Source organism: Bombina bombina, chromosome 1 (assembly GCF_027579735.1).
Source record: "Bombina bombina isolate aBomBom1 chromosome 1, aBomBom1.pri, whole genome shotgun sequence".
Classification (NCBI taxonomy): domain Eukaryota; kingdom Metazoa; phylum Chordata; class Amphibia; order Anura; family Bombinatoridae; genus Bombina; species Bombina bombina.
In genome coordinates, this window is record NC_069499.1 from 1,573,797,007 (window position 1) to 1,573,869,095 (window position 72,089).

A 72,089-nucleotide genomic window follows, 5' to 3' on the forward strand; every position below is an offset into this window, starting at 1 on the left:
GATGGCTGTAGCAGTAAAACTTCTCATATGTTGCTCTCTCTCTTTTCCATTTGCCAAATTTTGTCACTATATAAATCCCTGGTAAGACCTCACCTTGAGTATGGAGTGCAGTTCTCGGGACCAGTCTCAAACAAAGACATTGCAGACTTAGAAAAAGTTTACAGAAGGGCCACAAAGCTAAGGGGAATGGATAATTTAAGCTATGAGGAGAGGTTTGCCAAACTGGGTCTGTTTTCTCTAGAAAAAAAGGCACTTGAGAGGTAACATGATTACTTTATATAAATATATTCAAGTCCCATATACAGAGATGGCAGAAGTTCTGTTTATTCCAAGAAAATTGTTTGTGACAAGAAGTCACAATTTAAGGCTGGAGGAAAGGAGATTTAATCTCCAGCAACGAAAACAACTTTTTTTTTCTCCACAAGAGCAATCAAATTGTGGAACTCATTACTTAAGGAGATAGTAAATGCCAATACCTTTTGATACATTTTAAAATGTTTTAGATACATTTCTGGCTAAAAGCAGAATTCAGAGCTTTTATTGTAAGTATATTAGATTTGTATAGGTTGAACTTGATGGACTTCTGTCTTTTTTCAACCACATCTACGATGTTAAATTTGGAACAACCCCAGGGGCATCTCATTTATGTCTTGATTCCTCATTCTTTACAAATGGGAGAACCAGGGTCTACAGGTTGAGGACAATTTAGAGACCAATTACTTTTATCAGAACTTATAAACCTTTTTTAAATTTACCCTTCTAAATACATTGTCTTTCTCCCAATTATAATTACCTATCATTAATCAGTAAAGATGATGTGTTACCACCACATTGCCCATATGGCCAATTTAGGTTTGCACTGTTATATACCTTAAAGGTATATAGTAAACATCATATTAAATGTACAACATAAATTCAAAATATAAAGTTAAAATCGTATGAAAAAGTACAAACTTAAAAGCGTAAATAAGTCTTGCAGCATTGGTGACTGGGCTAACTCAAAAGTCCTTTCATATTATCTAAAGATTTTACACCTGCATTTTTTTTTTTCTCTGACATGTATGCTAAACTAGAAGCAAATACAAGTAAAGTATGCTGAATGCACAGCAATGTGATATGAATTTGCTTTAAAAAAATGTTATTTGTGCTATAGGTGCTCCCTGTTACTCTTTCCATTACAGAGAGAGATATGGTTTGACCGTATAACTGCTGATCTATTTCAGTTTACCCATGTGCTGAGCTGTTCAAGCCCTCCTTGGGTGAGATTCTGTCTTGAGTGTCTTGAGATCCTTTAAAGGCCCAAGTGTAAGAGATCTGGAATTAATGGGAGTGATTATTCCAGTTCCAACTCAAACCTCTTTTTTAGTACTAAAGAAAGAGGGTACTTTACAGCCTGTTTTGGATCTCAAAATATTGAACAAATTCCTAAAAGTTGCTACTATCAAGACAATTCACACTTTACTTCCTTTGGTGCAGAAGGGTCAGTTTATGTCTATCATAGACTTAAAAGATGCTAATTTGGATATCTCTATCCACAGGGAATCCTTGACTTGGTGGCACACTCACCATTCCTTGTTTCAAGGAGCCTCCTTTCTTCAACCAGTGTGTATAGTGATCTCCACAGATGCCAGGCTGTTACGTTGGGGGTACAGTCTGGGGTCTCAGAGTGTGTTTGGTCTCCTCAGGAGGCAAGGTTATCAATAAATATTCTAGAACTCTGAAACCTTCAGGGCTCACCGAGCTGTCTCTACCGCAGAAACTAATCTTTTTTGAGATTCCAGTCAGACAACGTCACAGCAGTGGTTTATGTCTATCATCAGGAAGGATCTTGCAGTTTCTCAGCTATTAGGGCAGTGTCCCACATCATCAGTTGTGCAAAACGCCATTATTGTAGGATTCACATACCGGGTGTGAACAATTGGGAGGCAGACTTTTTCAGTCTCTTCATCCATGGCAATGGCCTCTGAATAAGGAAGTTTTCGACAACATTTTAAGACATTGGGGTCTGCCAGAGATAGAACTCATAGGTTCTCATTTGAATCACAAACTGCCTCATTATTGTGCCAGGTCTCGGGACCCAAGGGTAAGTCTGATAGATGCCTTAGTGGTCCCTTGGCCGTTAAACCTCATTTACAGCTTTCCTTCATTTGTGTTGCTATCCAGAGTGATAGCCAAATATAAATGTAAGTATAAATATAAGGAGGGCTCAGGCACATGGCTCTTAAGAGAAAAAAACAGGGGAAGTAGTGAGCCTGGCTTCCCCTTGGCGTAGTAAGGAGTTGAAAGGATTCTGCTAATTTACAGTAATTAGGGTTGAAACCTAACATTACAACAATGCAAACTAAGTAACCAAGATCAAGGGACAGGATCCTCAACGCTAAGCCATACAATCTCAATATTTGAACATTTTAACCTGCGGAGACAACCAAGGATTGCAACATAGTGTCAGTCTCTTCAAAGAAGTAAAGGGTCACCAATGATGGCAGACTAAGGCTCGTTCACTGCACCTGATTTCACGTCACTGCAACAAGAACTCACTTCTTCTCTCTTGGAACCTTTGTTCGTGCTTGTTTTTGGGGCATGGGTGGCTGCCGGGGAGTGAGAACATGAGGAGGATTGGCATCCGCTATCGAAGGAAGAGTTGCTGGGGGGGTTGAGTTGTTGACATTTTTTTCTAAATCTTCCATTGAAGACTTGATTCTCACACAGAAGAGGAAACTCCACCTGTATGGAATTTTCAGAGTCTGAAGATGAGCTGTGAGGAACTTGGTTTCTTTATGCTTAGAGGGTGTTATGGGACTTAAGTCAGCATAGATTTGAATATGTTCCCCCATTGTAATTGGAGTCATTATCTTTTCTTTGACTTTGAAGCTGAGGAACTTAAGAACAACATTAAACAGGGGGCGCATCCTCTTTTGGTTTGGGACAAAGAGCTCAATGTGCTCTTTCAGTTGGAAGTTGCAGAGGACCATCTGTAAGAGGGAAATAAATCATTTCTGTAGATCATTCATGTAAAAGACCTGCATATACTTGTTCCGAAATATCCCTAATTCTCAAGTTTTGAGAACTTCCCCTATTATCCAATTCTTCTACTCTCTCTCGCAATTGCTGGATCAGATTATTGTGAGGTTGTGATTGACGTTACAGAGTATAAACACATTTTAATAAGGGTTTCAATTTCTTCTTCCATATGAACAATGCGTTATCCAAGCTCACTGATATGTTCCTTTACCTTAGCAAGTCCTTCTTTAATTAGAATTAAGCAAAATCAGCCTTAGTGGGCATGAATCGCAAGTCTGCTTTGGTGGGGGACTCATAATCCGTAGAGAAGGAGATGCAGGGTCAGCTTTAGTTGAATGAAGAGGCGTAGAAGTAGACAAAGATGGTCAAGTGAATGAGGACTCCTTAGTTTTAAAAAAAAAAGTGTTTATCTTGGTCCCTGAAGCTGACAACCCTTTTGGAGGCTTCTCCAACTTTGAGGGCATTTAGATGCCATTTTAGTGAGTGATCTAGGCAGCCATACTTAGGAAACAGGTGTATAATTATGTTCCACAACCAAAAAAAAAGTTCTGAGGAATAACGTTTCTTAATCAAAAAGAAAGAAAAAAAGCTATCTGCAATCGGTTGCTCACATCAGCAGAGAAGTACCCTATATGTCATGATCCGCTCAGCTGATCGCACTCGCTCAGCTGTTCTCTCTCTTCTTCTGCGCTGTTGCGCTACGCTGCATTGTGTCCCACTCTGCTGACGTCAGGCCGGGTTCTTATTCCGGCATCTCTTCTCCACTGGTGCCCATTTGTTTTACCTGCTATGGCTGCTGTGAGTACATTCTTTCTGGATTTCCTGTTATCGAACGTTTGCCTGTCTGACAACGTCTCTGCTAAGTCCTTCCAAACCTGAAGATACGTTTATACTTTCTGCCTGATACTTGTTACCTATCATCTGCTACGTTATGGCTAGTATCAATCCTGCATGAATACACGTTGCCAGACCTTGCCTGCTTGACTACTCTATTGGTTAACCCCTACCTGCCTGAATATACGTTGCCAGACCTTGCCTGTTTGACTACTCTATTGGTTAACCCCTACCTGCCTGAATACACGTTGCCAGACCTTGCCTGCTTCATTACTCTATTGGTTAACCCCTACTTGCCTGAATATACGTTGATAGACCTTGCCTGCTTGATTACTCTATTGGTTAACCGCTATCTGCATGAATATATGTTGCCAGACCTTGCCTGCTTGATTACTCTATTGGTTAACCGCTATCTGCATGAATATACGTTGCCAGACCTTGCCTGCTTGATTACTCTATTGGTTAACCGCTATCTGCATGAATATACGTTGCCAGACCTTGCCTGCTTGATTACTCTATTGGTTAACCGCTACCTGCCTCAATACACATTGCCAGACCTTGCCTGCTTGATTACTCTATTGGTTAACCGCTATCTGCATGAATATACGTTGCCAGACCTTGCCTGCTTGATTACTCTATTGGTTAACCGCTATCTGCATGAATATACGTTGCCAGACCTTGCCTGCTTGATTACTCTATTGGTTAACCGCTATCTGCATGAATACACGTTGCCAGACCTTGCCTGCTTGATTACTCTATTGGTTAACCGCTATCTGCATGAATACACGTTGCCAGACCTTGTCTGCTTGAGTGATCTAGGCAGCCATACTTAGGAAACAGGTGTATAATTATGTTCCACAACCAAAAAAAAAGTTCTGAGGAATAAGGTTTCTTAATCAAAAAGAAAGAAAAAAAGCTATCTGCAATCGGTTGCTCACATCAGCAGAGAAGTACCCTATATGTCATGATCCGCTCAGCTGATCGCACTCGCTCAGCTGTTCTCTCTCTTCTTCTGCGCTGTTGCGCTACGCTGCATTGCGTCCCACTCTGCTGACGTCAGGCCGGGTTCTTATTCCGGCATCTCTTCTCCACTGGTGCCCATTTGTTTTACCTGCTATGGCTGTTGTGAGTACATTCTTTCTGGATTTCCTGTTATCGAACGTTTGCCTGTCTGACAACGTCTCTGCTAAGTCCTTCCAAACCTGAAGATACGTTTATACTTTCTGCCTGATACTTGTTACCTATCATCTGCTACGTTATGGCTAGTATCAATCCTGCATGAATACACGTTGCCAGACCTTGCCTGCTTGATTACTCTATTGGTTAACCGCTATCTGCATGAATATACGTTGCCAGACCTTGCCTGCTTGATTACTCTATTGGTTAACCGCTATCTGCATGAATATACGTTGCCAGACCTTGTCTGCTTGATTACTCTATTGGTTAACCGCTACCTGCCTCAATACACATTGCCAGACCTTGCCTGCTTGATTACTCTATTGGTTAACTGCTATCTGCATGAATATACGTTGCCAGACCTTGCCTGCTTGATTACTCTATTGGTTAACCGCTATCTGCATGAATACACGTTGCCAGACCTTGCCTGCTTGATTACTCTATTGGTTAACCACTATCTGCATGAATACACGTTGCCAGACCTTGTCTGCTTGATTACTCTATTGGTTAACCCCTACCTGCATGAATATACGTTGCCAGACCTTGCCTGCTTGATTACTCTATTGGTTAACCGCTATCTGCCTGAATACACGTTGCCAGACCTTGCCTGCTTGATTACTCTATTGGTTAACCGCTATCTGCATGAATACACGTTGCCAGACCTTGTCTGCTTGATTACTCTATTGGTTAACCCCTACCTGCATGAATATACGTTGCCAGACCTTGCCTGCTTGATTACTCTATTGGTTAACCCCTACCTGCCTGAATACACGTTGCCAGACCTTGTCTGCTTGATTACTCTATTGGTTAACCGCTATCTGCATGAATACACGTTGCCAGACCTTGCCTGCTTGATTACTCTATTGGTTAACCGCTATCTGCATGAATATACGTTGCCAGACCTTGCCTGCTTGATTACTCTATTGGTTAACCGCTATCTGCATGAATACACGTTGCCAGACTTTGCCTGCTTGATTACTCTATTGGTTAACCGCTATCTGCATGAATACACGTTGCCAGACCTTGTCTGCTTGATTACTCTATTGGTTAACCCCTACCTGCATGAATATACGTTGCCAGACCTTGCCTGCTTGATTACTCTATTGGTTAACCGCTATCTGCCTGAATACACGTTGCCAGACCTTGCCTGCTTGATTACTCTATTGGTTAACCGCTATCTGCATGAATACACGTTGCCAGACCTTGTCTGTTTGATTACTCTATTGGTTAACCGCTATCTGCATGAATACACGTTGCCAGACCTTGCCTGCTTGATTACTCTATTGGTTAACCGCTATCTGCATGAATATACGTTGCCAGACCTTGCCTGCTTGATTACTCTATTGGTTAACCCCTACCTGCCTGAATACACGTTGCCAGACCTTGTCTGCTTGATTACTCTATTGGTTAACCGCTATCTGCATGAATACACGTTGCCAGACCTTGCCTGCTTGATTACTCTATTGGTTAACCCCTACCTGCATGAATATACGTTGCCAGACCTTGTCTGCTTGATTACTCTATTGGTTAACCGCTATCTGCATGAATATACGTTGCCAGACCTTGTCTGCTTGATTACTCTATTGGTTAACCGCTATCTGCATGAATATACGTTGCCAGACCTTGTCTGCTTGATTACTCTATTGGTTTACCGCTATCTGCATGAATACACGTTGCCAGACCTTGCCTGCTTGATTACTCTATTGGTTAACCGCTATCTGCATGAATATACGTTGCCAGACCTTGTCTGCTTGATTACTCTATTGGTTAACCGCTATCTGCATGAATATACGTTGCCAGACCTTGTCTGCTTGATTACTCTATTGGTTAACCCCTACTTGCCTGAATATACGTTGCCAGACCTTGCCTGCTTGATTACTCTATTGGTTAACCCCTACCTGCCTGAATACACGCTGCCAGACCTTGTCTGCTTGATTACTCTTTTGGTTAACCGCTACCTGCATGAATATACGTTGCCAGACCTTGCCTGCTTGATTACTCTATTGGTTAACCGCTATCTGCATGAATATACGTTGCTAGACCTTGTCTGCTTGATTACTCTATTGGTTAACCGCTATCTGCATGAATATACGTTGCCAGACCTTGCCTGCTTGATTACTCTATTGGTTAACCGCTATCTGCATGAATATACGTTGCTAGACCTTGTCTGCTTGATTACTCTATTGGTTAACCGCTATCTGCATGAATATACGTTGCCAGACCTTGCCTGCTTGATTACTCTATTGATTAACCGCTATCTGCATGAATATACGTTGCTAGACCTTGTCTGCTTGATTACTCTATTGGTTAACTGCTACCTGCATGAATATACGTTGCCAGACCTTGCCTGCTTGATTACTCTATTGGTTAACCGCTATCTGCATGAATATACGTTGCCAAACCTTGCCTGCTTGACTACTCTTTTGGTTAACCCTTGCCTGTCTGATTTCAGTTGCCAATCTCTGCCTGTATGACTTTCCAAATTCCTGACCCTGCTCTGCCTGCTATCAAACTTACAAGTACCATCCTTGAAACCTGTGAGTAACTCCAGTTTCTATTGAATTAACTTTACTTTCCTCTGAAGCTGTCGTGGGGTCAGGTCCTGGTTTATAACTCAGTGTGCTAGTGTGTTACTTAAGTTCATTCTAGCATTTGGGTCTGGACTTTTCCTAACCTGACACTATATGCTACCAACATATAAATGAGCTTGATAAAGACAGATAATATTACAATGATTAGCGGCAGTACAAAACTGTAATGATATAAACAGTTGTAATATGGTCTGAAAGACTGGGGTAGAACGCTTCATTCTGTTTGAGAAATGGTTATAGCAGGTGCAACTTCATAATCTTCATAAATAAAGCTTAAAGGGACATGAAACCCAACATTTTTCTTTCATGATTTAGGTATAACAAACCATTTTATACAACTTTACAGTTTACTTCTATTATCAAATTTGTTTCATTCTCTTGGTATTATTTGTTAAAGGAGCAGCAATGCACTACTGGTTTCTAACTGAACACATGGGTGAGCCAATGACAATCGGTATAAATATGCAGCCACCAATAAGCAGCTAGAACCTAGGTTCTTGGCTGCTCCTGAGCTTACCTAGATAAACCTTTCAGCAAAGGATAACAAGAGAAGGAAGCAAATTAAATAACAGAAGTAAATTGGAAAGTTGTTTAAAATTGTATTCTCTGTCTAAATCATGAATGTGTAATTATGACTTTACTGTCCCTTTAATAGGGCAAATGTTTAATAGGACAGTGCTTCCCCTGTTTTGCCGGTTACAGTGGACCTCAGAGCTGGGTCACATTGGGAGTTATATAAAGCAGGCCAGCGTGACCACTTTATTCCAGTTTAGGAATTCCATGCCCATCGTTCTTGTCCGCTATATACCTTAGAGCTACGCTTTACATACCAGCCGTGTAATATAGCAGGGGCTGCACCGATCAGGAAGTCTACAACGGCTGCTCCAGTTGTGAGGCAAAAGTCCAAGGCTTCAAATGTACCACCGTCACTCCACTGCCGAACTAGCACCCCTCGGCTATACTGCCACTGGATGGTGTGCGGCCGTGTCTTAAGGTGTTGGTACCATTTGTAGATCCCGCATCAAGCTGGGAATATTTAGTATGTAGCTGCCAAAGGGAATTGCCTTGCCGGTGTTCTGTCGAAATGAGCTACCTCAACGAGATTTGCTACCTCAATGTGCACATGCACACAATTACGTTATTGCACTCCCCATATGTTTGAAAAGAATGTGTGGAATGTGATTACGTAATTACATGGTTAGGTAGCAAATTTCGATGGTTAAGAAAATTTAGTCCCACATTCCCATGAATGAAGTGACATACTACACAAGCACAGTAACGTGGTAGCAAACTTCGAGGAAGAGATTAATGTGATCATCCAAAAATAACCTGCATTTTTTTAACTTATATAGGAAGTTTATAACTATAAAAGTTTATACGTTATAACAATGCAAGTTATTTTTGGATCATCAGATTAATCTCCGTCACAATTTGCTACTACATTACTGCGCATACGCTCGTGTACTAAGTTACCCCATTCATGAAGAATGTGGCAATACATTTTCTTAACCGTCAAAATTTGCTACTTAACAATGTGCACATGCTTGTAATTACGTAATTGCATTCCACAGATTCTTTTTAAACCTATGTGGAGTGCTATTATATAATTGTGCGCATGAGCACTTGGAGGTACAAATCTCGACAGAACACCAGAGCATTAGATTTCTGACTCCGCCCCCTCCTGCATTCCCCCCCCTCATCTACTTGTCTATAATATGTATGACTGAGGATCATGGGAAGTGGGAGGGATTTAAAGCTCTAGTGTGTTAGAGAGTATTTTGCCGCCTCCTAGTCGTCAGGAGGGGAAATTCCCACATCTGATGATTCGTGGACTCTTACCTCTTTCAGTATGGTTATGTGACTTTGATCTGCACATAGGGGCTCCCATGAGACTCAATGCAAATGAATGGACATTTATTCACACCAGATGATCATTAATATCATAGTAATCACCTAATAAAACTTATATTGGAGTTTATTTTGAAGAGGGGCTTCTGGGCTTTAAAATAAGGGGTCTTGGTGCCTCTAGGCCTTTTTAATGCCCTGTTTTAAGAGTATATGGCCTATAGTTATCAAGCCGTCAACCTCAAATACGCTGGAATTCCGCAGCGTATTTGTGGCAAGGCTGATTCGCCTAAGTTATTAAGCCCTATACACCGGCAAAAGTAGAATATAGTGACGTAAGCTTCGATCCGCTGGACTCTAGCAGGTACGCTTGGCACTTTACCGGCCCAGCGTACCTGGTTTTCAATCTGCCGCCCTGGAGGTGGCGGATCCCATAGGAATCAATGGGAGTCTGACCATAGCGAAAGTTCATGATCGCTGCTGCCCGACATCCCATTGATTCCTATGGGAAGTGTGTACACCTAACACCCTAACATGTACCCCGAGTCTAAACACCCCTAATCTGCCCCCCTACACCGCCACCACCTATATTAAACATGTTAACCCCTAAACCGCCGCTCCCGGACCCCGCCGCAACTATAATAAATATGTTAACCCCTAAACCGCCGCTCCCGGACCCTGCAGCCACCTACATAATACCTATTAACCCCTATCCTGCCCCCCTATACCGCCGCCACCTATAATAAATTTATTAACCCCTATCCTGCGGATCCCGGACCCCGCCGCAACTAAATAAATTGTTTAACCCCTAAACCGCCGCTCCCGGACCCCGCTGCCACCTATATTAAACTTATTAACCCCTAATCTGCCCCCCCTACACTGCCGCAACCTATAATAAAATTATTAACCCCTAAACCTAAGTCTAACACTAACCCTAATACCCCCTATCTTAAATATTAATTAAATAAATCTAAATAAATATTACTCTTATTAAATTAATTATTCCTATTAAAACTAAATACTTACCTATAAAATAAACCCTAATATAGCTACAATATTACTAATATAATTATATTGTAGCTATTTTAGGATTTATTTTTATTTTACAGGCAAATTTAAATGTATTTTAACTAGGTACAATAGCTATTAAATAGTTATTAACTATTTAATAGCTACCTAGATAAAATAAAGTCAGATTTACCTGTAAAATAAAAAGTAACCTAAGTTTCAATTACACCTAACACTGCATTATAATTAAATTATTCCTATTTAAAACTAAATACTTACCTTAAAATAAACCCTAAGATAGCTACAATGTAATTAATAATTACATTGTAGCTATCTTAGGATTTATATTTATTTTACAGGTAACTTTGTATTTATTTTAACTAGGTACAATAGTTATTAAATAGTTATTAACTATTTAATAACGACCTAGCTAAAAGAAATACAAAATTACCTGTAAAATAAATCGTAACCTAAGTTACAATTAAACCTAACACTACACTATCATTAAAATAATTAAATTAATTAACTACAAATACCTACAATTATATACAATTAAATAAACTAACTAAAGTACAAAAAATAAAAAAAACTGTTACAAAAAATAAAAAAAATTACAAGATTTTTAAGCTAATTACACCTAATCTAAGCCCCCTAATAAAATAACATTAATCTAAGCCCCCCAAAATAAAAAAATGCCCTACCCTATTATACATTACAAAAGTTAACAGCTCTATTACCAGCCCTTAAAAGGGCCTTTTGCGGGGCATGCCCCAAAGTAATCAGCTCTTTTGCATGTTAAAAAAATACAACCCCCCCAACATTAAAACCCACCACCCATATACCCCTACTCTAACCCACCCAAACCCCCCTTAAAAAAACCTAACACTAACCCCCTGAAGATCTCCTTACCTTGAGTCGTCTTCAGCCAGCCAACCACCGATGGAACAGAAGAGGACATCCGCAGCGGCCGAAGTTATCATCCAAGGGGCGCTGAAGTGGTCTTCCATCCAATAGAAGTCTTCATCCATGCGGCGTCTTCAATCTTCATCCATCCGGAGCGGAGCCTTCTTCAAACGAGCCAACGCGGAACCATCCGCTTCCAACGACGCCTACCCGACGAATGGATATTCCTTTAAGTGACGTCATCCAAGATGGAGTCCCTTAAATTCCGATTGGCTGATAGGATTCTATCAGCCAATCGGAATTAAGGTAGGAAAAATCTGATTGGCTGATGCAATCAGCCAATCAGATTCAAGTTCAATCCAATTGGCTGATCCAATCAGCCAATCAGATTGAGCTCGCATTCTATTGGCTGTTTCGATCAGCCAATAGAATGCGAGCTCAATCTGATTGGCTGATTGGATCAGCCAATCAGATTTTTCCTACCTTAATTCCGATTGGCTGATAGAATCCTATCAGCCAATCGGAATTCGAGGGACGCCATCTTGGATGACGTCACTTAAAGGAATATCCATTCGTCGGGTAGGCGTCGTTGGAAGAGGATGGCTCCGCGTTGGCTCGTTTGAAGAAGGCTCCACTCCGGATGGATGAAGATTGAAGACGCCGCATGGATGAAGACTTCTATCGGATGGAAGACCTCTTCAGCGCCCCTTGGATGATGACTTCGGCTGCTGCGGATGTCCTCTTCTGTTCCATCGGTGGTCGGCTGGCTGAAGACGACTCAAGGTAGGGAGATCTTCAGGGGGTAGTGTTAGGTTTTTTTAAGGGGGGTTTGGGTGGGTTAGAGTAGGGGTATGTGGGTGGTGGGTTTTAATGTTGGGGGGGTTGTATTTTTTTTAACATGCAAAAGAGCTGATTACTTTGGGGCATGCCCCGCAAAAGGCCCTTTTAAGGGCCGGTAATAGAGCTGTTAACTTTTGTAATTTAGAATAGGGTAGGGCATTTTTTATTTTGGGGGGCTTTGTTATTTTATTAGGGGGCTTAGATTAGGTGTAATTAGCTTAAAAATCTTGTAATATTTTTTTATTTTTTGTAACTTAGTTTTTTTTATTTTTTGTACTTTAGTTAGTTTATTTAATTGTATTTAATTGGGAGTATTTGTAGTTAATTAATTTAATTAATATAATGATGTAGTGTTAGGTTTAATTGTAACTTAGTTTAGGATTTATTTTACAGGTAATTTTGTATTTCTTTTAGCTAGGTCGTATTGTACCTAGTTAAAATAAATACAAAGTTACCTGTAAAATAAATATAAATCCTAAGATAGCTACAATGTAATTATTAATTACATTGTAGCTATCTTAGGGTTTATTTTAAGGTAAGTATTTAGTTTTAAATAGGAATAATTTATTTAATGATAGTGTAGTGTTAGGTGTAATTGAAACTTAGGCTATTTTTTTATTTTACAGGTAAATTTGATTTTATTTTATCTAGGTAGCTATTAAATAGTTAATAACTATTTAATAGCTATTGTACCTAGTTGAAATAAATTAAAATTTGCCTGTAAAATAAAAATAAATCCTAAAATAGCTACAATATAATTATAAGTAATATTGTAGCTATATTAGGGTTTATTTTATAGGTACGTATTTAGTTTTAAATAGGAATAATTAATTTAATAAGAGTTATATTTATTTAGATTTATTTAATTAATATTTAAGATAGGGGGATGTTAGGGTTAGTGTTAGACTTAGGTTTAGGAGTTAATAATTTTGTTATAGGTTGCGGCGGTGTAGGGGGGGCAGGATAGGGGTTAATAAATTTATTATAGGTGGTAACGGTGTAGGGGGGGCAGATTAGGGGTTAATAAGTTTAATATAGGTGGCGGCGGGGTCCGGGAGCGGCGGTTTAGGGGTTAAACAATTTATTTAGTTGAGGAGGGGGCCGGGATCCGCAGGATAGGGGTTAATAAATTTATTATAGGTGGCGGCGGTATAGGGGGGGCAGGATAGGGGTTAATAGGTATTATGTAGGTGGCGGCGGGGTCCAGGAGCGGCGGTATAGGGGTTAATACATTTATTATAGTTGCGGCGGGGTCTAGGAGCGGCAGTTTAGGGGTTAATAACTTTATTTAGTTGCGGGGGGCTCTGGGGGCGCCGGTATAGGGGGTAGAACAGTTTAGTGTGGGTGCTTAGTGACAGCTTATCAATAAAGCTAGGAAAAAGCCGAAGAGCAGTGAGATCGGATGAGTGATAACTATCACAGTCCGCTGCTCATCGCCCCGTACTTGGTGCGCGGCTTTTTGACATCTTTTTTGATAACTTTGGTGAGCGTATTCAGGTCCGCGGCGGCGATGTGAGGCGAGCTTAGGCGGGCGTATTGGGGCCGGCGAAGGCAGGTAAGTAACTAGAGGCCTATGACTAGAGGCCTATGTGTTAAGTTTATTAGAATATTGGTATTTATATTTTTATTTCTTCAGGGTTCCTAGGGCTTAAAGGGACAGTGAACACTTTGAGTTTTTTATATAAAATGTTTAGTCATGTATAATAAACAACTTTGCAATATATTAGAATTATTTATTTTGCCCCCTTTACATGTAATTTAACTCTGAAAATTGAGCAATTTCTAATTATCACAACTTGATATGTACCTACCTGACAAGGCTAACTCTGCTACATATCTATCCTAAATCAGCTTTATCATGTAATGAGCGCAAACCAATTTACTTTAATCCATCTTTATGAAGTGACTAGCGTTGTCTGCAGGTTAGAGCCCAGACTGGCTCCAACAACTAAGGCAAACAGTGGGTGGAGTTTGGTTGCTAAAAATATAACAGTAAAAAGGATGTTAATTTGTTTTACAAATGTTAAGACTTGGCTGGTATGTTATTCTAGAACAACACAACAGAATTGTCTTCTAATTATGTTTACTGTCCCTTTTAAAGGAGCTGAGGGTTTTCAAGGCCAACCCCCCCCCCCCCCCTCATATCCTGTCCTGTTGCACTGAACATATCTAGATATGCTCAATATTCCCATGTACAGTAAAGGCTCTCGCTGAAACATTGATAGAATTATTAGAAGCATTGTTTTGTTAAGACAAATGCATTGCACAATGTCATTTCTTTGCAGCCTTTGCTAGCAGTGGAGGGGTTAAACTGCTCAATGACCCAAAAACAGTGGCAAATTAGTTTTATTTAGCAAGTTACTCAGCAACAAGTCCCCACTGTACAGAATAATAGGAAATGTCAACAAAAGCAGAGTCTGAGCACTAAACCAGCCCAGCCACAAACTCCTGTTACTAAGATACCTCATAGCTTTGTGTAGGGGACGTAAACACAGCGTCTGCACTCATTTGTACTTTTACTTATTGAGAAGAATCCTTTTTATTTGCCTCATTGTTCACTTTAAGCACTAATGTTAATCAATTTTAACTTTTTTTATTTCTTTGATATTTACATTTTTTTAGACAAAGTTATAGAGCACACAGAGAGCGTTTTAGCACAGAAGTTAGTAAGTTTTTTTTATATTTTTTCAAGAGTTGGGTATGGAAGACTATGGAAAAACGAGAGACGGGGAGTTAAAAACAGATCACAGCCTGGAAAAATCAGGAACAAGTTTATTTCATCATCTGCTCAACAAAAGGATCCTCCTGAACTCTCGTGACGATGCAGTAAGTAGTCCCAGTCTGAGACAGTGTGACACACTATCTGTGGTCTGTTCTCCAGGTCACTCTGTAGAGCAGTAAAATTGCACCAATGCAATGAGAAATCAAATTGTGCAAATCCTTTCCTGTGTGCAACAACTTTTTATTCATCATATCTATGTTATGAGGTTTGATTATTAAAGGGACATTAAACACTAAATAAATGCTAGATAAAATGATGCATAGAAAAGATTAGTCTGAGTAGTAGATGTATTTTGTAAAGTTTCTTTAGCTGTTTACATAGTGACAAATTAAGTGTAAAGTTTTAGTGTCTATAAATCAATGGGAGCTGCCATGTTGTAACTTAGGTTACCTTCTCTGCTGTGGCCAATTACAGACAGTTATAAATAGGTCACTAGAGTGTGCAGCCAATGGTTGTGCTGGATTTAGCAGTTTTCTGCACTTCCATTTCTAACAGGAACTGAAAAGCTCACAATTTCAGAATGGAATTACAGGAAAAGGGGACAAAATAAATAATGAAAGTATATTGCAGTGTTTTTTATATATACAATTTATCATTTTATATTACCATCTCAAAGTGTTAAATGTCCCTTTAAAAGCATTAAAATGTTAATGAAAAATGAATTTGTAACATTAGATCATTTTAAAATGCAAAGAAACTACATCAAATTCATAATTATTTCAAAAGATAATGCGGCATTAAGATGTAAATATAAATGAAGAGGAGGAACCACCATATCACAGTATTTATTTCTGTCCCGGGGTATTCAAATCAAGGGACATGAAGGTGCATTATAGATGTGTTAGAGCATTTATTATTGTATAATTGTTTTTATATCATTAAACACATAGTTAAAGTTAGCAGGAATGGACTGCAAATCCTGAGGATCCCCATACTTAAGGTATAAAGGGATTTTTAGATGTTATGGGACTAGCTTCTCTGTCATATTGGATATGAGCTTGGAAGTTGTGGTCTCCCTGATACACTAAGAATAGTGCTGGTCTGATATATGGGACTATTTTGTGTGCCAAGCTGCTTGCTATGTAGCTGTTAGGATATGAAAGGAAGTAAACTGCCGCTATGGAGCTGATGTTAAAGGGACAAAAAAACTAAATTCTTTTATAATGCAGATAGAATAAACAATTGTAAACAGTTTTCCAGTTTACGTCTATTGTCTAATTAGTTTCATTCTTTAGGTATGCTTTGTCGAAATGCATACCTAATGCACTACTGTGAGCAAGCTGCTGATTGGTGGCTGCCACATTTACATAGTTGCCCAATAGTTAGCAGGTAGAAAACCATAAAAAGATTACTTCACAAAATCTCAGATAGGCTTTTGTTTTTTTTACGCACAGTTTACATATGTTTCTATCAGTGTGTAAAAAACTTGTGTGGTGAAAACAGTAAAACGGGGCTTTAACCATCACTATTGTATTGGGGGTTATTATATTAAGTTTTATAGTATTGGGGGTTATTATATTAGGTTTTATTGCATTGGGGGTTATTATATTAAGTTTTATTGAATTGGGGGTTATTATATTAAGTTTTATTGTATTGGTGGTTATTATATTAAGTTTTATTGTATTGGGGGTTATTATATTAAGTTTTATAGTATTGGGGGTTATTATATTAAGTTTTATTGTACTGGTGGTTATTATATTAAGTTTTATTGTATTGGGGGTTATTATATTAAGTTTTATAGTATTGGGGGTTATTATATTAAGTTTTATTGTATTGGTGGTTATTATATTAAGTTTTATAGTATTGGGGGTTATTATATTAAGTTTTATAGTATTGGGGGTTATTATATTAAGTTTTATTGTATTGGTGGTTATTATATTAAGTTTTATAGTATTGGGTGTAACAGAAATTGACGTGAAATCTTGTACAGCTAACGCAAGGTTACAGAAATCACCCCCGCTACATGTATAATTTACCAATCATGGTCTTAAAATATATCTTGTCATTTCAAACTCGTAGTATTGTGATTGTATCAGTACTTTTTGTTTTAAACAGAATTCCTATACAAAATGTTGTTGTCTTGTAAGGCCGTAAACAATTGTTTTAATCATGGTTTTAAAATAAAACAGAAGTTCCAAATTTGTGTTTCACATAATTGTGATTTATAATATCTATAATATCTATAATATCTATATCTATAATATCTATATATTTAATATCTATAATATCTATATCTATAATATCTATATCTATAATATCTATATAATATCTATATCTATAATATCTATATAATATCTATATCTATAATATCTATATATTTAATATCTATATCTATATCTATATATTTAATATCTATAATATCTATATAATATCTATATCTATAATATCTGTAATATCTATATCTATAATATCTGTAATATCTATATCTATAATATCTATATCTATAATATCTATATATTTAATATCTATAATATCTATATCTATCATATCTATATATTTAATATCTATATCTATAATATCTATATATTTAATATCTATAATATCTATATATTTAATACCTATAATATCTATATCTATAATATCTATATATTTAATATCTATAATATCTATATATTTAATACCTATAATATCTATAATATCTATATCTATAATATCGTGTCACCATCCTCTGACAGTAATGGAAAAAATAACCTTGTTCTCTACAGTGAGACTTGGAGCGCTTGACAATATTTTAACCCTTGTACAACGTAGCGGTTTCCCAATTTATATTATAACTGTTAAATCCTATTATATAAGGACAGTTTCTTCTTATAAAAAAAAGATCCTAATTTTATTTAAAAAGAATAGTTGTCCCTTGTTGTTGTTTGCAGGCAATTTTTTGCAGCAGTTCAAAAAATATGTTGTGCTTTTGAAAATGGATGTCCGCCAATACCTTTTTGTTTGTCTTCTTATAAAAAATCAGTCCCTGGAAGAGCGTAGTTTATGTAGGGGACGTTGACCTGGGGGAGGCTCCTTGGGTTGCTGGGCAGTTATTTAGATTAGGGGGCGGAGCCTATCAAAGTAATGGGTGAGGGGCTGAGCGGGAAAAGGCAAGAAGTCACTAGAAAATTTGTGCGGTGACAGCAGCTGCTTCGTGCCTTTTCCCGCTTGCTTCAGATGGCTTCGTTGGATAGTATACTAGCCCAGTTAAGGGACGCAGCTGAATAGAGAGGGCTGGTTTGGCTTCAGGAGTGCCTCCGGTCCCTGCTGGAGCAGGGTACTGTTTCAGAGTCTGCGCTCAGGACCCATCTGGTCCGACATTCCAGGACCCAAGTGCGGCTAAGTCCTAAGGCGGTGAAGGTTGCTGGGGGCAAGAGGCGGTCGAGCCCGAGTCCTGGGCGGCGGCGGAGAGGAGATGTTCCGGCGGCGGGTGATCAGGTGATCACTGAGGTGCAGGATGAGTCGGAGTGGCCTGGTCCAGGAGCAGAGGCAACCCCCTGATCAGTCCCGTAAGGTGGATTACGGGGGCAGGAGGTCCGGTAATGGCCTGGGGAGACCTGAGGCATGTCATTTTGTCCCCTTGAGTCAGTGGAGGTGGGACTTGTGTGATGGCCCGACTGGGCCTGAGGCAGTATAGGGGGAAGTTTCTTGGGCTGGGGGTCCTCCTGTATTAGAGGCTGTAGCTGGGGTCTTTCTGGGTTAGGGGCAGGGATTAGGGCAGGAGCTGCTTTGGGGTCAGTAGGCAGGCAAGGGGTAGGTAGTCAGGTGGGCCTTATAGGAACCACTGCCCATGTTTATCAGTGCAGGGGGCTATTAATGTAGTGGGGGAAGACAACCCTCCTGGTTCCCCTATTATGGTTGATGAGGAGTGGGAAGAAGTGGGGGATCTGGCCCTGGGATTGGAGTCCTCAGAGGATGAGGTTGTTCCCCCTACCCCTACGAAGAGCAGGCCTCTGGGTCTGTAGATGGGGGGGGGATGTTCTTATTCTGCAGGACTCAGGTCTGAGGGGGTGAGGGTTGAGGCCCCCTGCTGTTCTGGGGGGAGTAGATTCTTCCTGTGATCCCTCATTTTCTGTCCAATCAATTTCAGATGTGAGGGGACAAGGGTCACGGCCTGGTACTTCTGAGGGCCCGCAGTGTTTGAAGGGGCGGGCCAAGCTGGGGATCTGCTTGGCCTTCAGGATTCATGGACCAACAGCATCTGACTGAACATGGAGGACGGTGTTCGGCAGGAGGAAGGGAATAGTCTTGGAATAGTATACTGGCCCAGTTAAGGGACGCAGCTGAATAGAGAGGGCCGGTTTGGCTTCAGGAGTGCCTCCGGTCCCTGCTGGAACAGGGTACTGTTTCAGAGTCTGCGGTCAGGACCCATCTGGTCCGACGTTCCAGGACCCAAGTGTGGCTAAGTCCTGAGGCGGTGAAGGTTGCTGGGGGCAAGAGGCGGTCGAGCCCGAGTCCTGGGCGGCGGCGGAGAGGAGATGTTCCGGCGGCGGGTGATCAGGTGATCACTGAGGTGCAGGATGAGTCGGAGTGGCCTGGTCCAGGAGCAGAGGCCACCCCCTGATCAGTCCCGTAAGGTGGATTATGGGGGCAGGAGGTCCGGGAAAACTGCCTGGGGAGGCCTGAGGCATGTCATTTTGTCCCCTTGAGTCAGCGGAGGCGGGACTTGTGTGATGGCCCGGCTGGGCCTGAGGCAGTATGGGGGGAAGTTTCTTGAGCTGGGGGTCCTCCTGTATTAGAGGCTGTAGCTGGGGGTCTTTCTGGGATAGGGGCAGGGATTAGGGCAGGAGCTGCTTTGGGGTCAGTAGGCAGACAAGGGGTAGGTAGTCAGGTGGGCCTTATAGGAACCACTGCCCATGTTTATCAGTGCAGGGGGCTATTAATGTAGTGGGGGAAGACAACCCTCCTGGTTCCCCTATTATGGTTGATGAGGAGTGGGAAGAGGTGGGGGATCTGGCCCTGGGATTGGAGTCCTCAGAGGACGAGGTTGTTCCCCCTACCCCTACGAAGAGTAGGCCTCTGGGTCTGTAGATGGGGGGGAATGTTCTTATTCTGCAGGGCTCAGGTCTAAGGGGGTGAGGGTTGAGGACCCCTGCTGTTCTGGGGGCAGTAGGTTCTTCCTGTGATCCCTCATTTTCTGTCCAATCAATTTCAGATGTGAGGGGACAAGGGTCATGGCCTGGTACTTCTGAGGGCTCGCAGTGTTTGAAGGGGACGGCCAAGCTGGGAATCCGCTTGGCCTTCAGGATTCATGGACCAACAGCATCAGACTGGACATGGAGGACGGCGTTCAGCAGGAGGAAGGGCATAGTCTTGGAAAAAACAGTGAGAATGGCCGTGGATTTCGGTCCAGGCCAGTTTTCCAGGGGGAGGAGATGTTTGAATGTGAGCAGAGGTACACCTTGTTATAATAGACGGCCAACAAGGCCTGGTGATTTGTGGCCCGCTGCCAGGGGCAGGCAGCGGAGGAAAAGTGGGGAAGTAGGGATGGGTGGTATGGGTGAGTCAGCACCCAAGAGAGGAAGCGGGGGTTACGGCCAATATAAGGTCCCTTTCCACTATTCAAGGGATCACTGAGGGATGGATGGAAATGAAGGGGTTTGTCTCATTTTCCACTTTTGCAGGATGTTATGCAACACACAAGGCAGCAGAGGACGGATACGGTGCCCAGAGCAACCGGGTGCCCGATGCAGGACATGACCACTGATGCCCGCCCAGGTTGGCCCACGCGGGTTGGAGCTGCTTGGACAGGTGTGTGTGGGGAGGATGGTAGGCAGGGATTTAGGTGTCTTGTGTGGGTAGGCAGGAATGATATGTTGTCTGAGTGTATTGTGGTGGGGTAAGGGAATTATTGGCCAAGATTGAGGGGGCTGGGAGTTTTGGTTCCTACACGGTTGCCAGAGCTTGGGTGCCTCCAGTGGCTTCGGGAGAGGTTTCTGTTCAAGGGGGAGGGACGGTTAGTTAGGGGGGGTTAAGGAGGTAATTCCCCCTCCGGTGAAGGAAGGTGCAGTCCCAGCAGTTCCCGGGGATATCTTACCTGTTAAGGCTACAGGGGGCTCTGAGCTTAAGATTGCTGATACTGCTATGGCGAGATCTTGCCTTTGCTCCATCGGTCCGCTGGGCATGCACTTGACTATGGGGGTGAGGGAGATTCGGCTAAGAGGGAAGAGGAGGAGAGGATGAGGCATTATAGAAAGTTGCCTAAGACCTTCACCAACTGGTTTCAGGCTTTCGTCATCTACGACAGTGTGATGGCTGGAAAGTTTCCTGACCAGGGTGCAGCACTTTTTTGCTACTTAGATGAAATTGCGGCAGCGCAGAGGATGTACAGGGGGGATGTTGTGGTGGGCCTATGATGAACAGTTTTAGGCAGCAACCAGAAATGCGGTGGGACGATAGGGACATGGGCCTGTAGCTAAAAATCATGACTTCCCTTCGTACTGCGCAGCCCTTTCGGGTGGGAGCCGGCAGGCAACCTCAGGGGGGTCAGCCGGCAACCGTCAAAAAAGGATTTTGTTTTGCTTTCAATGAAAGCACCTGTAAATGGGGAGCCTCCTGCAAGTTTCGGCACAAGTGCTCAGGGTGTGGGAGGGCACATTCCTTCTCCAAGTGCATCCGTAAGGGTAAGACTGGGGGAAGTTCCAAACTTTCAGACAAAGGGGGTAACCCCGGTGAAGGTAAGCGTGATGGAGTGGTGGCTCATCAGGTACGCTAAGAGGAGGGGGTATCGGAACATAGCATTGCTGTTATGGAGTGAGTTTGAGTTTTGTTTTAATATTCCATCCTCTGGGGGGGTAATTCAGTTTAGGGGTAACCTCAAGTCGGCCAGGGAGTGACCGGGGGTTGTTCAAGAAAAACTTGAGAAGGAGGTGGCATTCGGGCGCATGGCAAGTCCTTTCAGGGAACCACCTCTTTCTAACTTACAGATTTCCCCGTTGGGGGTGGTTCCTAAGAAGGACCCTGGCAGGTTCAGAATGATCCACCATCTCTCTTTTCCAAAAGGGGGATCAGTGAAAGATGACATTCCTAAGGAACTCACTTCGGTGTCATACACATCTTTTGATTTGGCAGTTCAACTGGTAAAGGAGGCAGGTCCGTTGGCATTGCTAGGAAAAATTGACATCGAATCGGCCTTCCGGTTGTTACCGGTTCACCCCTCGTCACATTACTTGTTGGGCTGTTATTTTAACAAGTCCTTTTATGTAGACCTTCCCATGGGATGTTCCTTGTTTAAGTGCTTTAGCTCTTTTTTGGAATGGGTCGTGCGGGTCCGGTTGGGCCATAAATAAATCTGTAGTCCATTACTTGGATGATTTTTTGTTTGTTGGCCCGGCTGGATCTGAGGTCTGTGTTCAACTGAGGGATGTGTGTTATCAAGTGGCGAGGAATTTTGGAGTTCCTATTGCTATGGAAAAATCAGAGGGCCCATTGACAGCACTGAATTTTCTAGGAATCACCATTGACTCAGAAAAGATGGAATGCCAGCTCCGCCTTGATCAAATTAGGGATATGGTGGGTGTTATTCAACGCTTTCTGAATGTTCAAAAAGTGACTCTGAAGGACTTGCAGTCTCTGTTGGGCAAATTAAATTTTGCTTGTAGAATTATCCCGATGGGACAAGTATTTTGCAGGAGACTATCCTTGGTGATGGCTAAGGTTGCTAAGCCTCATCACTTTGTTAGGATGTCTTGGGAACTTAAGAATGATTTACTTGTTTGGGCTCAGTTCTTGAGGGAATTTAATGGTAAGACTTTGTTCCAGGAGGTCAGGGTGTCGAATGTGGACCTGGACCTAGTAACTGATGCAGCTGGTGGCCATGGTTTTGGGGCCTATTGGTCATTGTTGTGCAGCGGCATGGCTGGATTCCTGGAGTCAGAAGCTTTGATTCGTAACCTTGTTTTCCTAGAACTGTTCCCCATTGTGGTGGCTCTGTTTGTGTGGGAAAAGGAGTTGATGAAGAAGTCTGTTGTGTTCCATACTGAAAACATGGGGGTGGTATCGGCCTTGAACACCCTGTCGGCCTCTTCCCCCCCTGTGTTGAGATTATTGAGATAGTTGGTGTTGAGGTGCTTTCAAATTAATGTGTGTGTGTGGGCTAAGCATATTCCTGTATCGATTAACTGTATTGCTAACGCTTTATCTTGTTTCCAGTGGCAGCAGTTTCGAGAATTGGCTCCGCATGCAGACGAGGTGGGGCGTCAGTGTCCGGACCACCTGTGGGAGCTTGGGACAGAGTACTGGCGGCCTTGGTGAAGGATTCCGTGGCTCCTGGGACTTGGTCCGCTTACGCTCGATAATCCACAAAAAAGAACTCACCCGGGGAACTCTGTTAAAATTCAAATTCAATTCTTTATTTCAAGTACAAATCATTAAAACTTATTTTCCTTTTGTGCAGCAACATAGGTAAAACAAGATTCCTCTGTGCATCCAAGGATTCAGACACACATGTTGAACTGAGGTAGCGTCAAGGAATCAGCTACGCTCGAGTCTGGGCTGGCTGGGAGGATTGGTTGTCTCGTCAGGGTGTTCGTGAAGGCGTGTCACGCTCGGTCGCCGGGAAGCTCCGGCGGTCCTCCTTGCGTGCTTGATTGACAGGTTTGTCTGCTCGGCTGAGCCGTCCCCTCCTGCTGACGTCAGGACTTGGCTTCTTATTCCGGGGTTCCTGTTCCTTCGGTGCCCATTTGTTTGTTCCTCTTTGTGGCTCCTGTGAATACTCTGTTTACTCTGAATAAGTTGTCTTTCCCTGCAACCCTGGTACTGTGGAGGACTATTCCTGAACTGCCTGAATACAGTTCCCTCTTCAGAAGTCTATCCGGCTGATATCTAGAATTCCATTACTCTTCCCAGAGGACTATGACCAACACTGTTCCATATCATGAGTACCTTGTTTTATAGAAGTTGTCGTGGGGTCACATCCTGGATTAAACTCAGAGTGCAAGGGTGTTGTTAAAGGTCGCCCTAGCATTTGGGTCTTCTTCTGGACATTACCTAACCTGACAGGCGTAGATGACCTTACGGGTTGCCTGTTGGAGTGTTTATGGCATTGAGGGAGTTCGGGTGTGCCTTTTTCAGCCATGGAAAAGAGGTTGTCTGCATTGGCTTTCAGGTTCAAGTTGTTGGGTTTGGGTGATGGGACTAAATCATTTATGGTACGGCAGGTTTTGAAGGGATTGAGGAAACAAGGGAAGTGGAAAGATCAGAGGATCATTACGTTTTCCCTATTGGAGAGGATCTGGGATGTGTTACCTGAGATTTGTTCATCCCCTTTTGAGGTTTTGCCATATATTTGAGAAAAAGTAAAACAGTATATATATATATACACGCACACACACACAATATATATATATATATATATATATATATATATATATATATATATATATATATAAATAAAAATAAGTTTTTCTTGCATGTGAAGAACATTGGAATCTGAAATATGAATAACTCATGTCTGTTTCTGAATTTTACCGGTGCTGTGGACTAAGTTGCTGTTATGGTCAGGGTTTAGCAGAGCCCTGTGTATACATCGGCACCTAAGACTCCATTGTAAGCTACTGTTACAATGTGTGTTTTTACACACAAACATACACAGTCACACACACACACACACAAACATAGGCACACATATACATACACAGTCACATACACACAAACACAGACACACACAAATACACAAACACATATACACAAACATACACAGTTACACACACACAAACACTGACACATACACAGACACACACATATATACAAAGTCACACATACGCATGCATATACACACAAACATACACAGTTACACACACACATAGAAACAAACACACACACATACAGGGAGTGCAGAATTATTAGGCAAATGAGTATTTTGACCACATCATCCTCTTTATGCATGTTGTCTTACTCCAAGCTGTATAGGCTCGAAAGCCTACTACCAATTAAGCATATTAGGTGATGTGCATCTCTGTAATGAGAAGGGGTGTAGTCTAATGACATCAACACCCTATATCAGGTGTGCATAATTATTAGGCAACTTCCTTTCCTTTGGCAAAATGGATCAAAAGAAGGACTTGACAGGCTCGGAAAAGTCAAAAATAGTGAGATATCTTGCAGAGGGATGCAGCACTCTTAAAATGGCAAAGCTTCTGAAGCGTGATCATCGAACAATCAAGCGTTTCATTCAAAATAGTCAACAGGGTCGCAAGAAGCGTGTGGAAAAACCAAGGCGCAAAATAACTGCCCATGAACTGAGAAAAGTCAAGCGTGCAGCTGCCAAGATGCCACTTGCCACCAGTTTGGCCATATTTCAGAGCTGCAACATAACTGGAGTGCCCAAAAGCACAAGGTGTGCAATACTCAGAGACATGGCCAAGGTAAGAAAGGCTGAAAGATGACCACCACTGAACAAGACACACAAGCTGAAACGTCAAGACTGGGCCAAGAAATATCTCAAGACTGATTTTTCTATGGTTTTATGGACTGATGAAATGAGAGTGAGTCTTGATGGGCCAGATGGATGAGCCCGTGGCTGGATTGGTAAAGGGCAGAGAGCTCCAGTCCGACTCAGACGCCAGCAAGGTGGAGGTGGAGTACTGGTTTGGGCTGGTATCATCAAAGATGAGCTTGTGGGGCCTTTTCGGGTTGAGGATGGAGTCAAGCTCAACTCCCGGTCCTACTGCCAGTTTCTGGAAGACACCTTCTTCAAGCAGTGGTACAGGAAGAAGTCTGCATCCTTCAAGAAAAACATGATTTTCATGCAGGACAATGCTCCATCACACGCGTCCAAGTACTCCACAGCGTGGCTGGCAAGAAAGGGTATAAAAGAAGAAAATCTAATGACATGGCCTCCTTGTTCACCTGATCTGAACCCCATTGAGAATCTGTGGTCCATCATCAAATGTGAGATTTACAAGGAGGGAAAACAGTACACCTCTCTGAACAGTGTCTGGGAGGCTGTGGTTGCTGCTGCACGCAATGTTGATGGTGAACAGATCAAAACACTGACAGAATCCATGGATGGCAGGCTTTTGAGTGTCCTTGCAAAGAAAGGTGGCTATATTGGTCACTGATTTGTTTTTGTTTTGTTTTTGAATGTCAGAAATGTATATTTGTGAATGTTGAGATGTTATATTGGTTTCACTGGTAAAAATAAATAATTGAAATGGGTATATATTTGTTTTTTGTTAAGTTGCCTAATAATTATGCACAGTAATAGTCACCTGCACACACAGATATCCCCCTAAAATAGCTATAACTAAAAGCAAACTAAAAACTACTTCCAAAACTATTCAGCTTTGATATTAATGAGTTTTTTGGGTTCATTGAGAACATGGTTGTTCTTCAATAATAAAATTAATCCTCAAAAATACAACTTGCCTAATAATTCTGCACTCCCTGTATATACAAAGTCGCACACACGCACATATACACAGTTACACACACACACATATAGAAATAAACACACACATATATACAAAGTCACACACACACACACACACACATATATACAAAGATAACGAAAAGAGGGCGCCACATAGGGTGATAACGTTCGGTACAGCAAAGATACAGACGTCTGTAAAGTAATGCGCTTACCAGAAGCTGTGGTACTGTTCTGTGACCAGTACTATCTCGCCTGCTAGCACTTAAATCAGTGGCTAGTACACTGTCAGACAGTCACTTGTAGAATCTTCTCTTTTTAGGTGTCGGCTCAACCATTAGAGCACATGCAAAGATTGTTCAAATACTTGTGTGAAAGTGCTGGACCACCAAGGGTCGTTTCATCAGATAAAAGCACATACTTGCTTTTATCTGATGGAACAACCCTTGGTGGTCGAGAAACGCGTTATAAAATAAAGCCTGTACCTTTTATACTTGGAAGTTGTCCGTTACCTTTTATCCAGCACTTTCACACAAGTATTTGAACAATCTGTGCATGTGCTCTAACGGTTGAGCCGACACCTAAAAAGAGAAGATTCTACAAGTGACTGTCTGACAGTGTACTAGCCACTGATTTAAGTGCTAGCAGGCGAGATAGTACTGGTCACAGAACAGTACCACAGCTTCTGGTAAGCGCATTACTTTACAGACGTCTGTATCTTTGCTGTACCGAACGTTATCACCCTATGTGGCGCCCTCTTTTCTTTATCTATCTATAGCAATACCCCTGTTCTCTGGGACATAGAGGAGCTGCCTACCGGGACCTCACCGCCAGGAACATCACCCTTCCAGGGATTTTGGCCATTACGGCCTTTCATCATCTGACTGTTCGTTACAATTGTGATACAACTAACATTGTTAATTATCTTTTTTTTTTTCCGCTTTATTGTCTTTTATACATCCCCCTGCTTTATCAAACAGCGCGCCTTCACATCCCCTTCTGGGATTATACAATATACAGTATACAAAGTCATACACACACACATACACAGACACCCACACATGTATATATAAACAAACAAACAAACACACACATATACACAGTCACACAGACACATACACATATATACAGTCATACACACACATACACACAAACACAGACACATACACCGACACACATATATACAGTCATACATGCACATACACAGACACACACATATATACAGTCATACACAGACACACACACATATATAGTCATACACACACACACACACACAAACGCAGACACATACACAGGTACACACACATATATACAGTCATACACACACAAACGCAGACACATACACAGACACATATATACAGTCATACACACAAACGCAGACACATACACAGACACATATATACAGTCATACACACACACACACAAACGCTGACATATACACAGTCATACACACACTAACACATACACAGACACACACATACATACAAACATACACACACACAAACGCAAAAACATACACACACACAAACGCAGAAACATACACACACACACATATATACAGTCATACACACACAAACGCAGACACATACACACATATATACAGTACTACACACACACAAACGCAGACACATACACAGGCACACACACATATATACAGTCATACACACACACACACAAACGCAGACACATATACAGACACATATATACAGTAATACACACACACAAATGCAGACACATACACACACACACACACATATATACAGTCATACACACACACAAACGCAGACACATACACAGACACACACACACACATATACACAGTCATACACACACTAACACAGACACACACACATAAATAGTCATACACACACATATATACAGTCATACACACACACAAATGCAGACACACACACATATATACAGTCATACACACATACACACACACAAACGCAGACACAGACACACACACACGCAGACACAGACACACACACATGTACAGTATATAGAAACAAACACACACATATATACAAAGTCACACACACATGTACAGTATATAGAAACAAACACACACATATATACATAGTCACACACACACAAATACACAAACACAGCTCATATAAAAAGGTGTTTCATGTCTTCATATTTTAGTAAAAACCTACACAGTGTATTGTGCAGTTTAAGTATAAAACATCAACATTATAAAGCATCAGTTACACTTGTCCTTGAAGAGTTTATTGCAATGTTAATACAAATCTGTATTTCTCTTTAGAAATCCATCCTACATCGTCTGGTTTTTGTGTCCAAGCTCTCCTGGCAGCTGGCAGATAAGCGGGACCTGGCAGGTAAAATAACACACTGAGGGTAGTTTTACTGATCTGCACAGGATATGGGTGGCCCCAGGTTTAGCTATAGGGAATGTAACATAAAAACCTATAAAAATGACACTTATTGCCAGGAAACAGGTGGGTAGGTTTGACCTGGCACAATCTATCGTGGCTTAGCTTTAGCAGAATCCTCCCTTTTGTGCCTGGCAGATCTCTGGGAACAGCAGTTCCAGAAATATAACCTGGGAGAGAGTGTAACCGGTGTCCTGCTACTTTACTCATCATACACTATTCACATTATGGAGGTAGGTAAAGGATTGTCACCTTGTACCTGCTGTAAGGAGCAAATATATCTGAGAATGGGTCTGGGGAACAGATATGTGGGATCAGGGGGTCTGAGAGAACATGTGGTTCTGATCTGTGGGGACTGGGTGGGTCTCAGGAGGGGCAGGAAAATCTGTGTGTGTGTGGGCGGGGGGGGGGGGGCAAGTCTGTGTGAGGTATCATCTGTGTCTGCTTTGTGACTCTTCCCTCTGTCTCAGTCCAGCAGTGATGTCCTTTACTGTGCGCTGAGAGATCTATGTGAAAAGAAAAAAACAGGAGTCAGGTGAGAGTTGTGCTGCATTCTGTTTCCCACATACTCATCTTATTCTGCTGTTAAAGCTATTGCTGCAGTAAATGTAATCACACCCTCAGATTGCTTAACATGACTACTGTATGTGAACCTCAGGGGCGGTCTTTATAAACAGGAAGTGCTTACCCAGTTTGCACTAAAGCTGCAAAACAATGGTTGAAGGTGGTAATTATGTGTAGGGGGCATAATTTTCTATGGTTTTCTCTATTTATTTTTATTAAAAACCCAATTTCCCCCCTTTCCATCTCTCCTTATCTAAGCTAAGTTGGACAAAGAATATGTGAAAACTAAACTATTATGGATATTTATGGCTGTTGACACCTTTGAGAATTGGGTATTTTAGAATAATACTTTGGGTGTCTAGCTCCCCCTTAGGACCACCCTAAAACCAACACTGGCCAACTTCATGCCCTCACCATGTCCTGGATCAGAGGGCCAAGCAATACTATACATAACATATGCTCCATGAACAGGTTTGATTGGCAGCAAAGCATGGACAGGGTGAATATGCAACATTCTACAGCTGCGTATTCTCTGATATCATGTATACTATTTTGTATACCTAAAGGACTAATTTGATTATAGAAATAAAATACATTTTGAATTTACTATCCCTTTAAATGTCATGGAAAAAAAGTAAAAATCCTTTAGTAAGAAAATGAGAAAAGTGATGTACAGGTGATACCGTTAATAGCGACTAATAGTGGATACGGTTGTAAGCTTTCAGGCATTCTGAGTCTAAATCCCATCTGACTGTGTTATGTGGCGCGTATCCACAGGAATCTGGTGCAGGAGCCACGGATACTGGTGATGTCTCACAACATCCCAACACGCATGTTCAGCCAATGGAGCTTTAAGGTCATAAATACTCCAGAGCAGAATCTGTCAGGCAAATACAATGAGGAGCCCATCGATGACCTCATCAAGGACTGCTTGAGCAAACTCCTAAAGCTGGGGATGCACATATCAAAGTACCCCAAGGTCTGTTACAAGTTTCCCATGATCCTCTGCATCATGCAAATGTAAAGAACAGTCACTGAATCTACACATTCACTAATGAGAGCTACCGCACACTATAGTGAATATCTCCTATTAAAACAGGGGAAATGTGACTCTATTGAGGTCAGTCTCTAGTGGATCTAGATTACTAATGTAATATCACCTCAAACCTAAGTCACACAGAACAAGAAGCAGCTTGTAACCTTTTATAAGCACTATAAAGTGACAGTGTGTGCCAAACTCTTTATTTAATTAGGTTTATACCCATATTAGACCTCAGATCAGCCTGTCAGCCCTATAGCCATATCAGACCCCTGGCCCTGCAGCCGCTATGTCAGACCAATACCTCAGATCAGACCCCTGGGCCCTGCAGCCCCTATGTCAGACCAATACCTCAGATCAGATGGCCCTGCAGCCCCATAGCCATATCAGACCCCTGGGCCCTGCAGCCCCTATGTCAGACCAATACCCATATCAGACCTTAGTTCAGACACCTGGCCCTGCAGGACCTTGATTAGCCCCATGCCCTTATAAGACCTCAGTTCAGACACCTGGCCCTGCAGCACCTTGATTAGCCCCATGCCCTTATCAGACCTCCGTTCAGACCCCTGACCCTTCACTCCCTCTGTCACCCACATATCTATATCAAACCACCCTGCAGCCCCTATGTCACCCACATCTATATCAAACCTTAGAACAGATTCCCTGGCACTGCACCACCTATGTCACCCACATGCCCATATCAAACCACCCTGCAGCCCGTCTGTCACCCACATGTCCATATCAAACCACCCTGCAGCCCCTCTGTCACCCACATGCCCATATCATTCCATAGATCAGACCCCTGACCCTGCAGCCCTTTTGTCAGCCCATACCAAACCATAGATCATCAGATCCCTGGCCCTGCACCTCCTATGTCACCCACATGTCCATATCAAACCGCCCTGCAGCCCCTCTGTCATCCACATGTCTATATCAAACCATAGATCAGACCCCTGGCCCTGCAGCCTCTTTGTCAGTCTCTCGCCCACAAAAGATCCTGTCATACTCTTCATAGGTGGGCTGAGGTGGTTTTGACTAACTCAATATCTGGTCTTCTCTTTCCATCTTTTCCAGGGAACCAGGAACATCCCAGATGCCGTGTTTGACCGGGCCCCTAACCTTGTTATTCCTGAATCCTCTATAGTCCGGTTGTTGAGCTGCACAGAGCTCCTCACCCCTAAACAGTTCCTTGAAGCCTATGATTCTCCTGTCAATCTCCTCATGGATTCAGGTGAGTTTATTTGGTGTTCAGCAAGTAACTAACTCTCAGTCATTTACAACCAGGAATGAGTTTAGAGTACAAGAAAGTTTGTTTTGATTTACTTAATACACAAAAAACTGTCGGCCAGATTACGAGTTTTGCGGTAAGAGGGGTGTGGTGCTAACTTGCACGTTATTTTCACCGCTCACTTACCTACAGCGCTGGTATTACAGGTTTTCCTAAACCCGGCGTTAATAGGCAAGAAGTAAGCGTAGAGCAAAATTGTGCTCCATATACCAGCGCTGCTTAAGTGGGTGAGCTGGTTGTACGTGCTCGTGCACAATTTCCCCACAGACATCAATGGGGAGAGCCGGCTGAAAAAAAAGCCTAACACCTGCAAAAAAGCAGCGTAAAGCTCCGTAACGCAGCCCCATTGATTCCTATGGGGAAACTACAATTATGTTTACACCTAACACCCTAAAATGAACCACGAGTCTAAACACCCCTTATCTTACACTTATTAACCCCTAATCTGCCACCCCGACATCGCCGCCACCTACATTATATTTATTAACCCTTAATCTGAAGCTCCGGACATCGCCGCCACCTACATTATACTTATTAAATCCTAATCTGCTGCCCCCAACATCGCCGACACCTACATTATATTTATTAACCCCTAATCTCCCGCCACCAATGTCGCTGCCACTATACTATATTTATTAACCCCTAAACCTAAGTCTAACCCTAACAGCCACTAACTTAAATTTAATTAAAATAAATTTAAATAAAATCTACTATTAATAACTAAATAATTCCTATTTAAAACTAAATACTTACCTGCAAAATAAACCCTAAGCTAGCTACAATATAACTAATAGTTACATTGTAGTTATCTTAGGGTTTATTTTTATTTTACAGGCAAGTTTGTATTTATTTTAACTAGGTAGAATAGTTACCTGTAAAATAAAACCTAACCTGTCTTACTCTAACACCTAACCTTACACTACAATTAAATAAATTACCTAAATTAAATACAATTACCTAAATTACAAAAACAAACACTAAATTACACAAAATAAAAAACAAATTACAAGATATTTAAACTAATTACACCTAATCTAATAGCCCTATCAAAATAAAAAAATCCCCCCAAAATAAAAATAAAAAACCCTAGCCTAAACTAAACTACCAATAACCTTTAGCTCTATTGCAGCCCAAAGCCCTAACCTAAATATAAAACCCACCCAATAAACCCTTAAAAAAACCTAACACTAACCCCTGAAAATCCACTTACAGTTTTGAAGAGCAGACATCCATCCTCAACGAAGCCAGGACAAGTCCTCAACGAAGCCAGAAGTCTTCATCCAGACGGCAGAAGTGGTCCTCCAGACGGGCAGAAGTCTTCATCCAGACGGCATCTTCTATCTTCATCCATCCGGTGAGGAGCGGGTCCATCTTCAAGACATCCGACTCGGAGCATCCTCTTCTTTCCAACGACTAATGAAGGTTCCTTTAAGTGACGTCATCCAAGATTGCATCCCTTAGATTCTCATAGAATTCTATCAGCCAATTGGAATTAAGGTTGAAAAAATCCTATTGGCTGATGCAATCAGCCAATAGGATTTAACTTGCATTCTATTGGCTGATTGGAACAGCCAATAAAATGCGAGCTCAATCCTATTGGCTGATTGGATCAGCCAATAGGATTGAAGATCAATCCTATTGGCTGATTGCATCAGCCAATAGGATTTTTTCAACCTTATTTCAGTCAATTGGAATCTAAGGGACGCCATCTTGGATGACGTCACTTAAAGGAACCTTCATTCGTCGTTAGTCATCAGAAACAAGAGGATGCTCTGCGTCGGATGTCTTGAAGATGGACCCGCTCCTCGCCGGATGAAGATAGAAGATGCCATTTGGATGAAGACTTCTGCCCGTCTGGAGGACCACTTCTGCCGGCTTGGATGAAGACAAAGAAGGCTTTGTTGAGGACTTCTTGCCGCTTCGTTGAGGACTTCTCCCGGCTCTTCAAAACTGTAAGTGGATCTTCAGAGATTAGTGTTAGTTTTTTTTTAAGGGTTTATTGGGTGGGTTTTATTTTTAGGTTAGGGCTTTGGGCTGCAATAGAGCTAAATGCCCTTTTAAGGGCAATGTCCATCCAAATGCCCTTTTCAGGGCAATGGGGAGCTTAGGTTTTTTTAGTTAGGATTTTATTTGGGGGGTTGGTTGTGTGGGTGGTGGGTGTTACTGTTGGGGGGTTGTTTGTATTTTTTTTACAGGTAAAAGAGCTGATTTCTTTGGGGCAATGCCCCACAAAAGGCCCTTTTAAGGGCTATTGGTAGTTTAGTTTAGGCTAGGGTTTTTTTTTATTTTGGGAGGGCTTTTTTATTTTGATAGGGCTATTAGATTAGGTGTAATTAGTTTAAATATCTTGTAATTTGTTTTTTATTTTGTGTAATTTAGTGTTTTTTTGTTTGTAATTTAGGTAATTGTATTTAATTTAGTTAATTGTATTTAATTTAGGTAATTTATTTAATTGTAGTGTAAGGTTAAGTTTTATTGTAAGACTGGTTCCATTTTATTTTACAGGTAAATTTGTATTTATTTTAACTAGGTAGTTAGTAAATAGTTAATAACTATTTAGTAACTATTCTACCTAGTTAAAATAAATACAAACTTGCCTGTGAAATAAAAATAAAACCTAAGATAGATATTAGTTATATTGTAGCTAGCTTAGGGTTTATTTTACAGGTAAGTATTTAGTTTTAAATAGGAATTATTTAGTTATTAATAGTAGATTTTATTTAGATTTATTTTAATTAAATTTAAGTTAGTGGGTGTTAGGGTTAGACTTAGGTTTAGGGGTTAATAAATATAGTATAGTGGCGGCAACGTTGGGGGCGGCAGACTAGGGGTTAATAAATGTTAGGGACAGCAGATTAGGAGTTAATATTTAACTAGTGTTTGCGAGGCGGGAGTGTGGCGGTTTAGAGGTTAATATGTTTATTATACTGGCGGCGATGTCGGGAGCGGCAGATTAGGGGTTAATAATTTTATTTTAATGTTTGCGATGCGGGAGGGCCTCGGTTTAGGGGTTAATAGGTAGTTTATGGGTGTTAGTGTATTTTTAACACTTTAGTTATGAATTTTATGCTACAGCTTTGTAGTGTAAAACTCATAACTATTGACTTTAGAATGCATTACGAATCTTGCGGGATAGCCTGTACCGCTCACTTTTTGTCCTAAAAAACAAAAAAACTAAACTTGTAATACCGGCGCTATGGAAGTCCCATTCAAAAAAGACTTTACGAAAACTGCATAAGTTGATTTGCAGTACGGCCTAAAAAGTGTGCGGGACAGCTCTACCTACAAGACCCGTAATAGCAGCAGTAGTAAAAAAGCAGCGTTATGAGGCTTAACGCTACTTTTTTACTCATAACGCAAAACTCGTAATCTAGCCGAATGTTTCCTTCTTGTTTTCCACAATCACAGTTATCAATCATATAATTTCATGTGCAACTTACAAGTTCGTATCAGGGTAAAATAAATGTTAATACCTTGACTTTGATGTGAACGGCGCTGCTAAACTAATTTGGCAATAGAGTTAGACTTAATTAATAAAGCAGTGAAGGGGGAGAGAGATAAGGTATATTTCCTCGGTTTGGTGAGTACGGCTGGATGCCGGTATGAGTTTTGATTCGTCTTGATGAAGGCTTCTGTGAAGCCGAAACGTCGACCATTAACAATTGTTGTTACTAAGAACAATAAAAGAAAATCTTTGCTGACACAGAATTATCACAAACCCTGCGAGTGCCCTTCATTCCTAAAATCTGTTTTGTATACTTTTTTGAGGATTGCATATATATATATATATATATATATATATATATATATAATATATATATATACAGTTGCAAGAAAAAGTATGTGAACCCTTTGGAATGATATGGATTTCTGCACAAATTGGTCATAAAATGTGATCTGATCATCATCTAAGTCACAACAATAGACAATCACAGTCTGCTTAAACTAATAACACACAAAGAATGAAATGTTGCCATGTTTTTATTGAACACACCATGTAAACATTCACAGTGCAGGTGGAAAAAGTATGTGAACCCTTGGATTTAATAACTGGTTGAACCGCCTTTGGCAGCAATAACTTCAACCAAACGTTTCCTGTAGTTGCAGATCAGACGTGCACAACGGTCAGGAGTAATTCTTGACCATTCCTCTTTACAGAACTGTTTCAGTTCAGCAATATTCTTAGGATGTCTGGTGTGAATCGCTTTCTTGAGGTCATGCCACAGCATCTCAATCGGGTTGAGGTCAGGACTCTGACTGGGCCACTTCAGAAGGCGTATTTTCTTCTGTTTAAGCCATTCTGTTGTTGATTTACTTCTATGCTTTGGCTCATTGTTCTGTTGCAACACCCATCTTCTGTTGAGCTTCAGCTGGTAGACAGATGGCCTTAAGTTCTCCTGCAAAATGTCTTGATAAACTTGGGAATTCATTTTTCCTTCGATGATAGCAATCCGTCCAGGCCCTGACGCATCAAAGCAGCCCCAATCCATGATGCCCCCACCACCATACTTCACAGTTGGGATGAGGATTTGATGTTGGTGTGCTGTGCCTCTTTTTCACCACACATAGTGTTGTGTGTTTCTTCCAAACAACTCAACTTTGGTTTCTTTCCACAGAATATTTTGCCAGTACTGCTGTGGAACATCCAGGTGCTCTTGTGCAAACTGTAAACGTGCAGCAATGTTTTGTTTAGACAGTAGTGGCTTCCACTGTGGTATCCTCCCATGAAATCCATTCTTGTTTAGTGTTTTACGTATTGTAGATTAGCTAACAGGGATGTTAGCATTTGCCAGTGACTTTTGTAAGTCTTTAGCTGACACTCTAGGGTTCTTCTTCACCTCATTGAGCAGTCTGCGCTGTGCTCTTGCAGTCATCTTTACAGGACGGCCACTTCTAGGGAGAGTAGCAGCAGTGCTGAACTTTCTCCATTTATAGACAATTTGTCTTACCGTGGACTGATGAACAGCAAGGCTTTTGGAGATACTTTTATAACCCTTTCCAGCTTTATGCAAGTCAACAATTCTTAATTGTAGGTCTTCTGAGAGCTCTTTTGTCTGAGGCATCATTCACATCAGGCAATGCTTCTTGTGAAAAGCAAACCCAGAACTGGTGTGGGGTTTTTTATAGGGCAGGGCAGCTGTAACCAATACCTCCAATCTCATCTCATTGATTGGACTCCAGTTGGCTGACATCTCACTCCAATTAGCTCTTGGAGATGTCATTAGTCTAGGGGTTCGCATACTTTTTCCACCTGCATTGTGAATGTTTACATGGTGTGTTCAATAAAAACATGGCAACATTTCATTCTTTGTGTGTTATTAGTTTAAGCAGACTGTGATTGTCTGTTGTTGTGACTTAGATGATGATCAGATCACATTTTATGACCAATTTGTGCAGAGATCCATATCATTCCAAAGGGTTCACATACTTTTTCTTGCAACTGTATATATATACACATACAATAGCACATACACAAACATATACCCATATACACACACATATATATATATATATACACACACACATACATACAATGTTCAAAAGAGAGCACTCTCACCTTAATTCCAGCTGCCAGAGTGACAATGGTTAAATATAAGGACAAAAGGAGGCACTCACTGGTCTTTTAATAAGTGAATTTAATCTTTAACGCTTTAAAGATTAAATTCACTTATTAAAAGACCAGTGAGTGCCTCTTTTTGTCCTTTATATATATATATATATATATATATATATATATATATATATATATATATATATATATATATACACACATACACATATACACACACACAGTATCCACAAAAGTAAGTACACCCCTCACATTTTTGTAAATATTTTATTATATCTTTTCATGTGATAACACTGAAGAAATGACACTTTGCTACAACGTAAAGTAGTGAGTGTACAGCCTGTATAACAGTGTAAATTTGCTGCCCCCTCAAAATAACTCAACACACAGCCATTAATGTCTAAACCATTGGCAACAAAAGTGAGTATACCCCTAAGTGGAAATGTCCAAATTGGGACCAAAGTGTCAATATTTTGTGTGGCCACCATTATTTTCATGCTCTGCTTCAGTATGTCACAGAACATGTTGGCATTCATGGTTCCCTCAATGAACCGTAGCTCCCCAGAGCCGGCAGCACTCATGCAGGCCCAGACCATGACACTCCCACCACCATGCTTGACTGTAGGCAAGACACACTTGTCCTTATACTCCTCACCTGGTTGCCGCCACACACGCTTGACACCATCGGAACCAAATAAGTTAATCTTGGTCTCATTGGACCACAGGACATGGTTACAGTAATCCATGTCCTTAGTCTGCTTGTTTTCAGCAAACTGTTTGCGGGCTTTCTTGTGCATCATCTTTAGAAGAGGCTTCCTTCTGGGACGACAGTCATGCAGACCGATTTGATGCAGTGTGTGGCGTGTGGTCTGAGCACTGACAGGCTGACCCCCCACCCCTTCAACCTCTGCAGCAATGCTGGCAGCACTCATATGTCTATTTCCCAAAGACAACCTCTGGATATGACGGTGAGCACGTGCACTCAACTTCTTTGGTCGACCATGGTGAGGCCTGTTCTGAGTGGAACCTGTCCTATGAAACCGCTGTATGGTCTTTCCCACCATGCAGCAGCTCAGTTTCAGGGTCTTGGCAATCTTCTTATAGCCTAGGCCATCTTTATGTAGAGCAACAATTCTTTTTTTCAGATCCTCAGTGAGTTCTTTGCCATGAGGTGCCATGTTGAACTTCCAGTGACCGGTATGAGAGAGTGTGAGAGGTATAACACCAAATTTAACACACCTGCTCCCCATTCACACCTAAGACCTTGTAACACTAACGAGTCACATGACACCGGGGATGGAAAAAGGATAATTGGGCCCAATTTGGACATTTCCTCTTAGGGGTGTACTCACTTTTGTTGCCAACGGTTTAGACATTAATGGCTGTGTGTTGAGTTATTTTGAGGGGACAGCAAATATTTTTACAAAAATGTGAGGGGTGGACTCACTTTTGTGGGATACTGTGTATATATATATATATATATATATATATATACACACACACATATACATACAATAGCACATACACAAACATATACCCATATACACATACATTTATTGCTGCACATAATAGACTATTTTATGTGACGCTGTCTGTCTTATTTAATGGGTCTTTTCCATAGACAAATCCTTTGGGAAAACTGCCTGGGCACCTGTAGTACAGTAAATGACCAGCAGGTGGTGCAGAAAGACTATGATATATATCTTTGTTAGTGAGGTTCTGCAGAGAATTTGCTTATGTAACTTATCTAACTAATCAGTCTCAATGTGCTCAAAGTAAACTGTAAGCGCAGACGGGATAGCACAAGAACAAAACTCAATGCACGCTAACTTCAGGACCGCGTTAACTTATTCTCCCCATAGACATCAATGAAGTGCACTATCAAAAAAAACCAAAAAACTATCGCTTATGTGTGTATTCATGTGTATTTATATGTGTATTCATGTGTATTTCTGTTCATATGTATATATATATATATATATATATATATATATGTATTTATGTGTTTATATGTGTATATATACAGTATCTCACAAAAGTGAGTACACCCTCACATTTTTGTAAATATTTTATTATATCTTTTCATGTGACAACACTGAAGAAATGACACTTTGCTACAATGTAAAGTAGTGAGTTTACCGCCTGTATCTTCAGTGTTGTCACATGAAAATATATAATAAAATATTTACAAAAATGCGAGGGGTGTACTCACTTTTGTGAGATACTGTATGTGTATTCATGTGTATTTATATGTGTACTTATGTGTTTATATGTGTATATATGTGTATTCATGTGTTTATAGGTGTATTCATGTGTTTATATGTGTATGTATGTGTATTCATGTGTTTATATGTGTATTCATGTGTTTATAGGTGTATTCATGTGTTTATATGTGTATGTATGTGTATTCATGTGTTTATATGTGTATTCATGTGTATTTATATGTGTACTTATGTGTTTATATGTGTATATATGTGTATTCATGTGTTTTTAGGTGTATTCATGTGTATTTATGTGTTTTTATGTTGGAAAAATGGCACCAATAGACTTGACACAGGGTTGTCACAAACTTTCAATTTGTAAAAAGAGCAATATCTGTGAAGCACAATAAAGCGAAGAGCAATAAAATGAGGTATGCCTGTATGTTTAACAATAAAAAAAAGACTTTCTTCTAAGTGAAGAACATTGAGATGTAAAATATTTACATTAAATACATAGTAAAACACATAAAATTTTGAATAATATTTATATGAATAATTGTTATTAGAAAGTGTATATATGAGTGTTACACTTTATTTTTATGTATTTATGTCGTGTTTTGGCGCACTCTTTTTAACCCCAAACACATTTTACGCAAGATCTTCACTCGCGCTAACCCGCATTTGTGCTCAAGTGCACCCATTAACTTTTAATTTGTATAACACACGCAAGTTAGCCCGGTTGTGATATTGCTTATCGCAACTCGTGCTAACTTTAGCGCACCGCTTGTAATCTAGTCCTAATTGTAATACACCAGAGTTTAGGGTAACTAGAGAAATATATTACAGCAAAGGAACAATATATACTAAATAATTAACCCACATTGTGTATTTAAACTTCTTACAACCGCTTTTTCCTGTGTCTAGAAAGTAGTTTCTGGATTTTGGGAACACAATGGCTGATAACTGATACTCAGGTATCTGATTAATAGAGGTTTGTTTGGTTAAAGGACATGTGTTTGGGAGTGACAAGCAAGGCATGGTGTAGAAGCAATAAGGTACAGTACTCCCTGCATGCCCCTCAAGCCATAACCCCCCTTATTGCACTAACGGCAGCTTCTGTAGTGGGCAGTAACGCGTAGCTGACCTCTCCTAGGCAAAGAGCTAACAATTAGAAGCTTATTTGTAGTTTTAAGCATTAACCTGTAATTTACATTGTGCATAATCTTATAAAAATGTTCTATCTAGACAATAATATTTCATATTGTGTTTCCTTAAAGAATATGTCTGTGCAATATAAATCCTGCTTCTGTTTCCAGCAATACCCGTGACAGCTGCTTGTATGAGCTACTGTGCATTAATACAGTGATATTAGCTGCGGGGGTCACCTCATCAGCTTTTTTATCCTAAAAAATATTCAAACATAATTAAATCAACATTGTAACATTATCACCCATTTAATATGTTTCCAATGATCAATTTTACCTGCTGGAGTGTAGTCAAATGGTTACATATAGATCCTTTATTTTGTCATATGAAATAGCTGCATTTGGCTGTTGAAACCACCTCCTATACTGAAAATATCAGTACTACAGTATTCTCTATAGAAAAGTTATGTCAAGAAGTGAGAGCAACAGAAATCAACCCCTCACTTGTACCTGAAATAGCTGGTTTAGCTCTTTAAAACCATTTTCAAGAACATATCGATTCAAATGGGCTGAACTTGCATGAGGAAGAGACCTACTCATGTAATCTCTCTCTCTAAAAAAAAGCCAGTAGTTAGCTATTGAAATATTAATTACAGGTGGGGTTCAATCAGCAAAACCAGCACAGATCCCCCTGGCTATGTAATCACATTTAGAATAGAGGTTTATTTGTTACAATAAGAGTATTAGAGATGTCTCTAAATCAGTCTCTTTTTGACAATAAAGTCAAACTTAAAGGGACATGAAACCAATTTTTTGTGTGTGGTTCAGACAGAACAAACCATTTAAAAATAAAGTTTAAAATTTACTTCTATTATCAAATTTGCGTTGTTCCCATGATATTATTTGTTGAAGAGATACCTAAGTAGCATCTGGAGCACACATAGCAGGAAATAGTGCTGCCATCTAGTACTCTTGCAAATGGATAACATTCTTATAGCGCTGCCCTCTAGTGCTCTTGCTAATGGATAACATTCTTATAGTGCTGCCCGCTAGTGCTCTTGCAAATGAATAACATTGTTATAGTGCTGCCCTCTAGTGCTCTTGCAAATGGATAACATTCTTATAGCGCTGCCATCTAGTGCTCTTGCAAATGGATAACATTCTTATAGCGCTGCCCTCTAGTGCTCTTGCTAATAGATAACATTCTTATAGTGCTGCCCTCTAGTGCTCTTGCAAATGGATAACATTCTTATAGTGCTGCCCTCTAGTGCTCTTGCAAATGGATAACATTCTTATAGTGCTGCCCTCTAGTGCTCTTGCAAATGGATAACATTCTTATAGTGCTTCCCTCTAGTGCTCTTGCAAATGGATAACATTCTTATAGTGCTGCCCTCTAGTGCTCTTGCTAATAGATAACATTCTTATAGTGCTGCCCTCTAGTGCTCTTGCAAATGGATAACATTCTTATAGTGCTGCCCTCTAGTGCTCTTGCAAATGGGTAACATTCTTATAGTGCTGCTATCTAGTGCTCTTGCTAATAGATAGCATTCTTATAGTGCTGCCCTCTAGTGCTCTTGCTAATAGATAGCATTCTTATAGTGCTGCCCTCTAGTGCTCTTGCTAATGGATAACATTCTTATAGTGCTGCCCTCTAGTGCTCTTGCTAATGGATAACATTCTTATAGTGCTGCCCTCTAGTGCTCTTGCTAATAGATAGCATTCTTATAGTGCTGCCCTCTAGTGCTCTTGCTAATAGATAACATTCTTATAGTGCTGCCCTCTAGTGCTCTTGCTAATGGATAACATTCTTATAGTGCTGCCCTCTAGTGCTCTTGCTAATAGATAACATTCTTATAGTGCTGCCCTCTAGTGCTCTTGCAAATGGATAACATTCTTATAGTGCTGCCCTCTAGTGCTCTTGCTAATGGATAACATTCTTATAGTGCTGCCCTCTAGTGCTCTTGCAAATGGATAACATTCTTATAGTGCTGCCCTCTAGTGCTCTTGCAAATGGGTAACATTCTTATAGTCCTGCCATCTAGTGCTCTTGCAAATGGATAACATTCTTATAGTGCTGCCCTCTAGTGCTCTTTCAGATGGATAACATTCTTATAGTGCTGCCCTCTAGTGCTCTTGCTAATAGATAACATTCTTATAGTGCTGCCCTCTAGTGCTCTTGCACATGGATAACATTCTTATAGTGCTGCCCTCTAGTGCTCTTGCAAATGGATAACATTCTTATAGTGCTGCCCTCTAGTGCTCTTGCTAATAGATAACATTCTTATAGTGCTGCCCTCTAGTGCTCTTGCAAATGGGTAACATTCTTATAGTCCTGCCATCTAGTGCTCTTGCAAATGGATAACATTCTTATAGTGCTGCCCTCTAGTGCTCTTGCAGATGGATAACATTCTTATAGTGCTGCCCTCTAGTGCTCTTGCTAATAGATAACATTCTTATAGTGCTGCCCTCTAGTGCTCTTGCACATGGATAACATTCTTATAGTGCTGCCCTCTAGTGCTCTTGCAAATGGATAACATTCTTATAGTGCTGCCCTCTAGTGCTCTTGCTAATAGATAACATTCTTATAGCGCTGCCCTCTAGTGCTCTTGCTAATAGATAACATTCTTATAGTGCTGCCCTCTAGTGCTCTTGCTAATAGATAACATTCTTGCAAAACTGCTGCCATATAGTTCTCCAGACACGAGCACACTCCTGAGCTCATGCCCCTGCTTTTCAACAAAAGATACCAAAGGAATGAAGAACAATTGTTAATACAAGGTAATCACAGAGGTAAAACGTGTATTAAGATAACTGTGTTGTTTATGCAAAACTGGCAAATGGGTAATAAAGGGATTATCTATCTTTAAAAATAATAAACATTTTCAAGTAGATTGTCCCATTAAACAAATATATCAGTTATCCAGTACCTTCTAGTGCTCATTTATTCGTGCCACTTGCTACTAATGCTCAGTCAGCCAATTACCCATCAGCCAATGACATATCAGGAAGTATCTACCAGCCAACGAGCATTAGCTGGAAGTATCTACCTACCAGCCAATGACATAACAGTAAGTATCTATCATCCAAAAAGCTTTAACAGGAAGTATCTACCTGCCAATGACATAACAGGAAGTATCTATCATCCAAAAAGCTTTAACAGGAAGTATCTACCAGCCAATGACATAGGAAGTATCTATCAGCCAATAAGCTTTAAAAGGAAGCATCTACCAGCCAATGACATAACAGTAAGTATCTATCATCCAAAAAGCTTTAACAGGAAGTATCTACCTGCCAATGACATAACAGGAAGTATCTATCATCCAAAAAGCATTAACAGGAAGTATCTACCTGCCAATGACATAACAGAAAGTATCTATCATCCAAAAAGCTTTAACAGGAAGTATCTACCTGCCAATGACATAACAGGAAGTATCTATCATCCAAAAAGCTTTAACAGGAAGCATCTACCTGCCAATGACATAACAGGAAGTATCTATCATCCAAAAAGCTTTAACAGGAAGTATCTACCTGCCAATGACATAACAGGAAGTATCTATCATCCAAAAAGCTTTAACAGGAAGTATCTACCTGCCAATGACATAACAGGAAGTATCAATCATCCAAAAAGCTTTAACAGGAAGTATCTACCTGCCAATGACATAACAGGAAGTATCTATCATCCAAAAAGCTTTAACAGGAAGCATCTACCTGCCAATGACATAACAGGAAGTATCTATCATCCAAAAAGCTTTAACAGGAAGTATCTACCTGCCAATGACATAACAGGAAGTATCTATCATCCAAAAAGCATTAACAGGAAGTATCTACCTGCCAATGACATAACAGAAAGTATCTATCATACAAAAAGCTTTAACAGGAAGTATCTACCTGCCAATGACATAACAGGAAGTATCTATCAGCCAATAAGTATTAAAGGACCAGTCAATAGTATCAAAATGATAAACTGAAATATCAGTAAAGGTGCGTATTAAATGTGAAATATAAAGCATCTGCAGCATAAAATTTGGACAAGTAAATGTAAATATTTATAAAATCTTACTTTTATTCTATGCATGTTCAATTATAGTGCCATATTCCGACCGCCCCTGTCCTGAGTACGCTGTACATAGATATGTAAATTAGAAAAATGATTTACCTTTTGCGCATGTGTGCACATACACATCACTGCTCCATGCGCGCTCATGTAAACAACGCATGTGTATGTGACCTCGGCCGTATCACCCCCGCTTCAAGCCTTCATTCCTGAAATTTGCCGCTGTTATGAATCCCACGGTTCCAAAACCCCACCCACTAACGGTCTGACCCCAGAGTGAAGGACCCCAGAGACAGGTAGCCCAGAGACTATCTATAATGCTGCTCTTGACGGTGACCCGTTGTGCCTGTCAATCCCACCCACTGAATACTGACCCGGTGGGACCCCACCTACCTACTACCTATCCTTAGTTGTCTGAGTCGGTCTCACTCTCAATGTCTCAAGGACAGACAGGTAGGTTAGGAGGATTTAGGAGGAGCGAGCGGCAGTCTGCCTTCAGTGCTGCTGAGTCTGACAAACAAACAGTCGCTTTTAACCTAGGCTCTTCCAGACTGAGACAGAGACATCCTGTTATGTGCTGGCTAGTGCGTTCACGGGTCACCGGATACGTCAGCAGTGACATCACCTGTCAGTTAGCGAATGCGTACTTTGCTCAAATCGCATATACGTATATGCGATTGTGATTGGATACTGGCACCATGTGACTTTAGGGGACAAAGAAACGATATACATTTTCGAAAACGCTCGTTCTCAATAAATATATTTATAATACACCTATTTATGTGCAGATACTATACTATTGACTGGTCCTTTAACTGGAAGTATCTACCAGCCAATGACATTATAGGAAGTATCTATCAGCCAATGAGCTTTAACAGGAAGTATCTACCACCCAATGCGTATTAACTGGAAGTATCTACCAGCCAATGACATTGTAGGAAGTACCCATCAGCCCATGACCATAGGTAAGAAGGGCACACCTGATAAGGATTAATTGGTTTATATTTAAACAGCTTTTACTTTCACATTTTTAATGAGAAAAAAAAAGAAATTTGAAATGATTAAATGTGAATGACATACATTTTTTGAGTACAGCGTCCCTTTAAGATGTACATGTGAAGGATTGTGGGTCTTCTGATGAGCATCTCTCTTTATAGTGATTAGCAAATAAACAGCTGAATCCTGCTGGCTCCAAGCCAGGACAAGAGGTACCTGGTCACATGACAAAGGGAGGCGGAGAAGTACGCAGAGCATTCTTTAGCTCTGGTGGTGTCTCTAGCGTCTAGTATTCACCCTCAGTCATTATTGTAGCAATCAATTACTGGAAGTTAGCTGCTGATTGGTGGTTGCACATATACTGCTCTTGTCATTTGCTCACCTAATGTGCTCAGCTAGCTCCCAGTCGCACATTGCTGCTCCTTTAACAAAGGATACCAAGAGAATAAAACAAATTGGATAATAGAAGTAAATGGAAAGTTTAAACTAGTATTTTCTGAATCAGCAAAAAAAAATAATATATGTTTCATTCCCTTTAATTAAGAAGGAATACGTTCAATCCGCACACCACTATCCCTTCTAGATATTTAGCGGCCCCTGCTTAGTCCCAAGATAATAAAATGCGAGGTAGTGGGTTGCACTAATAAGTAAGATCCTGTAGGGGGCAGTAGACCCAGGAATGCAGATGAATGTAACTTCTGTATTATGTAAACCAGTAAAAGTATTGAAGTTTCTCATTTTATACCTTGTTTTTCAGATTGTGTGTGGCCCGCTCCTGAGCACATTTGGCCCATGTTGTCCAAATCTTACCTCTAACCCTGCAACCCCTCCACTGGTCTCAAAAACTCCCAACCAGATACAAAGAAAAGCAATTTGTCACTGGATGTCCCTTTACAAACAGTGAGAATATGAAGGGACTTAAAGTGACAATGACAGCGAAGCTACAAAGAACGTGTCTCCTAGAGTTAAAGGTTAATAAGAGGACAATACCATGCGGAGCTCCATTCATATTATGTATCTAACAGGACTGTCATTCACCCGAGATCCATCACCAGAATAAGGAAAACTGCTAATAGCACATTCAAGCCAACAAAATATATCCCTTTAATGTTTTCTACTGATATCCCTTTAATGTTTTCTACTGGTTTAAACCTTTTTTTTTAATATTATTTTATACTAATTGTTTGTTTAAATCGTAACTAAAATGTCATCTAGAAAACGTTTAATCTATGTGGTCTCCAGCCATTATCTAACGTATTTCAAACAATTTGGAGCTTGATGCACAACACAGCACCAGGTAATCAGCAGGTTACTGGGTTATACAGGAAGATACATAGTGAGGTTCTTATGCCACTTTATTGACCACTTGTCGGTTGTAAGACCTCATATTGATTATTGTGTAGAGTTCTGGAGATCATATACCCAGAAGCATATAAACAAACTACATACTGCACCTGGCACATGATCTAAACTTACAGGGTAACACTTAAAGGGACATGAAACCCAAAATGTTTCTTTCACGATTCAGATAGAGAACACAATTTTAAACAACATTCTAATTTACTTCTATTATCTAATTTGCTTCATTCCTTAGATATCCTTTATTAAAGAAATAGCAATGCACATGTGTAAGCCAATCACACGAGGCATCTATGTGCAGCCACCAATCAGCAGCGAATGAACCTATCTAGATATGCTTTTCAACCAAGGATATCAAGAGTATAAAGCACATTAGATAACAGAAGTATATTGGAAAGTTGTTTATAATTGTATTCTCTATCTGAATGATGAAATAAAAATTTTGGGTTTCATGTCCCTTCAAAGGGATAAAACCCCCAAAAATATGTATTTTGTGATTCAGACAGAACATACAATTAAAATAAAGTTTTCAATTGACTTCTATGATCAAATTTGCTTCATTCCTATGATATTCTGTGTTGAAGAGATACTTAGGTAGCCATCTGGAACACTACATGGCAGGAAATAGTGCTGTCATATAGTGCTCCAGACATGGGCAGGTTCCAAAGCTTACCTCCCTGCTTTTCAACAAAAGATACCAAGAGGATGAAGATAATTGATAATAGAAGTAAATTAGAAAGTTGTTTGATATTTTTTGCTCTATCTGAATCATGAAAGAAAATGTTGGGATTTCATATCCTTTTAATATGTAGAGTAGAGAGGGCAGAGACAGGATATGATAGAAACATTCATGTATATTACTGGATTTAAAGGGACAGTCTCCACCAGAATTTTTATTGTTTTAAAAGATAGATAATCCCTTTATTACCCATTTCCCAGTTTTGCATAACCAACACAGTTATATTAATATACTTTTAACCTCTGTGATTATCTTGTATCTAAGCCTCTGCAAACTGCCCCTTTTTTCAGTTCTTTTGACAGACTTGCAGTCTAGCCAATCAGTGCCTGCTCCCAGATAACTTCTCGTGCACGAGCACAGTGTTATCTATATGAAATACGTGAACTAACACCCTCTAGTGGTGATAAACTGTTAAAATGCAATCTGAAAGAGGTGGGCTTCAAGGTCTAAGAAATTAGCATATGAACCTCCTAGGTTAAGCTTTCAACTAAGAATACCAAGAGAACAAAACAAAATTGGTGATAAAAGTAAATTGGAAAATTGTTTAAAATGACATGCTCTATCTGAATCATGAAAGTTTATTTTGGCCTAGACTGTCCCTTTAATGAAGATTTTAACAAGAGCAACACCAGAATAAGAGATCATGATCTTGAGTTAAAGGGTAGTAGGTTCAGGAGTAAGAGATAGAAGCACTTCTTTACAGCTGGTCTCAGGTTCAGGAGTAAGAGTTAGAAGCACTTCTTTACAGCTGGTCTCAGGTGCAGGAGTAACAGTTAGAAGCACTTCTTTACAGCTGGTCTCAGGTTCAGGAGTAAGTTAGAAGCAAATCTTTACAGCTGGACTCAGGTTCAGGAGTAAGTTAGAAGCACTTCTTTATAGCTGATCTCAGGTTCAGGGGTAAGAGTTAGAAGCACATCTTTACAGCTGGTCTCAGGTCCAGGAGTAAGTTAGAAGCACTTCTTTACAGTTGGTCTCAGGTTCAGGAGTAAGAGTTAGAAGCACTTCTTTACAGCTGGCCTCAGGTCTAGGAGTAAGTTAGAAGCACTTCTTTACAGCTGGTCTCAGGTTCAGGAGTAAGAGTTAGAAGCACTTCTTTACAGCTGGCCTCAGGTCTAGGAGTAAGTTAGAAGCACTTCTTTACAGCTGGTCTCAGGTTCAGGGGTAAGAGTTAGAAGCACTTCTTTACAGCTGGTCTCAGGTCTAGGAGTAAGTTAGAAGCACTTCTTTACAGCTGGTCTCAGGTTCAGGAGTAAGTTAGAAGCACTTCTTTACGGCTGGTCTCAGGTTCAGGAGTAAGAGTTAGCAGCACTTCTTTACAGCTGGTCTCATGTTCAGGAGTAATTTAGAAGCACTTCCTTACAGGTGGTCTCAGGTTCAGGAGTAAGTTAGAAGCACTTCTTTACAGCTGGTCTCAGGTTCAGGAGTAAGAGTTAGCAGCACTTCTTTACAGCTGGTCTCAGGTTCAGGAGTAAGAGTTAGCAGCACTTCTTTACAGCTGGTCTCATGTTCAGGAGTAAGTTAGAAGCACTTCCTTACAGGTGGTCTCTGGTTCAGGAGTAAGTTAGAAGCACTTCTTTACAGCTGGTCTCAGGTTCAGGAGTAAGTTAGAAGCACTTCTTTACAGCTGGTCTCAGGTTCAGGAGCCAGTTAGAAGCACTTCCTTACAGGTGGTCTCAGGTTCAGGAGTAAGTTAGAAGCACTTATTTACAGCTGGTCTCAGGTTCAGGCGTAAGTTAGAAGCACTTATATACAGCTGGACGCAGGTTCAGGAGTAAGTTAGAAGCACTTCTTTACAGCTGATCTCAGGTTCAGGGGTAAGAGTTAGAAGCACATCTTTACAGTTGGTCTCAAGTCCAGGAGTAAGTTAGAAGCACTTCTTTACAGTTGGCCTCAGGTTCAGGAGTAAGAGTTAGCAGCACTTCTTTACAGCTGGTCTCAGGTCTAGGAGTAAGTTAGAAGCACATCTTTACAGATGGTCTCAGGTTCAGGGGTAAGAGTTAGAAGCACTTCTTTATAGCTGGTCTCAGGTTCAGGAGTAAGTTAGAAGCACTTCCTTACAGGTGGTCTCTGGTTCAGGAGTAAGTTAGAAGCACTTCTTTACAGCTGGTCTCAGGTACATGGGTAAGTTAGAAGCACTTCTTTACAGCTGGTCTCAGGTTCAGGAGTAAGTTAGAAGAACTTCTTTACAGCTGGTCTCAGGTTCAGGAGTTAGAGTTAGATGCACTTCTTTACAGCTGGTCTCATATTCAGGAGCAAGTTAGAAGCACTTCTTTACAGCTGGTCTCAGGTTCAGGCGTAAGTTAGAAGCACTTATTTACAGCTGGACTCAGGTTCAGGAGTAAGTTAGAAGCACTTCTTTAAAGCCAGTCTTAGGTTCGGGAGTAAGAGTTAGATGCACTTATTTACAGGTGGTCTCAGGTTCAGGAGTAAGAGATAGAAGCACTTCTTTACATTCTTTACAGCTGTTCTCAGGTTCAGGAGTAAGTTAGAAGCACTTCTATACAGCTGGTCTCAGGTTCAGGAGCAGCACCAGAACAAGAGATCATGATCTTGAGATGAAGGGTAGTAGGTTCAGGAGTAAGTTAGAAGCACTTCTTTACAGCTGGTCTCAGGTTCAGGAGTAAGAGTTAGATGCATTTCTTTACAGCTGGTCTCAGGTTCAGGAGTAAGTTAGAAGCACTTATTTACATCTGGTCTCAGGTTCAGGAGTAAGAGTTAGATGCACTTCTTTACAGCTGGTCTCATGTTCAGGAGTAAGAGTTAGAAGCACTTTTTACAGCTGGTCTCAGATCCAGGAGTAAGTTAGAAGCACTTCTTTACAGCTGGTCTCATGTCCAGGAGTAAGTTAGAAGCACTTCTTTACAGCTGGTCTCAGGTTCAGGAGTAAGTTAGATGTACTTCTTTACAGCTGGTCTCAGGTTCAGGAGTAAGTTAGAAGCACTTCTTACAGCTGGTCTCAGGTTCATTAGTAAGTTAGAAGCACTTATTTACAACTGGTCTCATGTTCAGGAGTACGTTAGAAGTACATCCTTACAGGTGGTCTTAGGTTCAGGAGTAAGTTAGAAGCACTTCTTTATAGCTGGTCTCAGGTTCAGGAGTAAGTTAGAAGCACTTTTTTACAGCTGGTCTCAGGTTCATGAGTAAGTTAGAAGCACTTTTTTACAGCTTGTCTAAGGTTCAGAAGTAAGTTAAAAGCACTTCTTTACAGCTGGTCTCATATTCAGGAGTAAGTTAGAAGCACTTCTTTACAGCTGGTCTCAGGTTCAGGAGTAAGTTAGAAGCACTTCTTTACAGCTGGTCTCAGGTTCAGGAGTAAGAGTTAGATGCATTTCTTTACAGCTGGTCTCAGGTTCAGGAGTAAGTTAAAAAGCACTTATTTACATCTGGTCTCAGGTTCAGGAGTAAGAGTTAGATGCACTTCTTTACAGCTGGTCTCATGTTCAGGATTAAGAGTTTGAAGCACGTCTTTACAGCTGGTCTCAGATCCAGGAGTAAGTTAGAAGCACTTCTTTACAGCTGGTCTCATGTCTAGGAGTAAGTTAGAAGCACTTCTTTACAGCTGGTCTCAGGTTCAGGAGTAAGTTAGATGTACTTCTTTACAGCTGGTCTCAGGTTCAGGAGTAAGTTAGAAGCACTTCTTTACAGCTGGTCTCAGGTTCAGTAGTAAGTTAGAAGCACTTCTTTACAGCTGGTCTCATATTCAGGAGTAAGTTAGAAGCACTTTTTTACAGCTGGTCTCAGGTTCAGAAGTAAGTTAGAAGCACTTTTTTACAGCTGGTCTCAGTTTCAGGAGTAAGTTAGAAGCACTTCTTTACAGCTGGTCTCATATTCAGGAGTAAGTTAGATGCACTTCTTTACAGCTAGTCTCAGGTTCATGAGTTAGTTAGAAGCACTTCTTTACAGCTGGTCTCAGGTTCAGGAGTAAGTTAGAAGCACTTCTTTACAGCTGGTCTCAGGTTCAGGAGTAAGTTAGATGCACTTCTTTACAGCTAGTCTCAGGTTCATGAGTTAGTTAGAAGCACTTCTTTACAGCTGGTCTCAGGTTCAGGAGTAAGTTAGAAGCACTTCTTTACAGCTGGTCTCAGGTTCAGGAGTAAGTTAGATGCACTTCTTTACAGATGGTCTCTGGTTCAGGAGCAACACAAGAACAAGAGATCATGATCTTGATTTTAAGGGTAGTAGGTTCAGGAGTAAGTTAGAAGCACTTCTTTACAGCTGATCTCAGTTTCAGAAGTAATTTAGAAACACTTCTTTACAGCTGATCTCAGGTTCAGGAGTAAGTTAGATGCACTTCTTTACAGCTGGTCTCAGGTTCAGGAGTAAGAGTTAGAAGTACTTCTTTACAGCTGGTCTCAGGTTAAGGAGTAAGTTAGAAGCACTTCTTTACAGACGGTCTCAAGTTCATGAGTGAGTTAGAAGCACTTCTTTACAGCTGATCACAGTTTCAAGAGTAAGAGTTAGAAGCACTTCTTTATAGCTGGTCTCAGGTTCATGAATAAGAGTTAGAAGTACTTCTTTACAGCTGGTTTCAGGTTTTGGAGTAAGTTAAAAGCACTTCTTTACAGCTGGTTTCAGGTTCAGGTTTAAGAGTTAGAAGCACTTCTTTACAGCTGATCTCAGGTTCAGGAGTAAGTTAGAAGCACTTCTTTACAGCTGGTCTTAGGTTTTAGGAGTAAGAGTTGGAAGCACTTCTTTACAGCTGGTCTCAGGTTCAGGAGTAAGTTAGAAGCACTTCTTTACAGCTGGTCTTCAGGGTCATGAGTAAGAGTTAGAAGTACTTCTTTACAGCTGGTCTCAGGTTAAGGAGTAAGTTAGAAGCACTTCTTTACAGATGGTCTCAAGTTCATGAGTAAGTTAGAAGCACTTCTTTACAGCTGGTCACAGTTTCAAGAGTAAGAGTTAGAAGCACTTCTTTATAGCTGGTCTCAGGTTCATGAGTAAGAGTTAGAAGCACTTCTTTACAGCTGGTCTCAGGTTCAGGAGTAAGAGTTAGAAGTACTTCTTTACAGCTGGTTTCAGGTTTAGGAGTAAGTTAAAAGCACTTCTTTACAGCTGGTTTAAGGGTCAGGTTTAAGAGTTAGAAGCACTTCTTTACAGATGATCTCAGGTTCAGGAGTAAGTTCGAAGCACCTCTTTACAGCTAGTCTTAGGTTTTAGGAGTAAGAGTTAGAAGCACTTCTTTACAGCTGGTCTCAGGTTCAGGAGTAAGTTAGAAGCACTTCTTTACAGCTGGTATCAGGTTCAGGAGTAAGAGTTAGAAGCACTTCTTTCATCTGGTCTCATGTTCAGGAGTAAGTTAGAAGCACTTCTTTACAGCTGGTCTTAGGTTTTAGGAGTAAGAGTTAGAAGCACTTCTTTACAGCTGGTCTCAGGTTCAGGAGTAAGTTAGAAGCACTTCTTTACAGCTGGTCTTCAGGGTCATGAGTAAGAGTTAGAAGTACTTCTTTACAGCTGGTCTCAGGTTAAGGAGTAAGTTAGAAGCACTTCTTTACAGATGGTCTCAAGTTCATGAGTAAGTTAGAAGCACTTCTTTACAGCTGGTCACAGTTTCAAGAGTAAGAGTTAGAAGCACTTCTTTATAGCTGGTCTCAGGTTCATGAGTAAGCGTTAGAAGCACTTCTTTACAGCTGGTCTCAGGTTCAGGAGTAAGTTAGAAGCACTTCTTTACAGCTGGTATCAGGTTCAGGAGTAAGAGTTAGAAGCACTTCTTTCATCTGGTCTCATATTCAGGAGTAAGTTAGAAGCACTTCTTTACAGCTGGTCTTAGGTTTTAGGAGTAAGAGTTAGAAGCACTTCTTTACAGCTGGTCTCAGGTTCAGGAGTAAGTTAGAAGCACTTCTTTACAGCTGGTCTTCAGGGTCATGAGTAAGAGTTAGAAGTACTTCTTTACAGCTGGTCTCAGGTTAAGGAGTAAGTTAGAAGCACTTCTTTACAGATGGTCTCAAGTTCATGAGTAAGTTAGAAGCACTTCTTTACAGCTGGTCACAGTTTCAAGAGTAAGAGTTAGAAGCACTTCTTTATAGCTGGTCTCAGGTTCATGAGTAAGAGTTAGAAGCACTTCTTTACAGCTGGTCTCAGGTCCAGGATTAAGAGTTAGAAGTACTTCTTTACAGCTGGTTTCAGGTTTAGGAGTAAGTTAAAAGCACTTCTTTACAGCTGGTTTAAGGGTAAGGTTTAAGAGTTAGAAGCACTTCTTTACAGATGATCTCAGGTTCAGGAGTAAGTTCGAAGCACCTCTTTACAGCTGGTCTTAGGTTTTAGGAGTAAGAGTTAGAAGCACTTCTTTACAGCTGGTCTCAGGTTCAGGAGTAAGTTAGAAGCACTTCTTTACAGCTGGTATCAGGTTCAGGAGTAAGAGTTAGAAGCACTTCTTTACATCTGGTCTCATGTTCAGGAGTAAGTTAGAAGCACTTCTTTACAGCTGATCTCAGGTTCAGGGGTAAGAGTTAGAACCACTTTTTTACAGCTGGTCTCAGGTTCAGGAGTAAGTTAGAAGCACTTCTTTATAGTTGGTCTCATGTTCAGGAGTAAGAGTTAGAAGCACTTCTTTACATCTGGTCTCATGTTCAGGAGTAAGTTAGAAGCACTTCTTTACAGCTGGTCTCAGGTTCAGGAGTAAGTTAGAAGCACTTCTTTACAGCTGGTCTCAGGTTCATGAGTAAGTTAGAAGCATTTCTTTACAGCTGGTCTCAGGTTCAGGACTAAGAGTTAGAAGCACTTCTTTACAGCTTGTCTCAGGTTCAGGAGCAAGTTAGATGCTCTTCTTTACAGCTGGTCTTAGATGCAGGAGTAAGAGTTATAAGCACTTCTTTACAGCTGGTCTCAGGTTCAGGAGCAAGTTAGATGCACTTCTTTACAGCTGTTCTCATGTTCAGGAGTAAGTTAGAAGTACTTCTTTACAGCTGGTCTCAGGTTCAGGAGCAAGTTAGATGCACTTCTTTACAGCTGGTCTCAGGTTCAGGAGTAAGAGTTAGAAGTACTTCTTTACAGCTGGTCTCAGGTTAAGGAGTAAGTTAGAAGCACTTATTTACAGCTGGTCTCAGGTTCAGGAGCAAGTTAGATGCACTTATTTACAGTTGGTTTCAGGTCCAGGAGTTAGCTTTACTAGCCCTTTTCATGAAGTCGACTTCCAGTAGAGGCGGAAGGGCAAATTCTATAAGAGATACAAGCAGGTACGGATTTACAGCCCAGGTACCTGTAGGCACCAAAATGTAAAGCGCCCCCACCAACTCCTGGTCCACATGTATGAACCTATAGATACAGCCTAAAACTTTATCGAATTATGATTTTTTTTTTAAAGCAGCTTCTAATTTTGCCACATAAAAGGCAGTCCATGATCTATAACTAAACGCTCAAGGCAGAATTTGCCTAGTATGATGAGATTCCAGTCAGAACAGTATTTTTTAAAAATATAATTTATACACGAAAAGTGCAGGTTGTCTAGACTGGGGCTTCATTCAGAAACTTTGCTGACCAAGCCTGCAATGTTCACAATCAACTAAGGTTCATTTTTTTTTTTTTTAAAGTGTGTTTATCCTTTGCAACAGCCTTGGAATTTTGCATTTTAGCAATAATATTCATACCTAAGGTATTTTATATGAAACCCTCTGACTGTACAATCTGTCATTTTGATTTTGACAGCTGCTGCTGCTGCAGCCGATACATGCCCACCGTGCACTCAGCCCTGTAATAGTGCACAAATAGTCACTCACTGTCACTCCTAAAAGAACCAACCCCCACACACTTACACTCAGGCCGCTCTGTCTGCATTCACTGGAGAAACGGAGGGCCCGGGAAAGCTATTATCTACTATGGTTAATGCGGGCAGAGCCGCAGAGGTGTGCAGAAAAGGCACAAGGAGCAGAGAGACAGGAGCCCCTCTATGGAAGGCGCCTGTAGGCACATGCCTACTCTGCCTAATGGTAATTCCGGCCCTGGATACAAGACTACCTGGGATATAACTTCAGGAGATATGGGTAGTTTGTCATTCTGGATTTTATCTGCCATCAAGATCTATGTTACCCCAGTAAAATTAGCATTAACTAGAAAAAAAAGCACTAATTTTAATGCAATAAAAAAGTGCAAATACAAAATGAATGCACAATTTTACTTTGCTTAATTTCAGATTTTTGGCTCAGATTACGAGTGGAGAGCAAAATTGTGCTTAAGAAAGTGCGATATTTGCGCTCCACTCAGTAATAACGGCACACACAGGGAAGCTTTGCACTCAAGAGAGAGCGCTTCCATAGGTTCCAATGGGAGCCTTGTTCTCCTGCCGCCAGACACGGCTGAGAACCTAGCGCAGTAAAGGGAGTAAGTCGCGCATCGATGGGCAGCAAATTTTAAATACATATGTATATAAATATACACATACATACACATACACAGTCACCTATGGACCACAATGTAAAGGCACTTTTCTGTGCAGTTTGTTTTCTAACACCCCACACCCGCTAACTTTAACCACTTAAAACTGCTTAGCCAAAATCTAAACATTGTGATTAGGTTTGTGACACGGACACGGTGCACAATTAAATCTTCTAAGGCCGCAGCTGCACCTTTTTCTAAGCGCTTAAAGGGACATTAAACACTTTGAGATGGTAATATAAAATGATAAATTATATATATATATATATATATATATATATATATATATATATATATATATATAAAGACTTTGCAAGATACTTTATTTTGTCCCTTTTTCCTGTATTTCCGTTCTGGAATTGTGAGCATTTCAGTTCCTGTTAGAAATGGAAGTGCAGAACACTGTTATATTCCACACAGCTATTGGCTGCACACTCAAGTGACCGATTTAGAACGGTCCCTAATTGGCCACAGCAGTGAAGGTAACCTAAGTTACAACATGGCAGCTCCCATTGTTTTATAGACACTAAGGGGTAGATTTATCATAGTGCGAGCGGACATGATATGATGTAACGTATCATGTGCGCTGCACATCGATAAATGCCGACAGCATACGCTTGTGTACTGCTGGTGCAATGCCGCCCCCCTGCAGATTCTCGGCCAATCGGTCACTAGCAGGAGGTGTCAATCAACCTGATCGTATTCGATCGGTTTGATTTTTGTCCGCGGCCTCAGAGCAGGTGGACAAGTTATGGAGGAGCGGTCTTTAAACTTCCATACAGAGCTTGATAAATCGGCCCCTAGAACTTTACACTTATTTTGTCAGCTAATGAAACTTTACTAATTACGTCTGCATGTTAGTCTCAGACTAATCTTTTCTTTGAATGCTTCATTCTACCTAGCATTTATTTATTGTTTAATGTCCCTTTAATCTACACATTGCCATCATAAACAATATGATACTTCAATATACTTTTTTCCCATAGGTGTAAGCATTCATTTTGCTACAAACACATTTTATATGTAATGGTGATACTGAATGGGTTGTATAATATTAAACACGTAGGCTTAACACTTTCTGTTTCTTGTTCTCGATTTAAAGGAACAGTAAAGGTAAAATTAAACTTTCAAGTTTCAGATAGAACATGCAATTGTAAACAACTTTTCAATTTAGTTCTATTATCTAATTTGTTTCTCTTGTTTTAAACACATACCTAAGACCGCTGCTGTTTCCGGCGAGCCTGAAGCATGGGGATCAGGGGTCTTGATAATTTGGCCCCCATGTGTTCAGCTAGACCTGAGTAGCTCAAAGTTTCTGCAATATCAAATTGTTTGGCCTAAATACGCAGCAGCCTCACCACCTTTCAGTTTGGGAGATAAAAATGTGAGATCTGAAAAGAGAAAATGTTTAGAGAATAGGACAGACCTTGCATTGTCAGCTACTACTATGGGACGTCCCTGTTCAGCACTAATAGAGGCAGAGAAACTCATTGTACAATAAGCTTTACATGTCATACTCATTAGTAACACAGCATTGCTTGCATGTGCATTACATTTTTTTTCTTCTGTAATTTCTATACAAATTTAAATGCTTTTTTGCAAAATACTTTCATAGGTACAGTTATCCATTAGAAAGTTCACATATGGAGGCCTATTTATCAAGCCGTCAACTATGCTGCATTCGGTGGCACCAATACGCTCGCCTAACATCGCGGCCGCGGACCTGAATACGATCTCCATATTTATCAAAACAGCCGGCAAAAAGCCGCGCACCAAGTACTGGGCAATGAGCAGCGGACTGTTGCTAACTAACAGTCATCGATCTCGCTGCTATTCGGCTATTTACCAACTTTATTTATACCCTGTCACTAAACACCGCCACTATACTAAAATGTTTAACCCCTATCCCGCTGCTCCCGGACCCCGCCGCAACATAAAATTATTAACCCCTATCCCGCCGTTCACGGACCCCGCCACAACTAAATAAACGTATTAACCCCTATCCCGCCGCTCCCGGACCCCACCGCAACTAAATAAATGTATTGACCCCTAAACCCCTGGCCTCCCACATCACTACCATTTACTAAACCTATTAACCCCTAAACCGCCACCCCCCACATCGCCATAAACTAAATTAAGCTATTAACCCCTAAACCTAACAACCCACTAACTTTACATTAAAATTACCTCATCCCTATCTTATAATAAATTTAAACTTACCTTTAGAATTAAAATTAACTATATTAAACTATTAATTAATCTACCCTAACTATTATACTACACTTAAATTAAACTATATTAAACTATTAATTCACCTACCCTAACTATTATACTACACTTAAATTAAACTATATTAAACTATTATTTAACCTACCCTAACTATTATACTAAAATTACATTAAACTACCAATTAAATTAACTATATTACATATTTAAAAACCTAACCCTACTCAAATTATTGAAATCTACAATTAAAAATGACTGTTACAAAAAATAAAAAACACTAAGTTACAAAAACAAACAAACCACAATATCAAAAATAAAAAACAATTACACCTAATCTAATAGCCTTATCAAAATAAAAAAGCCCCCCCAAAAGAAAAAAACCCTAGCCTACAATAAACGAATAATGGCCCTTAAAAGGGCCTTTTGCGAGGCATTGCAACAAAGAAATCAGCTGTTTTACCTGTAAAAAACAATACAAACACCCCCCAACAGTAAAACCCACCACCCACACAACCAACACCCCCAAATAAAAACCTATATAAAAAACCTAACCTCCCCATTGCCCTGAAAAGTGCATTTGTATGGGCATTGCCCTTAAAAGGGCATTTAGCTCTTTTACTGCCCAAAGTCCCTAACCTAAAAATAAAACCCACCCAATAAACCCCTAAAAAACCTAACACTAACCCCCGACGATCCACTTACAGTTTTCGAAGACCGGACATCCATCCTCATCCAAGCGGCAGAAGTCCTCATCGAAGCCGGCAGAAGTCTTCATCCAAGCGGGCCGAAGTCCTCATCGAAGTTGGCAGAAGTCTTCATCCAGACGGCATCTTCTATCTTCATACATCCGGCGCGGAGCAGATACATCTTCAAGACATCCAGCGTGGAGCATCCTCTTCTTCTGATGGTCAACGTAGAATGAAGTTTCCCTTTAAGGTACGTCATCCAAGATGGCATCCCTTACATTCCGATTGGCTGATAGAATTCTATCAGCCAATAGGAATTAAAGGGGAAAAAAATCCTATTGGCTGTTCCAATCAGCCAATAGAATTGAGCTTGAATTCTATTGGCTATTCCAATCAGCCAACAGAATGCGAGCTCAATCCTATTGGCTGATTGGATCAGCCAATAGGATAAAAGTTCAATCCTATTGGCTGATTGCAACAGCCAATAGGATTTTTCCCCTTTAATTCCTATTGGCTGGTAGAATTCCGAATCAGCCAATCGGAATGTAAGGAACGCCATCTTGGATGACGTACCTTAAAGGGAAACTTCATTCTACATTGACCATAGGAAGAAGAGGATGCTCCACGCCGGATGTCTGGATCTGTTCCGCGCCGGATGGATGAAGATAGAAGATGCCGTCTGGATCAAGACTTCTGCCGGCTATGATGAGGACTTCGGCCCGCTTGGATGAAGACTTCTGCCTGCTTCGATGAGGACTTCTGCCGCTTGGATGAGGATGGATGTAAGTGGATCGTCTGGGTTAGTGTTAGGTTTTTTTAAGAGTTTATTGGGTGGGTTTTATTTTTAGAGTAGGGCCCTTTTAAGGGCAATGCCCATACAAATGCCATTTTCAGGGCAAAGGGGAGCTTAGGTTTTTTAGATTTTTTTTTTACAGGTAAAAGAGCTTATTTCTTTGGGGCAATGTCCCGCAAAAGGCCCTTTTGAGGGCCATTGGTAGTTTATTGTAGGCTAGGCTTTTTTTATTTTGGGGTGCTTTTTTATTTTGATAGGTCTATTAGATTAGGTGTAATTGTTTTTTATTTTTGATACAGTGTATTTTTTGTAACTTAGTGTTTTTTTATTTTTTGTAACTTAGTGTTTTTTATTTTTTATAACTTAGTGATTTTAATCTTTTATAACTTAGTAATTTTTAATTGTAGATTTCAATAATTTGAGTAGGGTTAGGTTTTTAAATATGTAATATAGTTAACCTCTTAAGGACATATGACGGAATTTTTCCGTCATAAAACAATTGAGCAAACTGAAAGCTGTGTCCTTAAAAGGTTAATTTAATTGGTAGTTTAATGTAATTTTAGTATAATAGTTAGGGTAGGTTAATTAATATTTTAATATAGTTTAATGTAATTTTAGTATAATAGTTAGGGTAGATTAATTAATAGTTTAATATAGTTTATATTAATTCTAAAGGTAAGTTTTACTTTATTATAAGATAGGGATGTTGTAATTTTAATGTAAAGTTAGCGGGTTGTTAGGTTTAGGGGTCAATAGCTTAATTTAGTTTATGGCGATGTGGGGGGCTGGTGGTTTAGGGGTTAATAGGTTTAGTTAATGGTAGTGATGCGGGAGGCCAGGGGTTTAGGGGTTAATAATTTTATTAAAGTTGCGGCGGGGTCCGGGAGCGGCGCGATAGGGGTTAATAACTTTATTTAGTGTTGGCGGAGTCTGGGAGCGGCGGAATAGGGGTTAATAATTTTATGTAGGTTGCGGCGATGTCGGGACGGCAGATTAGGGGTGCTTAGACTTGGGTCTTATGTTAGGTGTAAATGTTACTGGTTTTCTACCAATCAATGGGATATCTGGCAGCATCGAACATAAGCTTTCGCTGCTTTCATACTCCCATTGATTCCTATGACATCCGCGGACTACAGGGTGGCGGATTGAAAACAAGGTACACTGGGCCGGAATAGCCGGGAGCGTACCTGTTAGAAATTTGATAAATGGCAAAAGGTGTTAGATAGTGCCGAATTTGTATTCGGAACATCTGTAATGACGTAAGCATCGATCTGTGTCGGATTGAGACCGGCGGATCGTATGTTACGTCACAAATTTCAACTTTTGTCTGTAGGCTTTGAAAAATAGGTCGAGTCAAGCTCGCCACAATTACGCTGCGGAATTCCGGCATATTTGGGGTTGACGGCTTGATAAATAGGCCTCATAGGGTTAGATTACGAGTGGAGCGCTATTTATCGCTTGTGCTCAAATTTGGCTTTTTGCGTGTCGGATACCACGAGTATTAAAAGTTGTAAAAGTTAAAAGTTTTCACTTGTGCACTAACTATATAATCCATAGAATATATCTATATATTTATAGTATGTTTAATAATTTATAATAATTTATATACATTTTTACAAATATTTTATATGTGATATTTCAATAAAGCACCTTAAGAATACTAACGGCTAGATTTAGAGTTTTGTCGGTAACGACCCGCGTAGCTAACGCATGCTTTTTTCCCCCCGCACCTTTTAAATACCGCTGGTATTTAGAGTTCACAGAAGGGCTGCGTTAGGCTCCAAAAAGGGAGCGTAGAGCATAATTTACCGCCACTGCAACTCTCAATACCAGCGGTGCTTACGGACGCGGCCAGCTTCAAAAACAGCCTCGTGCACGATTCCCCCATAGGAAACAATGGGGCAGTTTGAGCTGAAAAAAAACCTAACACCTGCAAAAAAGCAGCGTTCAGCTCCTAACGCAGCCCCATTGTTTCCTATGGGGAAACACTTCCTAAGTCTGCACCTAACACCCTAACATGTACCCCGAGTCTAAACACCCCTAGCCTTACACTTATTAACCCCTAATCTGCCGCCCCCGCTATCGCTGACCCCTGCATATTATTTTTAACCCCTAATCTGCCGCTCCATACACCGCCGCAACCTACGTTATCCCTATGTACCCCTAATCTGCTGCCCCTAACACCACCGACCCCTATATTATATTTTTTAACCCCTAATCTGCCCCCCACAAAGTCGCCGCCAGCTACCTACAATAATTAACCCCTAATCTTCCGACCAGACCGCACCGCTACTATAATAAAGTTATTAACCTCTAATCCGCCTCACTCCCGCCTAAATAACCCTATAATAAATAGTATTAACCCCTAATCTGCCCTCCCTAACATCACCGACACCTAACTTCAAGTATTAACCCCTAATCTGCCGACTGGACCTCGCCGCTACTCTATTAAATTTATTAACCCCTAAAGCTAAGTCTAACCCTAACACTAACACCCCCCTAAGTTAAATATAATTTTTATCTAACGAAATAAATTAACTCTTATTAAATTAATTAATCCTATTTAAAACTAAATACTTACCTGTAAAATAAACCCTAATATAGCTACAATATAACGAATAATTATATTGTAGCTATTTTAGGATTAATATTTATTTTACAGGCAACTTTGTATTTATTTTAACTAGGTACAATAGCTATTAAATAGTTAATAACTATTTAATAGCTACCTAGTTAAAATAATTACAAAATTACCTGTAAAATAAATCCTAACCTAAGTTACAATTAAACCTAACACTACACTATCAATAAATTAATTACATAAAATAACTACAAATAAATACAATTAAATAAACTAACTAAAGTACAAAAAATAAAAAAAGAACTAAGTTACAAAAAATAAAAAAATAATTTACAAACATTAGAAAAATATTACAATAATTTTAAGCTAATTACCTACTCTAAGCCCCCTAATAAAATAACAAAGCCCCCCAAAATAAAAAAATGCCCTACCCTATTCTAAAATTAAAATAGAAAAGCTCTTTTACCTTACCAGCCCTTAAAAGGGCCTTTTGCGGGGCATGCCCCAAAGAAAAACATAATTTATGCTTACCTGATAAATTTATTTCTCTTGTAGTGTATCCAGTCCACGGATCATCCATTACTTGTGGGATATTCTCCTTCCCAACAGGAAGTTGCAAGAGGATCACCCACAGCAGAGCTGCTATATAGCTCCTCCCCTAACTGCCATATCCAGTCATTCGACCAAAACTAGCCGAGAAAGGAGAAACCATAGGGTGCAGTGGTGACTGTAGTTTAAAATTTAGACCTGCCTTAAAAGGACAGGGAGGGCCGTGGACTGGATACACTACAAGAGAAATAAATTTATCAGGTAAGCATAAATTATGTTTTCTCTTGTTAGGTGTATCCAGTCCACGGATCATCCATTACTTGTGGGATACCAATACCAAAGCTAAAGTACACGGATGAAGGGAGGGACAAGGCAGGTACTTAAACGGAAGGGACCACTGCCTGTAGAACCTTTCTCCCAAAAATAGCCCCCGAAGAAGCAAAAGTATCAAATTTGTAAAATTTTGAAAAGGTATGAAGCGAAGACCAAGTCGCCGCTTTGCAAATCTGTTCAACAGAAGCCTCATTTTTAAAGGCCCAGGTGGAAGCCACAGCTCTAGTAGAATAAGCTGTAATCCTTTCAGGGGGCTGCTGTCCAGCAGTCTCATAGGCTAAGCTTATTACGCTCCGAAGCCAAAAAGAAAGAGAGGTTGCCGAAGCCTTTTGACCTCTCCTCTGTCCAGAGTAAACAACAAACAGGGAAGATGTTTGACGAAAATCTTTAGTCGCTTGTAAGTAAAACTTTAAAGCACGGACTACGTCCAAATTATGTAAAAGACGTTCCTTCTTTGAAGAAGGATTAGGACACAATGATGGAACAACAATCTCTTGATTGATATTCTTGTTGGAAACTACCTTAGGTAAAAACCCAGGTTTTGTACGCAGAACTACTTTATCTGTATGGAAAATCAGATAAGGAGAATCACATTGTAAAGCTGATAACTCAGAGACTCTACGAGCCGAGGAAATAGCCATCAAAAACAGAACTTTCCAAGATAAAAGTTTGATATCAATGGAATGAAGGGGTTCAAACGGAACTCCTTGAAGAACCTTAAGAACCAAGTTTAAGCTCCATGTAGGAGCAACAGGTTTAAACACAGGCTTAATTCTAACCAAAGCCTGACAAAATGCCTGGACGTCTGGAACCTCTGCCAGACGCTTGTGCAAAAGGATAGACAGAGCAGAAATCTGTCCCTTTAAAGAACTAGCTGATAATCCTTTATCCAAACCCTCTTGGAGAAAGGACAATATCCTAGGAATCCTAACCTTACTCCATGAGTAATTCTTGGATTCACACCAATGAAGATATTTGCACCATATCTTATGGTAGATTTTCCTGGTTACAGGCTTTCGTGCCTGTATTAAGGTATCAATGACTGACTCGGAGAAGCCACGCCTTGATAAAATCAAGCGTTCAATCTACAGGCAGTCAGTCTCAGAGAAATTAGATTTGGATGATTGAAAGGACCTTGTAGTAGAAGGTCTTGTCTCAGAGGCAGAGGCCAAGGTGGAAAGGATGACATGTCCACTAGGTCTGCATACCAGGTCCTGCGTGGCCACGCAGGCGCGATCAAGATCACGATGCTCTCTCCTGTTTGATTTTGGCAATCAGTCGAGGGAGCAGAGGAAACGGTGAAAACACATAAGCCAGGTTGAAGAACCACGGTGCTGCTAGAGCATCTATCAGCATCGCTTCTGGGTCCCTGGACCTGGATCCGTAACAAGGAAGCTTGGCGTTCTGGCGAGATGCCATGAGATCCAATTCTGGTGTGCCCCAACGATGAACCAATTGAGCAAACACCTCCGGATGGAGTTCCCACTCCCCCGGATGAAAAGTCTGACAACTTAGAAAATCCGCCTCCCAGTTCTCTACACCTGGGATATGGATCGCTGATAGATGGCAAGAGTGAGTCTCTGCCCAGCGAATTATCTTGGAGACTTCTAACATCGCTAGGGAGCTCCTGGTCCCCCCTTGATGGTTGATGTAAGCCACAGTTGTGATGTTGTCCGATTGAAATCTGATGAACCTCAGGGTTGCTAACTGAGGCCAAGCTAGAAGATTATTGAATATTGCTCTTAACTCCAGAATATTTATTGGGAGGAGTTTCTCCTCCTGAGTCCACGATCCCTGAGCCTTCAGGGAATTCCAGACTGCACCCCAACCTAGAAGGCTGGCATCTGTTGTTACAATTGTCCAATCTGGCCTGCGAAAGGTCATACCTTTGGACAGATGGACCCGAGATAGCCACCAGAGAAGAGAATCTCTGGTCTCTTGATCCAGATTTAGCAGAGGGGACAAATCTGTGTAATCCCCATTCCACTGACTGAGCATGCATAATTGCAGCGGTCTGAGATGTAGGCGCGCAAATGGCACTATGTCCATCGCCGCTACCATTAAGCCGATCACTTCCATGCACTGAGCCACCGAAGGGCGCGGAATGTAGTGAAGAACACGGCAGGAATTTAGAAGCTTTGATAACCTGGACTCCGTCAGGTAAATTTTCATTTCTACAGAATCTATCAGAGTTCCTAGGAAGGAAACCCTTGTGAGGGGTGAAAGAGAACTCTTTCCCTCATTCACTTTCCACCCATGCGACCTCAGAATGCCAACACTATGTCCGTATGAGATTTGGCAATTTGGAAGTTTGACGCCTGTATCAGGATGTCGTCTAGATAAGGGGCCACACTGCTATGCCCCGTGGTCTTAGGACCACCAGAAGAGACCCCAGAACCTTTGTAAAAATTCTTGGGGCTGTAGCTAACACGAAGGGAAGAGCCACAAACTGGTAATGCCTGTCTAGAAAGGCAAACCTTAGGAACCGATGATGATCTTTGTGAATTGGTATGTGAAGGTAAGCATCCTTCAAATCCACTGTGGTCATGTACTGACCCTCCTGGATCATAGGTAGGATTGTCCAAATAGTTTCCATTTTGAACGATGGAACTCTGAGGAATTTGTTTAAGATCTTTAGATCCAAAATTGGTCTGAAGGTTCCCTCTTTTTTGGGAACCACAAACAGATTTGAATAAAATCCCTGTCCTTGTTCCATCTGTGGAACTGGATGGATCACTCCCATTATTAGGAGGTCTTGCACACAGCGTAAGAATGCCTCTTTCTTTATCTGGTTTACAGATAATCTCGAAAGGTGAAATCTCCCTTGTGGGGGGAAGCTTTGAAGTCCAGAAGATATCCCTGAGATATGATCTCCAACGCCCAGGGATCCTGAACATCTCTTGCCCACGCCTGGGCGAAGAGAGAAAGTCTGCCCCCTACTAGATCCGTTGCCGGATAGGGGGCCATTCCTTCATGCTATCTTAGAGGCAGCAGCAGGCTTTCTGGCCTGCTTGCCTTTGCTCCAGGCCTGGTTAGATTTCCAGGCCGGCTTGGATTGCGCAAAAGTTCCCTCTTGTTTTGTAGCAGAGGAAGTTGATGCTGCACCTGCCTTGACGAAGGATCAGCCAATCGGATTGAACTTGAATCTGATTGGCTAATTTCATCAGCCAATCAGAATTTTCCTACCTTAATTCCGATTGGCTGATAGAATCCTATCAGCCAATCGGAATTCGAGGGACGCCATCTTGGATGACGTCCCTTAAAGGAACCTTCATTCTGTGTTAGGACGTCGGAAGAAGAGGATGGATCCACGCTGGAGGTCTTGAAGATGGAGCCGCTCGTCGTCGGATGGAAGAAGATAGAAGATGCCGCTTGGATGAAGATGTCTACCGGTCCGGATCTCCTCTTCTGCCCGCATAGGATGAAGACTTCTGCCCGATGATGGACCTCTTCAGCCGCCGCTTGGATCAAGACTTCAGCCCGATGATGGACGTCTTCAGCCCCCGCTTGGGCTTGGATGAAGACTTCAGAGCCTGGACCGATCGGTGATACCCGGCGTGGTGAAGATAAGGTAGGATGATCTTCAGGGGCTTAGTGTTAGGTTTATTTAAGGGGGGTATGGGTAAGATTAGGGGTATGTGGGTGGTGGGTTGTAATGTTGGGGGGGGGGTATTGTATGTTTTTTTTTACAGGCAAAAGAGCTGTTTTCTTTGGGGCATGCCCCGCAAAAGGCCCTTTTAAGGGCTGGTAAGGTAAAAGAGCTTTTCTATTTTAATTTTAGAATAGGGTAGGGCATTTTTTTATTTTGGGGGGCTTTGTTATTTTATTAGGGGGCTTAGAGTAGGTGTAATTAGCTTAAAATTGTTGTAATATTTTTCTAATGTTTGTAAATTATTTTTTTATTTTTTGTAACTTAGTTCTTTTTTTATTTTTTGTACTTTAGTTAGTTTATTTAATTGTATTTATTTGTAGGTATTTTATGTAATTAATTTATTGATAGTGTAGTGTTAGGTTTAATTGTAACTTAGGTTAGGATTTATTTTACAGGTAATTTTTTAATTATTTTAACTAGGTAGCTATTAAATAGTTATTAACTATTTAATAGCTATTGTACCTGGTTAAAATAATTACAAAGTTGCCTGTAAAATAAATATTAATCCTAAAATAGCTACAATATAATTATTCGTTATATTGTAGCTATATTAGGGTTTATTTTACAGGTAAGTATTTAGCTTTAAATAGGATTAATTAATTTAATAAGAGTTAATTTATTTTGTTAGATAAAAATTATATTTAATTTAGGGGGGTGTTAGTGTTAGGGTTAGATTTAGCTTTAGGGGTTAATAAATTTAATAGAGTAGCGGCGAGGTCCAGTCGGCAGATTAGGGGTTAATACTTGAAGTTAGGTGTCAGTGATGTTAGGGAGGGCAGATTAGGGGTTAATACTATTTATTATAGGGTTATTGAGGCGGATTAGGGGTTAATAACTTTATTATAGTAGCAGTGAGGTCCAGTCGGAAGATTAGGGGTTAATTATTGTAGGTAGGTGGCGGCGACGTTGTGGGGGGCAGATTAGGGGTTAATAAATATAATGTAGGGGTCGGCGGTGTTAGGGGCAGCAGATTAGGGGTACATAGGGATAACGTAGGTTGCGGCGGTGTACGGAGTGGCAGATTAGGGGTTAATAATAATATGCAGGGGTCAGCGATAGCGGGGGTGGCAGATTAGGGGTTAATAAATATAATATAGGGGTCGGCGGTGTTAGGGGCAGCAGATTAGGGGTACATAGGGATAATGTAGGTTGCGGCGGTGTGCGGTCGGCAGATTAGGGGTTAAAAAAATTTAATAGAGTGGCGGCGATGTGGGGGGGCCTCGGTTTAGGGGTACATAGGTAGTTTATGGGTGTTAGTGTACTTTAGAGCACAGTAGTTAAGAGCTTTATGAACCAGCGTTAGCCCAGAAAGCTCTTAACTCCTGGCTTTTTTCTGCAGCTGGAGTTTTGTCGTTAGAGTTCTAATGCTCACTTCAGCCAAGACTCTAAATACCGGCGTTAGAAAGATCCCATTGAAAAGATAGGATACGCAATTGGCGTAAGGGGATCTGCGGTATGGAAAAGCCGCGGCTGGAAAGTGAGCGTTAGACCCTTACCTACACAACTCTAAATACCAGCGGTAGCCCAAAACCAGCGTTAGGAGCCTCTAACGCTGGTTTTGACGGCTAACGCAGAACTCTAAATCTAGGCGTAAGTTTTCATGTGCGCTAACCCGACCATGTTAAGATCTAAATTGAGAAACACAATGTGCAAAATGCATATTTTACCTTCCAATGTTCTTCACATACAGCTAGATTATGAGTTATGCACGCTATAGGGAAATTAACGAACGCAACAAAAGTTGCGATATTAAACGCCCTATAGCGCAGCCATTACAAGTTTTCAAACAGCCGGCTTGTGTGTGCGATATGGTGGTTTTAAGCTCCATACCGCACACAATTCAAGCGCTGTTTTGACGTGCTCGTGCACGCTTTCCCCATAGACATCAATGGGGAGAAGGTGTCAGAAAAAAACACCTGAAGCACAGAATGAAAAGTTCCGTAACGCAGCCCCATTATGTCTATGGGGAAAAAAAGTTATGTTTAAACCTAGCACACTAACATAAACCCTAAGTCTAAACACCTCTAATCTGCCGATCCCGATATCGCCGACACTATACTAAAGTTATTAACCCCTATTCCCCTGCACCCCAACATCGGCCACACTATAATAAAGCTATTAACCCCTATTCCGCCGCTACCCGACATCGCCGCCACTAAATAAAGCTATTAACCCCTAAACCTCTGGCCTCCCACATCGCTACCAATAAATAAATCTATTAACCCCTAAACCACCAGCCCCCCACATCGCAACAACCTAAATTAAACTATATTAACCCCTAAACCTAACACCCCCTAACTTTAACATAATTAAAATAGAGCTAAATTAAAGTTACAATTATTAACTAAAAAATACCCATTTAAAACTAAATACAAACTTACCTGTGAAATATAACCTAAGCTAGCTACAATATAACTAATAGTTATATTGTAGCTAGCTTAGGTTTTATTTTTATTTCACAGGTAATTTTGTATTTATTTTAACTAGGTAGACTAGTTAGTAAATAGTTATTAACTATTTACTAGCTACCTAGTTAAAATAAATACAAACTTAACTGTGAAATAAAACCTAAGCTGCCTTACACTAAAACCTAACATTACAAAAAAAATAAAAAACACTAAAATTACAAAAAATAAAAATACCTACCATTACAAAATATAACAAACGAAATTATCCAAAACAATAAAAAATATTCCTATTCTAATACCCTGTTTAAAAAAAAAAAAAAAAAAAAACACCCCAAAATAAAAAAGCCTAATCTATAATAAACTACCAACGGCCCTTAAAAGGGCCTTTTGTAGGGCATTGCAACAGCTCTTTTGCTACAAAACAAAACAAACACCCCCTAACAATATACAAACCCCCACCCCCCAAACCCACAAAATAAAAATAAAGTAAAACCTAATCTACCCATTGTCCTGAAAAGGGCATTTGTATGGGGATTGCCCTTAAAAGGGCATTTAGATCTTTTTCCTGCCCTTAAAATGGCATTCAGCTCATTTATGAAATGCCCAAGCCCTAATCTAAAAATAAAAATCCACCCTAAAACGAAAAAAATACATTACACAAAATAACAAATTATCAAACATAATAAAAATTATTCCTATTCTAATACCCATTTAAAAAAAAAAAAACCACCCCAAAATAAAAAAACCTAATCTAGAATAAATGACCAATAGCCCTTAAAAGGGCCTTTTGTAGGGCATTGCCCTAAGTTAAACAGCTCTTTTACCTGAAAAAAAATACAAAGACCGACTATCATTACAAACCCTCACCCCCCCAAACCCACAAAATAAAAAAAATATCTAAAAAAAACTAAGCTACCCATTGCCCTGAAAAGGGCATTTGTATGTGTATTGTCCTTAAAAAGGGCATTTGTATGTGCATTGTCCTTAAAAAGGGCATTTGTATGTGCATTGTCCTTAAAAAGGGCATTTGTATGTGCATTGTCCTTAAAAAGGGCATTTGTATGTGTATTGTCCTTAAAAAGGGCATTTGTATGTGCATTGTCCTTAAAAAGGGCATTTGTATGTGCATTGTCCTTAAAAAGGGCATTTGTATGTGCATTGTCCTTAAAAGGGCATTTGTATGTGCATTGTCCTTAAAAGGGCATTTGTATGTGTATTGTCCTTAAAAAGGGCATTTGTATGTGCATTGTCCTTAAAAGGGCATTTGTATGTGCATTGTCCTTAAAAAGGGCATTTGTATGTGCATTGTCCTTAAAAAGGGCATTTGTATGTGCATTGTCCTTAAAAGGGCATTTGTATGTGCATTGTCCTTAAAAAGGGCATTTGTATGTGCATTGTCCTTAAAAAGGGCATTTGTATGTGCATTGTCCTTAAAAAGGGCATTTAGCTCGTTTACAAAAAGCCCAAACCCTAAACTAAAAAAAACCTCACCCGAAAAACTTTAAAAAATCCTAACACTAACCCCGAAGATCCACTTAGTTGCTGAAGTCCCGCTTGAAGGATCTTCATCCCGGCAGTTCCATCTTCATCCAGGCGGCAGGCAGCTCCATCTTCATCCCGGCAGCTCCATCTTCATCCAGGCGGCCATCTTCATCCCGGCGGCAGGCAGCTCCATCTTCATCCAGGCGGCAGGCAGCTCCATCTTCATCCAGGTGGCAGGCAGCTCCATCTTCATCCAGGCGGCAGGCAGCTCCATCTTCATCCAGGCGGCAGGCAGCTCCATCTTCATCCAGGTGGCAGGCAGCTCCATCTTCATCCCGGCGGCCATCTTCATCCCGGCGGCAGGCAGCTCCATCTTCATCCAGGCGGCAGGCAGCTCCATCTTCATCCAGGCGGCAGGCAGCTCCATCTTCATCCAGGCGGCAGGCAGCTCCATCGTCATCAAGGCGGCAGGCAGCTCCATCTTCATCCAGGCGGCAGGCAGCTCCATCTTCATGCAGGCAGCTCCATCTTCATCCAGGCGGCTCCATCTTCATCCAGGCGGTCATCTTCATCCCGGCGGCAGGCAGCTCCATCTTCATCCAGGCGGCAGGCAGCTCCATCTTCATCCAGGCGGCAGGCAGCTCCATCTTCATCCAGGCGGCTCCATCTTCATCCAGGCGGCCATCTTCATCCCGGCGGCAGGCAGCTCCATCTTCATCCAGGTGGCAGGCAGCTCCATCTTCATCCAGGCGGCAGGCAGCTCCATCTTTATCCAGGTGGCATCTTCTATCTTTATCCCGGCGGCGTCTTCTATCTTCATCCTGGCAAAATGGATCTTGTCGGTATAGGCTGAAACGCAAGCTTTTTAGCCTCACCGCAAAACTCGTAATGCCAGCGCTATGGAAGTCCCATGAAAAAACGTTATTTTTACGAGTGCGGGACTAATGTTGCGTTACAGGCTAAAAGGCTTGCGGTACAGCTATACTGGCAAGACTAGTAATGGTTGTATTTCTATATCTATGTAAAATGCATATTTATACCTATAGGAATAGATATGCAGGTAAAGGTATAAACACATCTATATATACAGTAAATATGTACAGTATTTAAAGGGACATGAAACCCAACATTTTTATGTCATGATTTAGGTAGAACATACAATTGTAAACAACTTTCCAGTTTACTTCTATTATCAAATTAGTTTAATTCTCTAGGTATCATTTGTTGAAGGAGCAGCAATGCACTACTGGTTTCTAACTGAACACATGGGTGAGCCAATGACAATCTGTATATATATGCAACCAACAATCAGCAG

At 40.7% G+C, this 72,089-nt stretch overlaps 1 protein-coding gene across 3 annotated transcripts; it reads left to right on the forward strand.

The window, feature by feature from the left end:
* Positions 1 to 3,775: 3,775 nt before the first annotated feature.
* Positions 3,776 to 46,825, forward strand: LOC128644135 (testis-expressed protein 47-like). 3 transcript variants are annotated; one of them, XM_053696857.1, is made up of 9 exons: positions 3,776 to 3,819; positions 14,911 to 15,044; positions 28,617 to 28,689; positions 28,882 to 28,976; positions 29,214 to 29,278; positions 30,085 to 30,286; positions 31,421 to 31,577; positions 40,412 to 40,459; positions 46,357 to 46,825. In XM_053696857.1, the coding sequence occupies exons 2-8, from the start codon at positions 14,919 to 14,921 to the stop codon at positions 40,447 to 40,449; spliced, it is 756 nt and encodes a 251-aa protein (XP_053552832.1). In that variant the 5' UTR covers positions 3,776 to 3,819; positions 14,911 to 14,918; the 3' UTR covers positions 40,450 to 40,459; positions 46,357 to 46,825. The 3 variants fall into 3 exon arrangements, with proteins under 3 accessions (XP_053552832.1, XP_053552824.1, XP_053552829.1); XM_053696849.1 differs by lacking the exon at positions 40,412 to 40,459; XM_053696854.1 differs by lacking the exons at positions 3,776 to 3,819; positions 40,412 to 40,459 and having other exon boundaries at positions 14,761 to 15,044.
* The last annotated feature ends 25,264 nt before the right edge of the window (positions 46,826 to 72,089 follow it).

Coding starts and splice junctions, on each gene's coding strand:
- LOC128644135 (XM_053696849.1), top strand. CDS start 14,919: ATGGAAGACTATGGAAAAACGAGAGACGGGGAGTTAAAAACAGATCAC. Junction 15,045..28,616: donor TGAACTCTCGTGACGATGCA/GTAAGTAGTCCC, acceptor ATTTCTCTTTAG/AAATCCATCCTACATCGTCT. Junction 31,578..46,356: donor CAATCTCCTCATGGATTCAG/GTGAGTTTATTT, acceptor CTTGTTTTTCAG/ATTGTGTGTGGCCCGCTCCT.